Source organism: Neltuma alba, unplaced genomic scaffold (assembly GCF_004799145.2).
Source record: "Neltuma alba isolate B1F8T4 unplaced genomic scaffold, ASM479914v2 tig00011814_pilon, whole genome shotgun sequence".
Lineage (NCBI taxonomy): Eukaryota > Viridiplantae > Streptophyta > Magnoliopsida > Fabales > Fabaceae > Neltuma > Neltuma alba.
In genome coordinates, this window is record NW_021636429.1 from 126484 (window position 1) to 189402 (window position 62919).

At 35.2% G+C, this 62919-nt stretch overlaps 6 protein-coding genes across 6 annotated transcripts; 3 read left to right on the forward strand and 3 right to left on the reverse strand.

Annotated features, from left to right (window-relative positions):
* The first annotated feature begins 1541 nt into the window (after positions 1-1541).
* Positions 1542-4333, forward strand: LOC114718146 (cation/H(+) antiporter 15-like). Its single transcript, XM_028903407.1, has 3 exons — positions 1542-1772; positions 1855-2853; positions 3146-4333. The coding sequence occupies exons 1-3, from the start codon at positions 1542-1544 to the stop codon at positions 4331-4333; spliced, it is 2418 nt and encodes an 805-aa protein (XP_028759240.1).
* Positions 4334-10714: 6381 nt separating this feature from the next.
* Positions 10715-18485, forward strand: LOC114718140 (UDP-N-acetylglucosamine diphosphorylase 1-like). The gene is given in 16 exon segments (XM_028903400.1): positions 10715-10934; positions 11335-11389; positions 11496-11647; positions 13003-13042; positions 13902-13994; positions 14072-14158; positions 14161-14183; positions 14274-14348; positions 15365-15404; positions 15534-15616; positions 15726-15803; positions 16201-16344; positions 17095-17162; positions 17456-17570; positions 17659-17815; positions 18154-18485. Coding segments are annotated over 16 exon segments (1479 nt in total). The 5' UTR covers positions 10715-10763; the 3' UTR covers positions 18252-18485.
* A 972-nt stretch (positions 18486-19457) lies between these two features.
* Positions 19458-23681, reverse strand: LOC114718165 (eukaryotic initiation factor 4A-3). The gene is made up of 8 exons (XM_028903431.1): positions 23202-23681; positions 21730-21970; positions 21564-21644; positions 20765-20872; positions 20569-20688; positions 20260-20427; positions 20055-20141; positions 19458-19885 (listed from the first exon to the last, which is right to left on the reverse strand). The coding sequence occupies exons 1-8, from the start codon at positions 23510-23512 to the stop codon at positions 19772-19774; spliced, it is 1230 nt and encodes a 409-aa protein (XP_028759264.1). The 5' UTR covers positions 23513-23681; the 3' UTR covers positions 19458-19771.
* Positions 23682-28202: 4521 nt separating this feature from the next.
* On the forward strand, positions 28203-28863 carry LOC114718141 (uncharacterized). Its single transcript, XM_028903401.1, has one exon. It carries the CDS (start codon positions 28225-28227, stop codon positions 28627-28629), a length of 405 nt encoding a protein of 134 aa, XP_028759234.1. The 5' UTR covers positions 28203-28224; the 3' UTR covers positions 28630-28863.
* A 4245-nt stretch (positions 28864-33108) lies between these two features.
* LOC114718147 (protein CHROMATIN REMODELING 4) lies at positions 33109-50100 on the reverse strand. Its single transcript, XM_028903408.1, is given in 13 exon segments — positions 33109-35484; positions 35598-36231; positions 37152-37234; positions 38547-38661; positions 39393-39550; positions 40350-43087; positions 43186-43396; positions 43517-43624; positions 45692-45909; positions 45912-46461; positions 46572-46673; positions 47458-47681; positions 49534-50100. Coding segments are annotated over 12 exon segments (7239 nt in total). The 5' UTR covers positions 47665-47681; positions 49534-50100; the 3' UTR covers positions 33109-33369.
* Positions 50101-52153: 2053 nt separating this feature from the next.
* LOC114718149 (potassium transporter 10-like) lies at positions 52154-60330 on the reverse strand. Its single transcript, XM_028903411.1, has 8 exons — positions 60153-60330; positions 59364-59589; positions 58588-58833; positions 56685-56735; positions 56310-56570; positions 56004-56171; positions 55434-55688; positions 52154-53880 (listed from the first exon to the last, which is right to left on the reverse strand). The coding sequence occupies exons 1-8, from the start codon at positions 60273-60275 to the stop codon at positions 52838-52840; spliced, it is 2373 nt and encodes a 790-aa protein (XP_028759244.1). The 5' UTR covers positions 60276-60330; the 3' UTR covers positions 52154-52837.
* Positions 60331-62919: the final 2589 nt, after the last annotated feature.

Below are 62919 nucleotides of genomic sequence, written 5' to 3' on the forward strand. Positions count from 1 at the left end.
AATTTTTTTAAGTTTCTTAAACATTTTCTAATAAGAATCCCTTATTCAATAAAAGACAATTACGAACCAAAATCCTATAATAATTTTCTTTTTATAAAAGAAAAGTATATGCTTAATGTTCGTATTAATTAATTGGAGACATATATACAGCGTATGGCCCAAAAAAAAAAGGCGACATCATATAGAGCGACTTCTAAAAATCAAAAGCTTAGTTCTATATAAATGGCAAAAACTCAATTGCAAATTATATAAGAAATCTCATTTTCGAATGTTTATATTAGTTGGCTTTAATATCTAGAAGTTTAGATGAAAGCCAAGTGGAAGCTTAATTACTCCTCCGGTCCTAATTATAAGACCCAATTGACTTATTTGAGGAAATTAAGGAAGTAAGTTAAGTTGGTTATTTATAATAAATAAGTGTTGTCATTCCTAAAATATCCTTGCTAATTAAGTATATTGGCTAAAACTATCATTATTAGAAGGATTATCTTGGAAAAAAATGCATAAATATAAGAGATAAAATGGATTGGGTCTTATAATTAGGACCAAATAAAAAGTCAAATTGGGTTTTATAATAAGGACCGGAGGAGTATATTTGCAACTCAACTCATGATTCTTGCTAATTAAACTTTTGGCTTCTGCCGTGTTTTAAGCATAAGGTCCTTAATTGTTATTTATTGGATTGGAGATTATTAAATGTCATTATTTTTACTATTAAGGGCACTCATTTGTCATTTACCCTTATTATTAGGATGATGTGATGCACATGTATGTTCATCGTCATGCCTTGCCTACCCTAAAGTTGAAACAGTAGCTGTAACGAGGTGTTTGGCAAGCAATTATGAACTACTCCTCCGGTCCTTATTATAAGACCCAATTTGACTTTTTATTTGGTCCTAATTATAGGACCCAATCCATTTTGTCTCTTATATTTATGCATTTTTTTCCAAGATAATCCTTCTAATAATGATAGTTTTAGCCAATATACTTAATTAGCAAGAATATTTTAGGAATGACAACACTTATTTATTATAAATAACCAACTTAACTTACTTCCTTAATCTCTCCAAATAAGTCAATTAGGTCTTATAATTAAGACCGGAGGAGTACTATTTATCAATGATATAAATGAGTTTTTTTATTATAAAAATAGAAAAACTTTGTCCCCCCCCCCGGGGTATAATAATCATGGCAGGTAAGCCATATCTCCTTTTTGGAATCCAAGCTGTCTCCCTCGTCTTTGTTCGTCATTCCAACAAGGCACGAGCAAAGAAAACCCCAGCTCAAACCCTTCTTCAAGATGGTGATGAAGACCAGGATAATGACTAGGATGACAACCAAGAACTTAGTTATTTTATGACAAAAACCTTAAATTGCAGGTGGCAATGGCGACGGTAATTGCAACTGCATCGTGAGGAAATTATGATGAGTACGTAGAGAGGAGCGAGGTAAAATTGCAATGAGAAGCGCAATCTGAAGAACAAGTTCAAGGATTTTGAAGAAATATAATTTAATAAAGATCGATCAAGAAGAAGAAGAAGATGATGAACAGGACGAATGAAACAATCTCAGGAGAAAATGCGTCGGATGATGCAATAGTTTGCTATCTACCAGCAATGATCACAACATTTAGTGTTTGGAGAGGAGATAATCCTTTGAACTACACCCTCCCTCTTTTCGTCGTCCAATTAATTCTAGTTATTGCCGCCACTCGTCTCTTCGTCTTCCTCCTCAAACCTTTTCGCCAACCTCGTGTTGTTGCAGAAATCTTGGCATGGTTTCTGCATATTTATATTTCACAGTTCCTCTCAGCAGACACATGCAAATGATCTCTTCATGATTTTGAATCTGCAGGGTGGATTGCTACTAGGTCCCTCGTTTCTTGAACAAAATGAGACATTTGGAAAAGCGATATTCCCTCTAAGCAGTGTGTTGATAGTAGAAACAATGGCCAACGTAGGCTTAACTTATCTCCTTTTCTTAGTCGGCCTAGAGATGGACATTTCAGCCATAGAACGCACTGGAAAAAAGGCCTTATTTATTGCTATTTCTGGCATGGTCTTGCCCTTCATTGTTGGGGCGTGCTTCTTCTTCTTCCACAACCATAACCCAATTATGAACCATGGAACCAACATTCTCTTCCTTGGTGTTGCCCTCTCCGCCACCGCCTTCCCGGTGCTTGCCCTGATCCTCGCCGACTTTAAGCTTCTCAACACCGACCTAGGGCGGCTTGCCCAATCAACTGCCCTTATAAATGATGTTTGTGCCTGGATCCTCCTTGTTCTTGCCATTGCCCTCGCCGGATCCAACAAAGCTAGTAACCCATGGGCTTGCCTCTGGGTGATCCTCTCAAGCATGGCTTACGTTGTTATGTGTTTCTACGTTGTCAGACCAGCAATGTCATGGTTCTTAAGTGGAACCCTAGATGTAGAATCCTTCACTGACTCCCAGATATGTGTGATTGTGACTGGTGTTATGGTTTCAAGCTTCATCACAGATGCGATGGGGACACATGCCATTTTAGGAGCTTATCTCTATGGTTTAGCAATTCCAAGTGGAACTATCGGAGTTACAATTATAGAGAAGCTTGAGGACTTTGTGTCAGGCCTCCTTTTGCCTCTGTATTTCGCCATTAGTGGCCTTAAGACTAACATCACAGCAATCCATGGAATCACCAAATGGGCTGGTTGCTTACTGGTTATTCCTCTCGCTTGTGCCGGCAAAGTCTTGGGTACCGTCCTTGTTTCTCTCTTCTTCCACATTCCAGCTCGTGATGGTGTCATTCTTGGCCTTCTCATGAACACTAAAGGCGTCATCGAAATCACTGTGCTTAACATCGCAAAGGAGCTAAAGGTACATGCACAAACCTTAGACCTAGCTATTAGTTCCAACCATCTTAGGTTGTATCTGTAATATTCCTTCCAGTCCTAAATATAAGACTCTTTTTATAGTGTAATTTACACTACAAAAAGGGTTCTATATTTAGGACCAATATAAGACTCCTTTTATAGTGTAATTTACACTATAAATATAAGACTCCTTTTATAGTGTAATTTACATTACAAAAAGGGTCCTATATTTAGAACAAGAGGAGTATTTAATTATCTTAATCTTTGTTATCCGTCTGTGTGTTGTATATATGCAGGTGATGGGGGATGAATCATTTGCGATGGTGGTGATTGCTACTGTGGTGATGACAGGTCTTATTGCACCCTTTGTTACAGTAACTTATAAGCCGACAAGGAGGTTCATTCCTATCAAGAAGAGAACAATCCTGGGTTTAAGACATGACGCAGAACGAAAGTTCATGGTATGTGTTCACAATCCCAGAAATGTTCCGTCAATGCTCAACCTTCTTGAAGCTTCCCATCCCACCAAGAAATCTCCTCTCTCTATCCACGCCCTCCACCTCGTCGAACTCACCGGTCGGATCTCCGCCATGCTCGCTGTCTGGGCCACTAGTGAGTCCGGCCACCGCCACGTCGGCGTCAGTGGAACACCAGAGTCCGACCACATCGTCAATTCCTTTGAGAACTTTGAGGAAAATATCGACAACGTATCCATCAATTATTTGACAGCGGCGTCCCCATACTCCACAATGCATCAAGATATATGCAGTTTGGCAGAAGACAAAGGGGCTTGCGTCATCCTCATCCCTTTCCACAAACAACAAGCCGTAGATGGAGAAATGGAAGAGACCAACCCAGCCTTGAGAATGGTGAACCAGAAGCTTCTGGAACATTCTCCTTGCTCCATAGGAATCCTCGTCGACAGGGGCTTCAATTCTTCCTCCAGATTAAGCTCAAACCATTTAGCTTGCGCTTTTCTTCACGTCGCCGTCTTGTTCTTTGGGGGGCCACATGACAGAGAAGCCCTAGCTTACGCTCTGTGGATGTCAAAGCAGCCCGGGACTTTTCTCACGGTGACCCACTTCATCGCCGGCCCCGCCACCATCATAAAACCACCGTCCGACGATGAGGACGAGTTAAACATACACAGTGGGAAGGAGAAAGAGAAGAACGAAGAGTACATGAGTTATTTCAGAAAGAAAACCGGAAACATGGAATCAGTGGTTTATGTGGAGAAAGTTGTGAACAATGGAGAAGAGACAGTTTCAGCGTTAGGGGCGATGAAGAACGGGTTTAATCTGCTGATAGTGGGGAGAGATCAAGGGGTTTCTCCATTAACAGATGGGCTAATAGATTGGAGCGAGTATCCAGAGTTAGGCGCCATAGGAGACTTATTAGCTTCGTCTGATTTTGGAACAACGGCTTCAGTTTTGGTGATGCAGCAATACGTAATAGAAGAAGGCGAGAGTAATGCCAGTGATTAACGCCAGATTATGCAGAAACATTTTGGAAGACATACCATAATGAAAGAATAATAGCCTTTGATTATTACTAATTCAATTAATTAATGGTTCCTCGCCTCACTGTGTGCGTACATATAATGACCTTTTTCTCTCCCTCCTAGTAACTCTTGTTGCAAGTTAATCATGGGAAGGAATAGAGATATTAATTTTGAAACTTTTTCTTTCGAGATCATCAGAGATTAATTAAGTCAAACCAAAACATAGATAAAGAGAAGAGGATGTATATGTTACATAGAAAATTTTAATTTTGATATGTTAAAAATGTTGGAACTTTTCTCTTTTGAGATAATTATTTATTTTTAATTTTAGTCAAACAGAAAAATAGGTAAAGAAAATAAATGTTGTATATCAGATTTTGATTTGACCTTAATTATTTTCCATTAAAAATGTTGAAAGTCACAATTGATCCCTATGACGGAATTTTCTTCTATTTAAATTTTGTGAAAACTAATCATTTAAAAAATATTTCGAATTATATTTTTTTTAATTTTTCATGATCGTCTTTTTAAATTATGATATTGGACCTAGTAAGAGTTTATAATAATCCTAGTCCTAATCCTAATCCCTAAAAGAAAATTATTTCATAATTATTAAACTACATACAAGTTAGAGAAACTAATTTTTGAATAGTTAATTATTATTGTAAACTAGCAAGGTGAATTGGCAGTTTTGACCAATACATTAAAAAAAAAATTAAAACACACACTTTAAAGGCAATAAGTATATTACTTAAAGGCAGCAATATAAACTCAAAATATTTGTATTAAAAATATTTATATAAATATAATTGCTTCCAATCAAATCATGATATTGAATTTTTTATGTATTATTTATCATATAACAAAAAAATTATATAGAATTGACTTTTTTGGTTTAATTAGAAAAAGGTATATGGACTATATAGGAATAAAGAATAATAAATAGTTCATAAACTTCAATTCAGTATGTACAACTTAGTGTAGTTGGCAAATAAAAAAAACTTGTTGGAGTTTATTAAGTTGGTACTAAATTATAAAAATTAAGTTGTATTAAAGTCAAAAAATTATTAGGATTGAGTTGTTCTGAATTAAGAAATTATAAACCGAATTGCTTTTACACCTTAGTTGACCCCCACGTACGGCGGCATAGAATATGATTTTCAATCAATGAGAATAAATCAAGAAATTAATTACAGAAGGCGAGGCTTTTTTGTGGCGAAATGTTGAAAAATTATGCCGTCTTTGCAGTGCCTTTTTTTTCCCCCCTTTTTTTAAAATAGCTTCATGGGAAGTTCATTTCTGAGCCCAAAAAAATTGTATAGTTTGACTTTTCGATCCTCTATTGCCAAGTCCGTCAAAAAAAATACATCTACTTATATATAAATATATATACATATAAGTGTTTTAAGTAAAAATTTAATTTATTAGATATCTTTGGGCCATAATATTTATTGTATTAATTAAAACAACGTGATTTTAAGCAGGCCTACATGTGATAAGGCTAGTTAAGGAATCTCCCATTTACCCTCGAACCCAAGAAAAGAAATATAATACAGAGGTGTTTGAATAGAAACCAAATCATGATTTTATAAGTGATTTTATAATATACGATGTAAATATGTGAATGAATTTACCTCTATTTGCAGAAAATCTAAACACCCCTTATATAATTAGTATTTTGATTTTATACTAGTCAAAGATACTTACAGCCTAAAAAAAGAAAATGATACTCCTCTGATTTTAAATATAAGACCTTTATATACACTATATAAATGTCTTATATTTAACCGGAAGAGTATCATTTTCGAAGTTCAAGTTGAAAAATGTGTCATGATGACAGCCGATAATATTAGTCATTAGATAGACCTGATCTTTCATAAATCTGCTCCGACAAAGACAAACTAAAAATTCATGACCATCAACATAATCTTACATATAATAATAAAATTTAAAAAAAGTACAATACTTAAATTAATTTCCTTATACTCCCTCCAGTCCGCAATACAATTAATAACTGTTCGTGAGTTAAAAAAAAATAGTTAACTTATTAAATATGTTTCGAATTAAAATCTTTTTTCAACTTTATCCATATTAAATGAGGTTATGAAGAAAAGAGAAAAACATAAGGAATTATTCTTATAGTTCTAATTATTAGACACTTCCAACATATTTTATACATATCAAGAAAAATCTTTAAATGTATTGACTCTCTATTAAAATATAACAACTTTTCAGCGTTACCTCTATTTAATATACATTCATTTCAAAAAATAATTATTTACATTATAATAAATGAAAGAAAAAATAATACATGCATCCTAAAAATTTAATAAAGTGATTTATAAATAAGACCAAGAAAAATCTCCTCTCTCTATTTTATAAATAGGATCAAAGAAGTAAATCTAAGCATTAATTGCAATGACAAAATTAACAAATAAGTATTAATACTCTTAATTTATATTTTGGACCAAGCCATCTTTTAGAAGTGTTTTATATTGTGGACTGGAAGTATATATAATTTTAAGTTCTTTAACTACACATGGTCATGTCCATGTGCCCTATTTTTCAAATATTATTATTTGCTTATAAACCTACATTAAAAAATAGGCCAAGTATCCATATGTGTGACACATAATTGATATAAACAACTTCATCTACGTACTTTTCATTAAAAATTACACTATTAATAATTTGACTTAGTTTAGATTTTGTTTTTACATTTTCTTTAACATATGTTTCCAAAAATAAAATCATTCGCCAACTCGTAACAACCAAAAATAAAATAAAATAAAATATCGGGAGTACACTTTGTACCCAACAACAGGGCCATATGGGAGGCTGAAGTCTTTTCTTTCAATCATTATCCATAAAAATAAATCAAATATTTATTATTATTAAGTACAATATAATCAATGCATCCAAAAAGTTCTCCACCTAACAGTGAATTGAAAACAAAATCATATGACTTGAAATATTGGTTGCGACTTTCACGGTTCTAACCTCTTAACAGCTACCTCAATTATTAGCATCCCTTTGAGTCTCGAACTAATCAAATAGGATAGAATTATATGGTGAAACAATATTTAGGGAGTGTTCGGATAGAAACCAAATCATGATTTCAAAACTGTTTTTATGGTTTATGAAGTAAATATGTGGAGAAATTTGTCTCGTTTTACAGAAAAGTACTTCTCAGAAACACTTTTACAGGTTGCCAAACACCCTCTAATCTTTTTTCCTGAATGGTGAAATTATTTAATTTTGCTCAAATTAATAAGGTTAAATTAAAAAATATCAGTTAAGAATTTACTTCGCTTTTCTTGCTCGTTTACTTTTCTTCAATCCAAACATAAATTATTTTATCAGAGTATCGATGCCAATAATATTATTCAACATTTATAAAATTTATATAGAATTGCATTTTTTATTGAGTTATATGTAATGTAGCTTCTGTTATACTCCATGCAAATTTTTAATTCTTATTTCATTCCATCTCTTTCTATATGTTTGAATAATTTATATATGACAGCAAAACAATAAGTAAAATATTTCAAAAACTAATTAAATTGTTATAAATCCGTGTGAGTTTCACACACACACAAAGATATATAATTTTGAAATAATGAAATAATTTCAAAAATCATTTTTACCCCATCTAAATATATCCCTACTATTTATAACTAAAAAAAAAAGAATCAGTGTGTTTGACAATTTGAATTAAGCAAGAAGGAATATAACAGCTAGGCGTTAGCATGTAGTTTTCAAGAACAAATTGCAAAACAAGCAACTAAGATAACAGTCAATGTCTCAATGAAAGCTTTATCCTTCTTTTTTATTAGTAACCACGAAATGAATCTGTATATGGTGTATTACGTACAATATAACAATGCAAATAATAAAATTAAGTTTTATAGGTAATCATACTTTGGTAAATCGCTCCTTGAATTATATACAGCTGTTTAATTAACTGTAGATAATTCAATTAATTAGGCACATATGCTAGGTTTGACAAAACTGTGACATGATACACTAAATTGCGACCTCCTCATTTTGTTTGTATACGCACAAAATAAGAACAATTGAAGCGACAATAATCATTAGTTTTTTATACTCCTCCGGTTCTAAATATAAGACACATTTCATAGTATAAATTACATTACAAAATAGGTCTTATATTTAGGACCGGAAGAGTACATGTGTGTGTGCATATTATTGAATTTTGACTCTCAGGATGCAATTACTTAAATAGTGAAAGCAACAGCAATTAATAGTAAGAACAACATTATCCTGTTTTTTTTTTTTTTTTAATTGAAGGGTAACATTATGTGCTATTTGATATTGCATCCGGTTCATAATATAAGAAGTCTCCTGAAAGAAAACTCTGGTCCAAAATGTAAGAGATTTACAAGGTAAATCAAGGATAGTTTTTCGCTTTTATCTCTTGTTGTCATGAGAGGAAGGAGTTTTAAATTACTCCTCCGGTCCTTAATATAAGACTCATTTGACTAATTTGATTAGATTAAGGAAGTTAGGTAAATTAGTTAATTATAAGAAATGTGACATATTTTTCCTAAAACACTATGATTATCTTTCTTAATACATTTCTCCCTCTTCTACTTGATTATGGTTTAGGGAATATCTATAGGGGTAATTTAGAGAAAATTGATAAATATGAGAAATGGGTCTTATATTTAGGATCAAAACCTACTCAACAATTGGGTCATATATTAAGGACCGGAGGAGTATCATATTATTAAATAAGAGTAAAATAAATAATCTTTGAAAGAATCGTTGAAGGGCATATCTTTAACTTAATCCACAAGTGTTTCAACTTTTCAACATAATTTCAAATTTTAAATCTTTTTATTATGATTACACTTCAATCTTTTCGCCTCATTATTTGAGGCATAATTGTACGTAATACATGGTTTAATTAATATACTTGTCTGTGTGAGGGGGAGAGAGAGAGACCTAAGTGTGTGTGAGATAGTAGAGTTTAAAAAGAAAATAGTTAAAGTTAATTAAAAGTAATAAATATGTAAAAATTAATATTTTTAATATGTCCTTATTTAATAAGGGGACAAATAAGAAAGAGAAATTCTAGATGAAAAAAGATAAGAATGTGGCATGAGAAAAAAAAGAGAAGAGAAAATAAAAATTAATTAGGAAAAAAATTAATTAAAACACATTTAATATTCAAATATGACTAAATAAAATCTTATAAAAAAGAACCAGACAAAATAAAACAGTAGAGGGCATTGGATAGGTGCACAAGATCTGATGAAGCAGACAAAACAACCTGGAGGGGTCAAGACTTGTCCCAAACCGATTAAAAAATAATCATAGGTGTGGCGACAAACACATTATAACAGGCCTCATTGATTAATTGTCCCTTCCATATTTATCATCTGCCAAGGCCAATATAATGTTTATCCTACGTAATTTTTTTCCCAAAAAAAAAATAAAGAGCAGAATATGAAATTCATTAGAGAAACATTTATATATTTAATAGACTAGTTTGGAAACTTGAAAATACTTATCAAAGTCTAAAAAAAAAGAGTTAAAAATTTAAAATATATCCAGCATCCTGAAGTATTTTCTTAGGTGCATCCATCATCCTAAAGTATTTTCTGGTACATCCAGCACCCAGAAGTATTTTTTTAGGTGCGTCCAGCACCGTAAAATATTTTTTGGTGTATCCAACATTTCAAAGTATTTTTTTTCAAATGTGTCCAACACCAAAACTATTTTTTGAGGCATCCAGTGCCGAGGAAAAAAAAAAAACTTCAAGATGTTAGGCACCCCTAAAAAAATTTCGGGACGCTGAATACATCACAAAATACTTTAGGGTGTTAGATGCATATAAAAAAAATATTTTGAAGTGCTGGATGCATCTTAACGCAAAATATATATATTTAACTTATTGGAGCTTTCATATTTTTCTCCATTTTCCTTCTCTGTTTTTTTCCCGAAATATTTCCTCCTTTAAAAGATTTCTGCAACATAAGGACCGGAGGTAGTATGTAGCAAATTTGTTTTGCAATCATCATCTGAGATGTATAAGTAATTAATTTGTGATTCAACACTAATTACTCATTTTGCTTCTATATAATATAATGAAAATTGATTTTTAGAAATTTTAATTATCAGGATAGAATTCTTGTTTCTATTTTTGAAAGGTATGCCGTTAAGATTCCGCAGTTGCCTTTGGTGTTAAAAATTTGAAAGCCGACGACGCTACATCGTATTCCTGAATTTCAAGCAATGTATGAAGGTCATTTACGTCATTTCGCAATATGCCGGTGAGGTTGTTACTCTGATTTGATTCTTGTCCTCCTTCCCACTGTTCCTCTGTCTCTAAAACCAACAAACACGAAACACTTCACACGAAGCACTGAGAGAGAGAGACGGAGAGAATGAGAGAGCCTTCGTCGGTGGGATTGGATGGGAACGGCGTCGTATCTTCGCTGACGGCGCCACCACAGCATCTGCTTGAGAGGCTCAAGGATTATGGTCAGGAGGACGCTTTTGCCCTCTGGGACGAGCTTTCCCCTGGAGAACGTGACCTACTTGTTAAGGACATCGAAGTAAACTCCGCTCCCTCCCTATAATCTTTTCGATCTGCCATTTCAGTTCTTTCGTTCTTGTTCAGTCGGGAAGTTAGATTTCCGCTATTCGGAATTATATGTCCTGCTTTTTTGTCCAATAATTATTGGTGTTTTACTAAGTCAGCTTGTTTCGCGTTCGAATGGATGTCATTGATTGTGAATTCAGGGCATCGAATTTTAAGATTTACTGCTCAACTTTGTTGCCCATACTTCTGGGATTGGAATTTTAATTTGTACTATTGGATGTTGATTCCGGTTTTCAGATCAATTAGAAATTTCTTTAGTATCGAATTTTTTGTGATATGTTCGCAAAAACGAAAAAATTTGACTTTTGTTAATTTAACTTTGTTGTAATGTAATTGATGAGTTCAATTTGCAGAATGTAGATCTCCCGAGGATTGACCGGATTATCCGATGTTCACTTCGATCTCAAGGTGTATCCATATTTCTCGCCTCATAACCATATCCACTTACGCTGTGCATCCTTATTCTGAAAGGAAAACAGTTTTGACGGGCGTATTTTGTGTGAAATCACTCCAGGACTACCTGCAGCTGCCATTGAGCCGGTGCCAGAGAGTACCGTGTCGACGGTGGAGGAGCGAACCATAGAAGAAAGAGAGCGATGGTGGAAGATGGGTTTAAAGGCTATATCAGATGGGAAGTTAGCTGTATTGCTTTTATCGGGTGGCCAGGTACTACTGCGATTTATTACGATCGTCATTTTTTTTTCTTCCAAATGTTCTAACGCTAAAGAGATCCTTGATGTCTTTTGGCATCATCCTTCTTTTGATTCTTTCTTTCTTTGTTTTTTTTTTTTTTTTGGGGTGGGAGCAGAATGCTTTTGGGTTTAATCGAGTGCTCTGTTATCTTTGTCTATTTGTCTTCTACTTCTGTTGGTGCAATGAACTTCTCTGAAAGGGGCATTATAGACGATAATAATAATTCAGAGTGTGATTTCTCCCTTTTTTTTTTTTTTTTAACACTACCCGAAACATTATTTTGGTATGATGTTGCCTCTTTTTGGAAAATATCTCTACATTTGGGACAAATGTGCGGTGACGATGTTAGTCTCCCTGTTGATTGATGGTCTGTAAAGCCCAGCATCATTCACCTGAAAAATTGTGCTTGCTTAATTTAAAAGAAGATGCTTTTTCACTTTAATAAAAATTCTTTGCAGTATCGTAGTGTATAAATTATTCTAGAGGCGACGATGATTGATTTAACTTTTTGGTGTTCCCTTGTAATAACATGTGACTGATTTGTTTGTAGAAAAGTAGTGCCCTTAACTTGGTTTAGTGTAATCATGAAGCACAATAAAGTTGCTTTATGGGTTCCCTACTCTTTTCTTATCGGGTTTCACCAATTTAAAATAAAATCATCATTATTTAGTGGCGCTCTGGCCAAAAGAAGAAGCGGCTTTAGTAGCTATTTATGCGTGTGATAGTTAAATCGTACTAATAATTTCAGTTCTCTATTTTCTTTCTCAATTCCAGATTATTGAAAATTTTCTACCCCATTTTAATCAACATCCAATCATTACCGACCATCCTTTTAAGTTCCTTTTTTCATATTTATCATAGACATTGTTATTATACCGATGTCTTGATATTTGCTATGCATGTGAACTTTACTTTTTCTGTTTTTATAATTTGAAAACATTCTGTATATTAAATTTCTATTACCTCCAAGCTTTCAAGTTTTCTGGATTTTATTAATTTATTTTATTTTTATTTAATTACTAATTTATTTTTAAATATATAAATTCAGTACACACATAAGCTATAAGTAGATTATTTTCAACACACTCCCCCTTTTCACCTTAAGCTTCTAAGTCCCTATAACTCCTCTTTAGTCTTTATATTTAGTCAACCAAAATCACCTTTCTCATCATTTTAAACAAACTTACCCTTAAACTGGAGGCTCACCAAATGATAAGTTCTAATAAATTATAATGTTCGCTTTAAAAGCTGTTTTTATTTTAAATATTAAACTTCACCCAATTTACCTGTATGGCTGTCTCAAGGATGTCTTGAACCTGTAAATGCAGGGGACGCGCCTTGGAAGTTCAGATCCAAAAGGATGTTTCAGTGAGTCATCTCAATTCTTCTTTTATGGCAATTCTGTTGGACTGGAAATGTTATGAAACTCAGTCTGGTGTTAATTAGTTTACTCTTTCTTTTCAAACTTTTAATTGAATATGATAAAGCCTATCACTTCACATGTTATACATATTTGTCTTGAGGTTCTAATTGCAGTCCCTGGCAATAGATGAATTTATTCTCTACTCTTAATATTCTTTGCATATTCTTTTTAGTCATGATGATTTTAACATGAAATGGAAGGCTTGTCACTGATGCGCTGGACCTGTTATTTTATGGAGTAATCATTGTAATTGTGTAACCTCTCATAGATGCTTCTTTCAGAAAAATAAGCTTTTGGAAATATTTAAATTATTTTGGAAGATAACTGGAATACTTAGGGTATTTTTTATGAAAATGAAAATTTCTCACTGAAATTTAGTGATGAAACAAAACATTGAATTTCTAATATTTGAGGAGATCGAATCTCAAGTCCTTAAAGTAAATGAAAAGAAAGTTTGGATTCTTTTTATAACAGGGCTACGCCCAATACTAAAGAAAACTATATTCATTTAATAATGTATATAAGAAAAGGAATGCTGGTGAATGCGATGATAAATTACATTTTTCTTCTTTTCTACAAAAAATATGAATATTACTTCGATATCAAGCATGTAGACAAGTTTTCTGCTTAGCATACAGTTTGAAGTAACTGAAGCATAGTTTTCATTTTTGTGCAACGTTTATAGGTCTTCCTTTTAGCTATTTATTATCTGTGAGATGATGGTACTTTTGGTGCTTGGAAGTTCTCTGGGAATAAATCATTAAAATTTATTGGTTCTTTATGTGTTGTTAATTTTCTTTTTAGATATTGGACTTCCATCGGGAAAGTCACTTTTCCAACTGCAAGCAGAGCGAATTTTGTGTGTACAGAGACTGGCTGCGCAAGCTACAAATGAGAGTAGGTTTCATTTGTGTTGGTAAAGTTTATTCATACGCCATTGTATTTGTCATTCTTACCAATTTTGCATCGTGTAGGTTCTACTTCTTCAGTGCAAATACACTGGTACATCATGACTAGTCCATTCACTGATGATGCAACACGGAAATTCTTTGAAAGTCATAAATTTTTGGTCTTGACCCAGACCAAGTAAGAAGCCTCGAAACCTTTCCTTGTGCTATTACTACCTGTTTTTCAGTGGGCGAGGTTGCTTACTTTGGATTCACCTCTTTGATATAGGTTACCTTCTTCCAGCAAGGGACCATCCCTTGTGTTTCCAAGAGCGGTAGATTTATAATGGAAACTCCATACAGAGTATGGTCTCTTTCTTTTAATGAGTTTTCTCCTTACATGTGTTTTTACTTTCTTTTCTCTAATGTTTAAATTGGAAGCCATGAAAAAACTACAGGAGTGTGGGTTCAGAAAAATTTGAAAGATTGACCTTGCAATTTTTTATGTGTGATAATTCACATATGAAGTCATATTTTTTATCGGTGATGATTCACATATGTATTTCATTTTTTTTTTTTTGACATTTTAAATTCGAACAACAAATTTATTGATTTTTTAAAATTTCATTTTGATATACGTCCAAATGAGAGCTGTAGTATGTTTTTCTTCAGTCTGTTATTTTAGCTGACGCTTTGTGACCATTTTTTATGGGAGATTTTGTTAACTGGACCTCAGAGAGATTGAAGAGGCCTTTTGACCTTGTGGCTCTTCATTTACCATGTTTTTAATTTTTGTTGATATTTTGACTGTTCCTATGAGTTTCTTATCCTCTGTATCATTTTTGCTTATGATTTCTTTATTTTCTTCTTTCACTAAAAAGAAAAAGGTGTTCCTTGGCAAAGCTTATAATTTGTACTGGCTTGTATAATAGAGCAGGCTCTGAATGACACACTAAATAATACCAAGGCTGTATAGACAACTGATAACTGGAACTTTCATTTATACACCAATAGCTTGAAATAATTAGGATGTATGGAACTTGCATTTATACACCAATAGCTTGAAATAATTAGGATGTATGTCTGATCCATTAAAACTTGACATTTTGAGTTTGAACATCCGCATGCCAATATACTTAAAATCTTAAATATTAATTATAGAATGTTGAAAATATTCCTTGATTTTCTCTCCTTTTTAATTTTCCCCCTAGAACTGCAAATATATCTTCTACAATTAGCATTTAAGGATATAAATTGTACATTGTATGGGATTGTCGTACTTAAGTTGTCTCTTGTTGGTGTGTGACGCCGTATTGCCTTTCTTGGTTTGAAACTATTTTGTTATGCTGGTGGTTTAATATTTGAACTTTCTGAAGCCAGGTAGCTAAGGCTCCTGATGGGAATGGTGGAGTATATTCAGGTATTGTAGTTTATTAAAGCTTTTTATATATTCTTTGAATTTGAAATGTTAAAATTGAATGTACTTTTCTTATTTTTCACATATTGCATGAGTTTATTTATTAAAATGGGAAATTCTTTTCTTGTTCAGCTCTGAAATATTCGAGGTTATTGGAAGATATGGCCTCAAGAGGAATTAAGTATATTGATTGCTACGGAGTTGATAATGCGCTGGTGACGTCTCCTTATTTTCTGTTTTGAACTGGAATTAGTCACGTTACCTAGTCAGTTGTCATTCACTCCCTATTATTTGAAGACTTAATTGTTAGGACTTATGATTCAGGTCCGAGTTGCTGATCCAGCTTTCCTGGGTTACTTCATTGATAAAGGAGTAGCTGCTGCAGCCAAAGTTGTCCGCAAGGTAACTGACCAATCAGGTTTTCCTTACTAGTTACCCAGTCTTCTTTATCAAGTAATTTCTAAACTTAATTATCCAGTCATCTCTGTTGCTTTTAATCATCTTCCATCTACAAATGTATGAATTTGTGATGCCACAAAATCTTAAGGATTGGAAGAAATAAGGTGCTTATTTATACGTCCTCGCATAGAAAAACAGGAGGGCATGGATAATATCTAAAATACACGTCTATAAAAATCCTGTGTTTTTGTTTCTCTTTATACTTCTTAGACCAAATTATAGGATTTGCCTGTTGTGGAATTACGGGAGGCAGTGGTCTTCTTCTTAATAAATAATGTAGTTACTCTTGTGCTTCTTTTCTCAATGCTTACTATTTGTATCTCTGTTTCTCATATAACAGGCATATCCCCAAGAAAAGGTTGGTGTATTTGTACGTCGAGGGAAAGGTGGACCTCTTACTGTAGTTGAATACAGTGAGTTGGATCCATCTCTAGCTTCTGCGGTCAATCAAGAAACTGGCCGTCTTCGTTTTTGTTGGAGTAATGTGAGTCTTTTGCCGCTCTATTTTGTTTCATGGTCTTGAACCTTTTTTCGCAAACCTTGCTTTTTAAGGGCCTTTCCGCTTGCCATGGATGACTGGTTCTTAAAGTTTTGATTATGGTCTTTTAAAATGGAAGGATGGGGATTGAAGTTATCAATTAGATTAATGCTAATCCTCAGAGTTGGCTCCCTGCGCTTAATTTTGTGGGACTAATAATTTTTGACAGTGACGCTAAAATTATATATGGACCACAATTGGAAGGTTTTAATGTATTGATGACTGTGACTCGATAAATTTCTTGGGGTATACGGCACTTTTTTTTTCAGTAAGAATAGGGCAGATTTGTAATGTTTATTAATTTTCGTTGCGCCTTTTCTTCTGGTGCATTGAGTGCTTGATAGACCCAAGAAGAAAATGACCTGGTCTATTAGAGGAGTGAGGGAGGGTGTGCTGAGAAGAAATGGAGCTAGATTTAAACGAGGAAAGGGCTATAAAGGGCCAGGGGACATAAGACATAAAGCATGCAGAAGGGCAAAATAATACTGGTGAAGAAGTAAACTCACTCCTGTCCTAGTCTGTATGGGGGAGAGAATGCAGGGTGTGAGGCTTTTTATGGAGGGAAACTTGTGTTTAGAAACAGGCCCTTTTGTGTGCTTAAAGACTTTTGTACTTCTTTCTGAAAAATTGAATGTAATATTTGTTGGCTACTCTTTAAATTATCTTCGTGGTTCATCATCAACCTTGTAATTTCAGGTGTGCTTACACATGTTCACTCTGGATTTTCTGAACCAAGTCGCTAATGGCCTTGAGAAAGACAGCATGTAAGTATATTGCCTTCTCCCATAGGTTTATTTCCTCGTGACGCTCTAAATTTGTTATTCTTTAACGAAGTTCAATTTTAAAGAAGAAATTCATGGGTGTGAATGTAACTTTGCAATTTGCAAATAGAATATGAGAAACTGGAAAGTAGCAAGTCAATGCTGCCTGTCATACATAGTAACCCTCTCCGACACAAAACTGATTTTCATTGTTCTGCTCAATGCCAAACATGCACTTAGCCTATAACCTTCAGATGTTTTAACGGTATTGATCCACAAATGGATTTTATGTGCAGTTACCATCTTGCAGAGAAGAAAATCCCTTCCATACATGGATTTACAATGGGATTAAAACTGGAACAGTTCATATTTGATGCATTTCCATATGCTCCTACGACTGCACTTTATGAGGTATTTATAATTCTCTTAATTCTTACCAGAAATTGAGTGCCTGAGAGTAGTAGTACTATTGCTTATGGATATTGTGCATCCTGTACAGGTACTACGGGAAGAAGAATTTGCACCAGTGAAAAATGCAAATGGATCCAATTTTGACACTCCAGATAGTGCTAGACTTCTGGTTCTTAGACTCCATAGTCGTTGGGTGGTTGCTGCTGGTGGCTTCTTAACTCACTCGGTGCCGTTATATGCAACTGGTAAGTTTTGCCTCTTTTATGGAACCCTGAGGAAAGGCATAAAATCTTAGCCACTTTTAAGCTTTAATTTTGGTACTAGAAATGGAATCGCAAGATTTTATCCAATAAGCTGAAACAAGTCAAACAAAGATTAGACCTTTTGAAGATGAGGAAAAATTTTGGGAGGAATAAACAATGAAATGTGAAACCCAACATGGAGGAACAACAGAAACAGAAACATAATATAATCTTTAATGCAAAATTAACATCTTTTTTTTTTTTTTAAATTTTCCTTACCAAAGAAAAGATTATCTTATTCAACTTAGTCAGTGTGTAACGTAGTTGCCTCTCTTGTTCAGGTGTTGAAGTCTCGCCATTGTGTTCATATGCCGGAGAAAATCTAGAACCTATCTGTCGAGGAAGAACATTCCATGCGCCTTCTGAGATTACATTCTAGTTCTAGTCTGTGCTCCTAATTTTTGCGGCCTTCTTGTGAGCTTGTACCATGAGTTCTTTTTCTCGTACATATAACCAAACAAATTTGTGCATGCTAATTGTCATTCGCTTGTACAATTATCAATATATGTTTCTTCTCCAATCTGCTTGATTGGATAATGAATATATGGTTATGCCTCATGATTTTGGTCATATATTTGCGAGCAACTTTGACAATTTGATTCTTGGTTTGTTATACTGCTTCTCATCCTAAATATAGATTACAGTCAACTACTTCACTGGTATTTCAAAATGTTGGTCATTCCTTTCAGATTGCAATTATTTTTAGATCTGTCCCTAATCAAATGATTTATCTTTCAACATAAATCTCCATGTCTGCTTTTCTAAAATTGATAACTTATTCACGGCTGTCTTTATGAAATTAATTTTTTTTAATGGTTTAAAACTAAGTCTATCATATGTATATATAAAATTTTACAATTTGGTAAATCAAAAGGTCAGGGGTACAAGCCTCACCTTGACCTTGAAGGCATTTCACTTTCAATGGCTCTGATCACTTAACCACCGGGGACCTTGGTCGGGGATGAAATTTGCCCTTTTTTTGGTCTGTAAACTTACAGTCTTCTCAAATCCGTTTGAACTTCAAATTGCTTTCCATCTGGCAGGAGCATTAAGACTAAATCTCTTTCAAGAAATACACTTCTCAAGACAAGATTCGAACTTATGTCCTCCATCACCACTTACCATCTCAAGCTGCATTGGTTAACATGCAACGAATTTTTTTTTAACGACCTAAACACAAATTTATTGGGGATGAGTCCAGCGCACCAGAATCACTTGACAAAAGAACTCGCGTGCGACCATTTATTCAGCACTGACAGTTGCTATTGCGAGTTGCCATGCGACCCAGTAGCTACGGAGGATTAAAACTAGGCATAACATTATAACGCTACTACCTAATAATGCACAAGCATAACGATCGGGTTGTCACTTCATTCTTTGCTTCAAGGGGGCTCATATCTTAGCCTCTCTTTCCTTGTCACTCCCCCTGATTTTTCTAACTAAATCTTCAAATGTTGCCAAATTTTTCCCAGGCGATGAGATGATCGGAAAAGGCAGATAAATCTTTTTCCCTTGCAGATTTCAGATAACGTGTTCATGCAAATAAAGATTGAGACCCGTTCACCCCAAAAAAAAAAAAAAAGGATTCTAAGTGCGACTAGTGAAAATATGATTACCACCTGTCACGAAGCTTAAATTACATTCAATTGTCAAGGGCAACACAGCCAGAGAAAGCAACTTGTCCCATAATTTACACATCAATCTCAGCCAAATCAACAAGAACTGCCAGCACTCTGGTATATCCCATGTATAGCGGAAATAAACTCACCAAGCGGCAAGTTTGGAAGGACATAAACAAAAATAAATTCACCCAATTTAAGATGACCAGTTAAAACACTACTACCTAAGTAAGCCATGAACAATTCCACTTCACCCAGCACACCGCACACCAAAAGCACTTTATATGAGATCAGCAACATTCATTGGCATTTCATCAATCTGTGTACTGTAATATTGCTCAATATCTCTCAGGATCTTGATGTCATCACTCTTGACAAAGTTGATTGCAACACCCTACAAACAATGACATGGGCCAATTATAAGTGTGTGAGAGAGAGAGAGAATAGGAAGCAAGAAACTGGTAACACAGCAATGGGAAAGAACATCAAAACCCCAAAAAATGAAAGAAAGTTGAGCAGCTCAAAGCACTCAATAAAACTGCAATAGGCATTGAATCACGTACCTTGCGTCCAAAACGTCCAGATCGACCAATACGATGAATATAAAGCTCTCGATTATTCGGAAGGTCATAGTTTATAACTAGAGAAACCTGATAACAGAATATGTATATTTATTATTATTTCACCGAGTTCTAAAAGAATTGAAATCAGAAAACATCTTACAGGCTAACAAATGGAAACATAAATAAATAAGGTGTAAACACTCACCTGTTGCACATCAAGACCACGAGCCCAAACATCTGTGGTGATAAGTACACGAGTTGTACCAGCACGAAACTCTCCCATGATTGCATCTCTTTCTTTCTGAGGCATGTCCCCATGCATTGATGACACGGTGAAATTGTTGTTACGCATTTTCTCAGTCAACCAGTCAACCTATTCCCAAAGCAGGAGAACAGACAAAATATGATCAGAAGACTATTGAACAAATATTTAAAAGATAGTATCTGCAATCAACAATTCCCCAGAGTAGACTGAAGAAGGCTGTCCTATGAAGCATGGAGAGTTTCTGTTTACCTTCCGCTTGGTGTTACAAAAAATAACAGCCTGTGTAATGGTGAGGGTATCATAAAGATCACATAAAGTATCAAACTTCCAATCTTCCCTCTCAACAGCCACAAAAAATTGCTTGATGCCCTGTCATAAGGGAAAAATTGCATCAACATCCTGCAGGCTCTCAAAGGAACTAAGATGATGTTAAACTATGGCTTACCTCCAAAGTCAACTCATCACGTTTTACAAGGATCCTTACAGGATCTGTCATGAACTTATTTGTCATCTCCAGTATTTCATGAGGAAGGGTGGCAGAAATCAAGACAACCTACAGTAAGAGCATAATAATTCAGAGGCTGATATGCACCAAAACTCAGAATGGGGAAAGTCACTGAGCATACAATCGGGGAAAGTCACTAAGCATACAATCGCTAACACTCCATCTCCCACCAATTACCTGATTACAAAAACAATACACACATGCACTATTTATGTAACTAAATTCCCCAAAAGATGCATACAATTATCTACATAACATAACCAATAGACTATTCGATTAAAGTTCAAAGAACTCTATTATCAGGGTAAACTTTATATGCTTCACATAAAAATAGCTTAAGCAGTAAATTTTAAGGATTTGGGCTGAGCCAACCTTAGGACTTGCAATGATAACAAGAAATATATCCGTTCTACTTCTAGAATCAAGAGAGTAGAGACCAAAGTACATGTGTTTTAGTAACAGACACCCGCGCCAGGTATATAGTCTCAGTTGTCAAAAAGTGGTAAGATTTATGATACAATGCAACCCAACCCAAGTATATCTTGGAAACCTAGACACGCACTATATACATGATACTTCCTATTTTTAAAAGAAAAGGGGGGGGGGGGGACACTTAAAACTATGAGTTACTGAACATAAATAAGATATTTGAGATGGAAGAAATTTCAAAAGATTTTTAAGATAGAAGAGATTTCATTTCAAAAACATAAAGGCAGGAAAGACGGCAGAGAAAGAAAACCTGAAGTTCCGGAGGGAGATATCTATACACATCATAGATCTGATCCTTAAACCCTCTGCTCAACATTTCATCAGATTCATCCTGTCATGGAAATGATGTTAACCGTTGACAAGATAAAAAGGCCCAACAAAATGCAGTCGATGGTTGAAAGGCGCATTAAACTTACAAGGACCAACAATTTGATAGCTCTAGTTCGCAACGTTCTCCTTTTTATCATGTCACAAACTCGTCCAGGAGTTCCAGAAACGACATGAACCCCATACTCAAGCTTCCGTATGTCTTCTCCAACACTTTTACCTCCAATGCATGAATGAGCTTGTATATTTATGTAATCTCCAATAGCCAAGATAACCTTTTCAGTCTGGGAGGCCAATTCTCTTGTTGGTGACAAGATCAAGGTCTGGACTCTGTAACAAAATTATTAGGATGGAGATCATAAGATGATAATACATATTTAACAGAAGATGACAAACAAAGAATATAAATCAACTCTTCCATTAAGTTGGTTTTGCATTTCCTAAAAGAAAGCCAACATCAACTTCAATATTGTGAAGGAACATCATTTTTATCCCTTCAAATTGAGTAAAACAAGCTTATACCCACCCCGCTATAACAGATGGAAATACTCATGAGAAGTGCCATCCACGACCTACTGTTCAACACCTCCATTCACTCCAATCCTCTCAAATCATCTTGATTCACACATTCTCATGCACTAAACCAACGTGTGACATTCATATTTCTATTTTCTTTGCTAACAATGAAAATACTTTGATATGGCAAAGTTGCAACATACAGAGAGGTCTAGTACAAGTCTAGTTGAACAGAAGCAGGCCATGTTGTTCGTTCACAAGCAAACCTTTTGTAACTTATCATCAGCCTAGGGAAAGAAATTCTTGTAATTTCTGAACAAAAGTAATGATATATTTATTATGTTGCTCAACTTGATAGAGGAGTACATATGTTTCATTCTAGGGGCAAAAAGGATTGATGTTTGCTTGACCAGGCATACAGTTTTTCCAAGCAATTCTTGGTAAGGTTCTGAACCTATTCAGGAGCAAAAGTGAAGTTCAGAGCCGAGTTTTTATTTTAATCCTATTAATTTCCGTACCAAAAACTACGTTATAAACTCGATCTCATATTGCAGGTCTGTTCTTACATCTGAAATACTAGAGCCTAACATAGGAAGCTAGCCAAAGCACAATCAAATAGGATTTTCCCATTTACAACTGACAAAATGTACAAACAAACAAACTCTCCACCCCCCTTGGCCCGATTACATTGTGTCCAATATAAAGGGTTTCCCCTCAGCATAATTTTTTGCTTTCCTTATGTTCAGGCCATTCAATTCCAATACTCCTCATCGTCCACTCGAACGAAGCTAAACTCCGACAGGAACCCCAAGGACGCAATGGTCAATTTTCAAGAAGAATCAGATATTCCTCCAGCACACTAAAGCCAATGCCTCAAATTTCCAGTAAAGATAACGTTTACCCCAAGAAACATGGAAAAAAAATTCCAAAAAACTGGATTATTATTATTAACCAATCCCTAATTTTTGGCATGCAGAGGCATAAAAAGGAAAAGGAAAAGGAAATTCGAAATCTAAAAAAGTAAAGGCTTTCAAGAAGCACATACTCTCTCATAGAAGTATCGACGACTTGGCAAACGGTGAGGGCAATCATAGACGTCTTGCCAGTACCAGATTGGGCCTGAGCTATAACATCCCGTCCTTCAATAATAGGTCTGACGGCTCGCTGCTGGATTGCCGAGGGCTTCTCGAAGCCATAGGCATAGATGCCTCGGAGAAGATCCTCCTTGATACCCATGTTCTCGAAGCTCGAGATAGGCTCTACGCCTTCCGTCGTCTCGAACTCCAAATCCTCCTGCGGATTCGTGATCCGCCGCCGGTTAGCCGGCACCACCGACGCTGTAGCCGCAGCTGCCATGAGGGACCACGGGACAGAAAATGCTCCGGTTCTGTAAGAGAGAGGGGGGGCGCTCTGGATTGCTCAGTAGCTCGACCCTGGCAAATTAGAAGAGGAGAACGAGACGGCGATACCCTACCGACCTCTAGTTCGAACCCTCAAGGAGGAGAAAACTACACCCCGAGAGAGAAAACCAGATAAATGAAAAATAGGTAACTAAAAATAATAGCAGTAATAATGAGTAGATAAAGTGAGATATGGTATAGCTTATCCATGAAGGATTTTCCCTGACCGTCCTTTTTAATGAAAACGGGCCTAGGCCCAAAATCCTTGGGCCCATTATTCATAACATATCACCTAGCAACTACCCTCAAAGTTAAGCCCTACAGGCTACAGCTTTTGCATGTTGGACAACAGAAATCTGACCCAAACTGTTCATGTTCAGGCTAATAAATTGGAAAATGAGTTATATCAGTTTCAAATTCTCATTGGAAGTGATTTCACTATAAATGAGGTAAGCATGCAAAAAAAATTTTTGTAAAAATGCTTTTGGTGTTCTTCAAACATCTCTTAAGGGGGTGTTTAGGAAACTTAAAAAGTAAAAAATACTTTTTCGCAAAACGATGTAAATTTTTTCACATATTTATTCTGTATACTTTAAAAATATTTTTACAATAATGATTTAGTTTATATTCAATCACTCTCTAAATATGATTTGATGATATACAAGTTAGTTTACGTGAAAGTAGTTGTAAGTGCTTATAGGGTTTTTTAAATGCCCCCTCAATATCTTTGGCCAAAAAAAAATACCTCTTAATATTTAATAGTGTCTCACATAAAATTATTTTTAACAGAATGATATCTATACCTGTGAAAAAATGGATTATATTGTTTATAATATTTTGTATTAATTAAAAACATTTTTATCAATACTGATGAAGATTAGGTTTGTAAATAAAAAGATGAACTTTTAAAGGTCAAATATTATATATGGCATTAGATAAAAATAAAATAAAATCTTTGTCCATTGTATTGTCTTTGTACAGCCATTGTCTCAAAGCATGTTTCTTCCTGATGCCTTGCGATGCCCTTTTGAATTCACACATCACGTCCTATTGAGCTCATTTTTTATGGAGTCAAATCTAAGGAGAATCTTCACATAAATTTCCTTTTCTGACTTAAAGTTTTTCTGTTTTTCAGAAGCTCATAACTTTTTTTTTTTTTGGTTGAAGTTTTTCTTTGTTTATGTAATTATACTGACGTGCAGAGTACTTCCCCACTGACGCATACCATAATAACTTCACTGCTGTAAAAGAAATAGAAAGGAGTTTTTTTTTCCCCTAAAATAAAATGAGCGCGAATCATTGGATGGGATTTGAATAATATAATCTTTTGTTATTAAATCTAACCTCTGGTTAATTTGTTTTTGGACATTAAAAAATTAGGTTAATTTATGTCATTTATAATTATTACATGAAAATTAAACATATTAAAATATACTACACAAGCAGCACTTATTTGAGAGGAGGGAGTAAACAAGCGGGTAAAATCCGGGGGCAGAACATGATTGATCTGACAAAGCATGTGGTCAAAGCAAATGTTTATTATTATTATTATTATTATTATGAGAGGAAGAAGGAAGGAAAAATTGCAAATAAAGACTCTAAATATATAAAATTATGATTTGAGATTTAATTTGGAAAATAGCAAACGAGGACCTGGTCTCATTTGTACAAATATGAAATGTGGGTGAAATGTCTGAAATATCCTTAAGCCAAATTATAATTTGGTCTACTAAAGTTTTTATTCGCTAAAGTGAATTTGTCATTTCCCATAGTTAACTCGTCATTTGGCATACTCTCAGCCAAATAAATATTTGGTCTACTAAAATTGTTATTTGTTAAAGTGAACTTGTCATTTCTCATAGTTAACTTATCATTTGGCTGAGGAGTATTTTACACATTTCGCCCACATTTTATATTTGCAAAAGTGAGATCGGGTCTTATTTGTTATTTTCTAAATTTAAGGTATCAAATCATAATTTTATATATTTAGAGGTTTTTATTTGCAATTTTTCTTAAAAGAAAAAAAAAGGGATGGCAGTGTGACAGTAGTACTGAGGCGAATGATTTCTTTAAGAAAAGAGACGGATGGTGATAGTCGGAGTGGGACCCAGCAAGTTGCCTAAATCGAGGCGTTTTGAGTTTCAGTCAAATTGTTTGTCTGGACACTCAACACTGGCCACTGGGTGACGGCGACCTTGTCTTCCAACCAACTTTCCAATGCCATGCCAAATGAACTCCACTCCCAGTCTCTCCCTCACAGAGTCACACAGGGAGGGCCAATGTGGAGTGGTCCGTTTAATTCTCAAAATTTTCATTTAAAAGTGTGGTGCATTTGTCTTTAATATAAAATTTTATTTTATTTTTATTTTGATCCTAAATATAAAACTCTAATCCATTTTATCTCTCATATTTATATATTTTTTTCCAACATAGTCGTTCTAACAATGATAGTTCTAGCTAATACACTTGATTAGTGAGGATATTTTAGGAAAGAGACCACATATTTATTACAAATAACTAACTTAACTTATTTTCTTAATCTTCTTAAATTAGTCAACTCGTTCTTATAATTAAGACCGGAGATAGTATCATTAAAAAAAATAATGTTCATCGTTAAAAATAGTAACATTAACTATTAATATTACTAAGATTTTAAGCTTTCAAAGTAAACTTGCATCTGAAACAACTCTTGGATGTTAAGTGCTACTGAGCTGAAAATTTTCAGAACAAATTTACACATTGATCTTTACTTAACATAATCATTTATAAATATATAAATCGAAACAAAATTTTTCTTACGTATTTATTTCGTATTTGATAACTTACTATTTTAAAAAACTATTTTTAAAGTGCCCTGCCGCCTTTCTAAGTGAGTGCTGGCATTCTAACACCAGCTGAAAATTGGGGGCTTCATTTACATGTAGGGGATGAGCAAATATCAACACTAATACAGCAAAGTGTTATAGACTACAAGGTGTTTGTTATTTGAGAAAAATGTTTTTAAAAAACATTTATTTATAAATCGAGATAAATTTTTTTATATATTTATTTTGCATGCAGTAAAATTATTTTTAAAAACAATTTAAATTTTATTTAAGTATTTTTTAAGAAATGTAATTTTAAAGTGAGCTTGCAAAAGGAAAACACTTGAGGGCTAAACGTAGGGCCCTCCTCTCCCAGGAGGTCCAGATGATCATTTGCGAGATTTAATTGGGGTAAGTTTGGATGTGACCTTGAAAAGGGAGAACGGGTACAATGAAAAGAAGAGAGGGAGGCAGAGAGAATGAGACATGGAGGGAAGGGAGAGGCAGGGGTGAGATCAGGCCCCCCCATCATTGCCAACGTTATCATTACGAATTTCTCACATCTCACTCACGTGAATGATGCCATCCTACTCACCCCCTTATTACCTATTTACCCCTCCCACTCATTATTCTTTCATCTTCTCCACCTTCCTCCATTTATGCATATTTTACAACATCTCAACTTCACTCTCTCATCTTTATATATTCTACATGATTCCGAACCTCACCCTCGTTGAGGAGCGTTTGATTTAACTTATTATTTTGAGTGATTTTACATTGCGTAAAATAAATACTACCAGTCTTACATACAAGAATTAATTAAGGGATTAGATTTAGTCATAAATATATGACCGTAATTCATTTTGTCTTTTAAATTTATAATTTTTTTTTCAAAATAATCCTATTAATTATAAGATGTTTTTATCAAGCAAAAGTTCTAATCTATATAATTAAAGAGAATAATTTAGTTATTTAGCTATGATATCAAGAAGAACAGGCGGGATGGGATTAATTTTATCTCATGAAATATAAAATTAATGTTTTTGGAAGTGATCTAAAGATTCCAAATTTAACTTTATTCCTTGGTCTAGCTCCAAACAAGTCTTAAAAAAAAACTTAGTTTCTCGAACAAATGACTTATTTTTAGTGATTATACTATCTTCGATTTTTAATATAAAAGCTAATTTAATTTTTATTTTGATCTTAAATATAATACTCTAATATATTTTGTCTCTTGTATTTACCTTTTTTCTCAATGTAGTCCTTGTAATAATCGTAGCTATAACCAATACACTTGATTAACAAGGATATTTTAAGAAAAACAACACTTATTTATTATAAATAACTAACTTAACTAGTTTTCTTAATCTATCCAAATTAGTCAACTAACTCTTATACTAAGGATAAGAGGTAGTAAGACTTTATTTTAACCTCAAATGTAAGATTATTATGGAGACCAAATTTTGAGCAGAACCGAAAGGAATAACTTTTATCAAAATATTTTACGATATTAGATAAATTACAATTAGTTTAGGATGTCCGACTGAAAAAATAGTTTAGGAAGCTGCACAGGACTCAACTTGAATTTCTTTAAAACTCCAGAGTAGTTGGCAACTGATAAAATGACTATTTAAATTCTCTTCGTTGAGGCGAACTAATCATCATCATAGTACAAGAGAATCATAGTATTAATGGATCTTTAAAAACTATGACTTCACTATACGCTCCGCGTTGGCGCGTCAGAAAACACCTCATGGGTCTATAAATATAACAGTCAAGGAGAGAATGCATGTCTCAAGAATCTCCCAGTCCCTTTTTACGCTACAATCACACTCCCTCTGTGGCCCTCAACTCAAAACGCTCCATGACTCAGATGTGGCCTCTCTGGTGCCCTAGAACCACCTCCTCTTCCTCCGCCGCCGTCAAGGCGGAAGAGGAACCCGCCACCACTGCCGCCGCCGCCGCGATTTCCGCCGGTAGCAGCAGTTCGAGATGCAATTGCTGCTGTCTGGTGACGAAACTGATGAGAAAACTGAAGAGGCGCCGCCGTAGCAAACCTCTGCGATCTTCGAGCCGACGAGGTTCGTTCCAATGCCGATACGATCCGTTGAGCTATTCTTTGAACTTCGACGACGGAAGAAGTGGATGCGGAAGCTTGCTAGATGAAGATTACTATAAGTTCTATGCATTCTCCTCTAGGTTTGCGGCTAATCCACAGAGATCTTCTTCCTGTCCGATTATTCCTGTAGTTGCAGGAGGCTCTCACTAGTCGCAGAAATTATATCCTGGCGAGAAGCTAGAACGAATGTATAAAGGCCAAAAAAAAATAGAACGTGATATATCAATTCCAATTTCTGTTAGATCTTAAGTTTCTTCCTTCCTTTAATTTTCCCAGTTTTTACCATTTTGACTGGATTCATATCTACAACATGTGCCTTCATCAATGGTAAAGATGGGTTTATTATACTGTACTTTCAGATTTATTAGGTTTTCGTTTTCAAAAGTTAGTCCCTGTATAATTATTTTTGCTCATGAAAATCATTAATGAAGTTCTGAGTTTATTCCTTTTGCTGGGTCGTACAGCAGGGATGTTAACTGTTAAGAGGAATAATTCAATTAATTTATTTATTATTTCTAAAAATGATAATATAATATTTGGTGCTTTAAATTTATTTTTATTTTAGTTTTGGTCTTTTAAGTTTCAAAACATAAATTTTAATCTCCTAAAGAGTAAAACATCCAGATTTTTGTTAGATTATAAGGACTAATATTATTTAAAAAAAACCTAAGAAACCAAAATTTATGGTTTAAAATTGAGAAATTAAAATCAAAATAAAAATAAACTTAAAACGCTAAAAATTTTATTAATCCTTTCTAAAAATTAAAACATAGGTAATATCGACCATGACATGGTTTTCACAAGAGAAAACTAGATGACCCCTTGAAAGTTGAAACAAGGTAACGAAGTTGGATTTAAATTCTTGTCACGGAGAGATGACTGAAGTATCTTTACTATTTGAGATTTTTTTTTTTGGATTAAGCATGATTATCTTTTTATTAGAAGATAATCTCAGACACTAAATATGAATACCTTATTAATAAAGATTTGAATTTTGATTCACCGTGTTATAAAATACTCTTGTACTACACCCGTTCCCGTTAGTTTGGGATTCTAGACGTTACTCATATATGTTTTGATAGGAGACAAACAACCAAAGAGTCTTGGTTTTTCCTTTATATAGCAACTTCAGTTTTCACAATAGATTCATGATTTTGATGTTTAATTAAGGATTAATTGCACTAAAATACAGTTTAAGAAACTGGACTTTAGAAGGTCATTAATTATTTTATAATCTGAAATAACCTCACCACTCACCAGGCTGCTTCGGAGGTACTAACATTTTTTTATGCCATACTTTAAAAGTAATATTTAAAAATAAAATATAGAATTAGACCTTAAGTTGGCCTAAAAGAAAATACAATACAATAGACATAGGTAAAAGATACTCCTCCGGTCCTAAATATAAAACCTTTATACTAGTAGATTTAAGGGTCTTATATTTAGGACCAGTATAAAGGTCTTATATTTAGGACCAGTATAAAGGTCTTATATTTAGGACCAGAAAAGTACCTTATATAAAAGACCTCGGAGCTAAAAAAAGGGGCACAGTTTTAGAATTCTCGAAATGAATTATTATTAAATAAATAATTGTTCACTTTATTAATTAAATCTTATGCAGTATTTAAAATATAAATTTTGTGCAACTTCAAAATTTTTCCTGTGCAAAACATGCCTTGCAGAAATTAGTTGTCGATTCCATGGCAATAAGATTCTTATGATAATTTTATCTAGAAATACTGTCGATTTTCAATTTTAATTAAATGAAAAAAGTATAATAATATTCCAGGGTTGAAGAACAGTAATGCCCTCGTATCACGCAAAATTTCAGAAAATAAACTCACCTTTTCGCTGAACTATACAACTCACTACTGATTTTATAATGTGGGGGAAGTTTGGCAACCTTTCAAAATCACTTTTTAAAAAAATATTTTAACACAAATTAAAATAAAATCTCTCTCGTATACTTGCCTCAAAATCCTTAAAATCACTCTAAAAAAAATTAGCCCAAACACCCTCGTAATCAGATATATATCATATTAATTATTTATGTTGAAAGTGTTTTATAAATAAGATCAGGATTAAAGTAATGAGACGAGTGTTTTTTAAAATAAGAGGGAAAAGAAATGAATAGCTGTATTAACGTTAGAGGCATGTGAGTTTGTGTTGACCATTAATCACGCATTTTGGCCTGTAAGATTTGATTAAAATACGATTTGCTCGGACAATGTAGCTGACCTCCACATGCCCACTCCTTCCAAAGCCAAAACTATGTGCCCATCCAAATTTAGTATTCTTTCGCTACTTAATATAGGATATAATTGTTAAGTTAATTTTAATCATTAATATAAAATTTATTTTTCATATTTATCAATTTTTTTAAATTATTCATATTAATACTCCCTCAATTATAATCATGTAGGAAAGGGAGAAAGATATTAAAGAAAGATGATTATGATATTTTAGAGGGAAAAAAAGTCATATTTCTCATAATTAACTAACTTTATTTAACTTTCTTAACCTATTTAAATTAGTTAAATAAGTCTTATATTAAAAACAAGAAGAGTAATTTATTTAAAAAAATAATTAGTCACCTCTGCATATAAAGTAACCCAAATGAACAAAGTAGGTTTTTTATTACCAAAGTTTGAAAAATGAATGATAATATTTACTATTTAATAGAATTGTTATATTTCATATAAAAGTTAGATAATTAATTTTTGATATTACAAAAATTATTTTTAAAACTATTCTTTTTAATTATGTATATTAGAATAATCCTTGGCAAACATCGGATGCGGAGCTCGATATATACGCTACTGAAAACCGAACGTTTTAAAATGTAAGTCTAATTTGACCCGTTTCTCGATGAACAATGGCAGTCAAATTTCCTCGCCACATGATGAGTTCAAATGTCTTTCTTAGCTGTTGATTTATTATTATTATTTTTAATATAAAAATTAGTTTAACTTTTAATTTTTAAAACCTCAATCCACTTTATCTTTTATATATATATATTTAAAAATAGTCTGTGTAGCAGTTATACATGTTACAGATTCAGTTAAATGGTAGTTCTAACGAATACACATGGTTATTAAGAATATTTTAAGAAAGACAACACATTTATTGTAAATAACTAACTTAACAAAAAAAAGTATTTTAGGAAAGACAAAACATTTATTGCAAATAACTAACTTAACGAACTTTCTTAATTTACTCAAATTAGCTAACTAGCTCTTATATTAAGGATGAGAGGTAGTATATAATATGAAATATAGACTTCAGAACAAGGTTGTTCATATCCAGCAAGACTGATTTATCAGAAACAACCAAATCAAACCCAAAATAAATAATTAGATACAAGTGACAAAATGTAAGATTTAGTTAGATTTTTCACGTGTTAAAACCGCTTGGCAGTTGGCACAATATTTTTGGTTTATTTCAAATTAAATCAAAACATGTAGTATTATTCATCAATCATCACTAATGTAATTCACTCCAAACTTCTTAAAACACATTCGAGAATCTGTAGGCTTAGTGTTATACAATTTACTTTTTACATCAAGAAGAATCTATATGTAGTATTTTGAAAATCACGAAAAGTATAGATACTTTAAATATCTAATAAAAATTTCATAAAAGCTATATTATTCATGAGTTATAGAAGCATGACTTATATTTTTAGGCCAACGACTTATTTTATGGTTTAGTATTATTTGAAAACCGGGGAAACAATACCATTTGCATTCCTTACTTGATTCTACCACTAATATTACTTTGGAAAACTGTGTAATGGAGTGTTTGGATAAAAACCAAACTATAATTTTAAAAGTAATTTTAGGCTTATGAAGTAAGCAGACGAAAAAAAATTCTGTCTGTCTTAGGTAAGAACGTTTTTGAAAGGCACCTTTTTTGAATAACCAGACACTCCTTAAGTCTTAAATGCGGGATTTATTTACAAATAAGTGTACCAAATTTTATAAAAAAATTGCAACTAAGTCTTCCTGGACTGACTGTAATTTGAGCGAGGGTGAAAAAGCTTCATTACCCCAGCTTCAAAAGGGTTCAATTGACCAACGGGGGTTGGTCCGAGTGGTAAGCGGCTCGGTTCCGCTTAAGTGAGGTCTCGAGTTCGATTCCTCATGGATGCAGAAAACCTCCGCTGGGAGACTCACCCACCATACCCAGGTGCGCAACGCGGGTCGGATCTGGATGTAGTCAGAGCAAAGCTTTGGTGAACCGGGTGGGGAACCAAAAAAAAAAAAGGGTTCAATTGTAAATTTCAAAATTTTAGTTGTAAGCTTGTGAGAGCCATTTGTAAAACGAGTAGGCATTCAGTGGAATAATCAAATCACGTCAAAACTGATTAATTTTAATTAATGTTAATATAATAATTTTCTCTAGAAAAAACCAATTTATCCTCTAACCTCAGACCTCGACATTTTTCACAGATGGGATGAATATGCGTTGAAGCGATGGCCCAGTAGCATGAAGAAGCCTGAAATAAAGTCCAGCAATATGAATCTCATTCTCCTGAGGGCACACGAAACCTCATTTCACTTGCAAAAATTGCCATGCAAAAACATGGGACATCTACAAAAGCAAACGGCACCTCAAAATAGTTGAATGAGGAAAAGACATTTTTCTCATTAACTTGATTTCGATTTCTTTGAAAATCATACCCTACCGTAATACCAGAAACAAAAAAGGAAATACCAAACAGAACGCTATATTTCATTTTCCTTGACGAAAACTTTACACGTTTTCAACCACCCTGTAATTTCTAGTTCACTCATCGTCTTAATACCTACAAAAATTCTAGCGCAATGGTGAAGAGCTTTTAGAAGCGTGAACTTATATTTTGCTCAATTTCTATCTGAGACACTACATCTATGTTTCCTTATCTCTTAAACCGTGATCTGAGACCGTCCCCTCAGATGATACCTCCCCTTCATCAGGTTCAGGCCGTTCAGTCCTAGAGGGATCTGACTGAGTCTTGCTGGAATCTCCACTGTCAGGGTGCTCTACTTTATGCTGCTCCTCATGTGTACCCAAAATTTTTGGTGAAGTCTGCCTAGGCATCTTATTTCCAAAGGCACCTTCGGTGGTTTTGAATTTCGCCGGCTTAATAGGCCTAGGCAATGGAAGCTTGCCCTCAGGAAATCTTGAAGAGCCAGAAATGGATGAGACATGTGGACCTGGAGCAACAGAGGACGCCACCAGCTGAAGCACTTCAGCAGAAGGAGAAAGTCCTAAGCTACTTGTTCTTCTAAGTTGGTTTGTCGATGACTGCGACAGGTTTAATGAATTGAGGCCAGATTCAATCTGCTGAAGTCCTGTCTGCGGAAGGAGAGGTAGAGGTGGGACCAAAGGAGTTGAGCATGAAGCACCATTGTCATCCACGTGGAGGTCACTGAGGACGTCATTGCTGCTTCCAGCAACATCTGGAAGGCCCCTCTGGTGGAACCTAGATCTTCTAAATTTTCCATGCCTCTTCTTGTAGGACCTGAGGTCATTAATGTCCCCAGCAACTTCTGGCAGGACCTGACTGAACTTATGAGTTCTTTTAACTTTCCTTCTTCTCAGACTACCTCTGGGGTCATCTGGAAGGGAAGGAGGTGGACTAGGAATCACAAATGGAGGTATTGTGGGCTTATTTTCTCCATAAACCAAGCGAACTGATTGAGCAACTGCTGAAACCGTGGGTGGTAGTTCTGGATCAGAGCGTTTAGCAGGGGAGCTGACCGCTTCTCGTAACCAGTGGGGAAGCTTGTCTTTTGAAGTACTACATCCAACTCCTTCTTCACATTTTGAGGTCAACGGTTCAGCTCCTTTAACAGGGTTAGATGGAAACACAGAGCTAGTAGATTCACCATTTCCTGCATTGATTTGAGTATCAAGCATATCATTAAAAGACACATCAAGAAGTCCAGGTGATTTTTCAAGTTTACTGGTGCCATGTTGATCCTCATTTTGTTGCCTATTAAGGCTTCCTGAGCCATTTAAACCTAGAGAACCCAAGCAACTGGTTCCATAAGAATCTAGTAAAAATGGCCTCTCGGCAGGTACATAGGAAGAAGTCCCTGGTCTATCAGATGGCTCAGCAGAAGCATCTATGGGAAATTTTGCTCTGCTTATATCGTGATTAAAAGAAGGAAGAGGTGTGAAATGATCATTTTGAAAATGAGGTCGATCTGGCGGTCTAAAATGTGAGAAACTGGATGAAGGATCACCAACTCCTAGTTTCATGTCAGTCAAATGGTTTTGAAATTTTGGCGGCAAGATAAACCGGCTCCCATGCAAGGCCCTTTCCATCATTCCATCAGAGAGGGGAAAAAGGGCTGATTTAGTAGACTTTGACATCTTGGCCAGTTTTGGCACAGGAAAAGCTGGCCCCTGGAAGACCTTGAGTTGTTCCTCTTCCCACCTCATCGCCAAATCTTCAGATGTTTTATACTTTGAAAACTTCAACTTGGGATCTCTAAGCATAACATCCCAATTACCTCTTCCATGTCTACGAACACCAATCCAGAGGCAATCAAGTTCATCTTCAGACCACCCATCTGATTTTGACTTCTTTTTGTACATGCTACTTGAGGCAGACCCAGTTCTCAACATTATGTTTTCAAGCACCTTCCTATGGTTTTCTGGGAACGATGTGGATGTTGGGCCCTGGCCCAAACCCAAAGTGGGGGGCACATCCACATCTTGCTGATTAAATCTGAACAAGTCCTCTGGGGGAATTTTGAATTTAGGTAATAAGAGCATCGGTGGAAGGTCTTGTAATGGGCCACTCGAAGCGTCATTTCTGCTGCTGCTACCACCTAGAGACAGATTAGGTAAAAGGTCCAGATGCGAATTTGGCATGTTCTTAGTTGTGGGTGGCAATCTGGCTAGCAACGTTTCATCAAATGGAAGATTTGGCAGGGCCATCTTCTCCCGGAAAGCAGAGAATCTAGCCCCTTCAAGTGCATCAGATTCCTTTCCTTGCAAAGCTGGCTGAAACTGTACATATATATAAACAAAAAAGCGCATAATTTATATGGTAAGCAACGTGCATAAAGCTGCCTAAATAGAATTGATCTAAAATGAATACAAAGCATGCAAGGAGAACTTACAGGAACAAATGGTAGACTATGATCAGGGATTCTATTCCTGAAACTCTCCTGCAGAATATGCGCCAGCGAATCTGGTAATCTAGCATTTGCTGCTCCTTCTTGACTTCTGACCTCAGCCTCCATGGATGTTGTCCCAGAGGAAGGGGCAAGACTAAATGGAAACTCCTGTCTGGTCCCCCGTCTATTTTGTCTCCAATTTAACCTAGGAAGATTGCTTTCTGATGATTTCACCTGATTGGCATTAGGAGCACAAAGTCCTAGAACAGGTAACAAGTTGCTGGTTGCCATAGAGTTTGTGGTGTTAAGCCCCTTATACTGAGGTGGAGAATGGTCTGGATTATTGACAGAAGCATCAATGTGACTGCTCATGATGTGCTTTGATAGCCTGCCCATTCTTGACATGGAATCAGAGTAGCTCTTCGGAGCTTCTGAAAGCATATCAGATTTGTTCTCCTCTAAATTGACAGGGCCATCCCCAACTAGATTTGATGGTCCAGTTCCAAGATCAGCACTCTTTGCATTGGCAGAAGATTGAAGGAATGACTCAGTTCCAGGGAGTCCATCAACAGGATGAGATCCACCAACTGCATTCCTCCATGCAAGTCGTTCTTTCTGCCGAGCACGAAGCTTAGCACTGCTCAAAATTAACATCAATATCAAGTCTTTCAGAACTATTAAGGGCCCACATAATGACACAGCTAACTGCAATTGTATCTAACAGCACAAACCAGCAGAAAGATATTGGATTCTAAGTCCTTGTGAGAGAAAATTACAAAGGGAAAAGTTAGAGGGAGAATGTCATTTGGGTCCCTTGCAAGGAATTATTAATACTTTGGTCCCAACTTCCCAAAAATAGAAATACAGAAAGTTAATGTAGTATATCACAGTAGTCAATCTCAAAAGGGTCATATGTTCAAAGGGCCAAAGTGTCCATAATTCCTGTACAAGAGACCCAGACGCCATTCTCCCAAAAGTTAAAACGTGCAATGCAACAACATTCATGAGGGATACCAGTATACCCATCTATCGTTCAATTGATTAAGCAAGTGACACGGATTTTTAATCAGTCAGGATTGATTTGTCTATAACATTTGGGACTTGCTAAGGACGTAAAAGCTCTGTGAATCATTCACAGAATTTGTAGGATCAGGTGATTCGGGATATGGATCCCCTCAATTACCACTAAAATCAAATCTCACCATATATGCTTGTCTTAAAATTTCCAATGTGCCACATGGCACATAAATGATGATCAAGTTTCTTTGCCTTTTAATTATAGTCTGAGCCATATGGCCCCTTGATAATCGTAAGATAAACAAAAATGGCTGAATTTGATGCAATGGAAGGACAATCGAGAGAGTGGCAATTGAGGAGATCCGTGTCTGATGATTTATAGTGTTTTTTAAATCCCCTATAAACTGTCAAGAGAAATGCCCTGAAAGAAGCCATAACGAGGATCCAGTCTAATTGCAAGGACACAGCCACAAGCACGCCGTCTATATCCATGCTTAACCACAGCAAAGCAATTTTACTTGACAAAAGGCATAAACATACAATTTTGCTTTTAGGGCCCGTCCTGCTGGTGTATATTCACGCTCAGGCTCTGGTTCTGGCTCTCTTTCCTGCTCATCACCACTCTGCTTGAGGCAAAATATAAGAACAACAGCAAAACGAGGACATGATGAGAAATCCATACTAATATTGTATATTAATGCAATATATAAAGACAGAGTTCCAGAAATTTAAAACCCACCCTCCAAAAAAGAAAAAAAGGAAATCCCTAGCAAGACAGGTTTTGAGGCAGAACACTTCTAGACTAACATGCTAACATATGTAAATTACACCAGGATAACAAGGCACATAACAGTTAAAATTTCAGTAATTAATTGACATGGGAGGACATGCAACAAGTTTTGAAAGAGTTTCAGAACACTGAAACTAAAAGAGTTTGAGTGCTTTAAAAATTCATTGATATTGAGCAGCTAGTGGCTATTTTTCATCCAGAAATTTGAAGGCTCAGTCTTCAACCTTTTTTAACTTTTTGGTAATTCCAATCAGAAAATTGAAAATGATAAGAAAATTTTTCTTGTTCGCTTCTTTTTTACAGTTCCACATGGTTGCTTTTGAATATTATACAAGATCTATTCTTGAATGATGGAAACTGTACCTTGGACAAGAAAGAAATCTTAAAGATTGAAGATGCTAAAAGCACATCATTCCATCCGGGAGTTAACATAATCATAAATCTAGTTGAAATTATCTTGTGAAAGCTATCCTTGGATTTAGACAACCACGTAGATGATGCTCAATGTGAAGATAATGATTTTCTATATGTTATAGAGGCGCTGGCCACAGAATAAGAAGCCGCTCACTCCAGGCAGAGACCAGAATTCATGGAAAATAAATGAGCCGTGAGGTTAAATAAAATGCCAGCATAAGAAATAGTATTTTAATTAGGATCTGAATTTTATACTTTGAATGCGCTTTGTTTTATTTAAATTTTTTTTTTATTTTAATTATATGTGGGCTCCACATAAGTGTGTTGTAGGAATTTGAGATCAAAGCAAATAAGTAAATAATAAAGAAAAAGTTAGAAAATAAGAAAATACATAAAACTACAATATTTATAAAGCCTCCGATGGGAAACTTCTTCTAGGTGTAGGAAAATTTAACTAAGAAATTTGTAGTTTTAGTAATTTTCTTATTTTATGATTTTTCCTTTATTTTTTTGCTTTTATTTATTTACCTTCCAAATCACAAAGTTTCACAAAAGATCCATGGATAATTAAAATAAACATATGTCAAATAAAATACATCATAATATAAAATACCAAACTTAATTAAAATCTCATTTCCTATACATAAATATATATTAATTCATTTATAAATAACTAATAATATCCGTCTTAATCCATCACTTTGCTTACAAACAGAAAGAAAGCAAATCACCTCACTCAATGTTTCACTAGGGTTCGGAGCATATGCTTCCCTATAAGAAACAGCTTTTCTCTGCCGCTTTCCTCGACCAAGAGCTGCTTCCTCTTCATTCTGATACTTCTCCCACCTAGAAACCAAACAGATTCAGAAGTAATTTCAGGTAAGCAAGTTTATTCAGTCTACTTGATAACTAAACTATTCTAAAATGCAACATGAATTTCAAATTTTCTTGACCCGTCTATTTTAAAAAGTGGGTTTAGTGGGTAGTCATGTTAGAAAATGAGATGATCAGAGGCTCACAGTTAACCTAAGATGTTAAAATGTTGAAATGCGTCAACATGTGAATGAAAGGTAGAGAATTGAGAAAAGTGTCACTGAGATCACTAGCTTGCTTGTGATAAGAAGGGAGAATAAGCTAGCGACCATTTAGTAACATCCACGACAACCTTTCAGAGTTAGCCAGGCTCTATTGGCCCATCCGTCCTGACTCATGAATGGCAGTTATGATTGATGATTAAGGGAGTGTTTGGATAGAAACCAAACCATGGTTTCAGAAGTGCTTTTACGGATTACGAAGTAAATATGTGGAGGAGGTTACCTCGTTTTGCGGAAAAGTGCTTCTGAAACCACGGTTTTGGAGCATCCAAACAGGCCCTAAGTTTTTGTTCCTCTCATTTTCTCTATCTCCTTTCCTTCTTTTCCGTTTTCCCCTTCTAGTTCTCTTCATAGTTCTTAAACCCTCAAAAGGCATTACATTAATTCTAACCAAGCGTCTAATCTTGTGCTATACATACGCTAAGAGGTTGGACGTTGTAATATACAATAAAGAAAGGATGCAACCAGATAGAAGCTCATTACCTCACACGAAGTAGTCTGTCCCATTCATTTTCTTCAGTCCCATTCACCATATTATCCTCTTTCTTGTCAGAATTTTGTGTAGAGATATCATCAGTTCCACAAGGAGGTGATTCACCCAAACCTTGTTCTTCAGCCGGTTCATCATTCCATTCAAGGGACTGATTAAGAAAAAGCAAATTTCAATCAGAATAACTAGCGGTATCATCTTTATTCTCAGTATCTATTTAAATGCTTAGTCATGGAGATGCAATTTTTTAAACAGAAAATATTTTGTTGGGAGAAAAAGAAAAATATAAGTGAGGATAAGGCCATCCTACAAGGTAAACTAAAGAATGGAGGACAGGAAACCAAAAAAACCACAAAAAACATATATTCAACAGTCAGCCCAATCTCTTATATATGCAAGAGAGAAACGTTGTGTTACTAAGCCAGTGGCAGGGTTACAAAAAGAATCCATGAAAAGCATCCCATTCTCTGAACAAATGTCCAAGACAGAACTTAACGGGAAAAATTAAAACTTCACTAAACTAATCTAGCGGCTAATGAATCCCAATTTACAGTATAAGGAAACTTCTATTAAGTTCCAAAGAAACATTAATGAGAACAGGTCTTCAGAACATTCAGTGCAAGGGCAACTGAAACTGGAGCAGCAGAATCAATTTCCCTGTTTAATTTAGCTTGTGCACATACTAGTGATGGATGCAACTTCAAAAGAGTAGGAAAATATAAAACCAAGTTAATTGGTCTGAAACATACATTCTGAAACATAAATATATCATTGTATTAATGAGTAATAACCCCAGAAAAAGTCACCTAGGATGGGGGTTCGAAAGGTTCTAAAAATGAGTGGTCAGAAAAAAAAGAAGGTTCATGTCTTTCACAATGCCCCAAATGACCAAATTTAGCACAAACAATCAACTAATGAATCCAAGATTAGGTATTTAATAAACACTTCACCTTAACTGAACCCAGCAAATCATTCTCAGAATCTCCTTCAGCAACATCATTTGATCCATCCTGAAGGTTTGAACGATCAAGCAATTTTAAAACTGCACTTTCATCCCACACAAACTTGCTACTGCTATCTGTACATTTATCCTTATATACATCTCCCAGACCACCAGTCCTCCTCCGATGCTTGTGTTCAATATCTACAACTGTCTCTTCTTTGTTGCTATTATTATCATTTCCATTTGCCCCATTCTGACCAGGAGAGTCACTGAAGAGTTCTTCAGTACCCCATTTTAAAATATCCTCTACTTCCTTTTGAGATCCAGACTTATTTACAAAAAGCTGATCAAGCATCAGCTTCTTCTTAGCAAGTTGCAAGATGCGCTCTTCAACACTGGCACGAACAACAAGCCGATATACCAGAAGCCTATTTGATTGTCCAATCCTATGTGCACGATTCATTGCTTGGATATCAGCATGTGGATTGAAATCAGAATCATAGATAATGACAGTGTCAGCAGTTGCCAAATTTATCCCAAGACCACAGGATCGAGTGGATAACAAGAACACAAATCGACTTTTGTCTTGGTTAAAGCGTGCAATTGCTGCTTGACGATCAGCCACAGAAACAGAGCCATCCACTCTCTCATAAGTTTTAGGCCCATATTCAACACTTAAATAGTCCTCTAGGATGTCTAGTAGCTTGGTCATTTGTGAGAAAAGAAGGACTCTGTGCCCTTCTTTATGTAAAATCTTCAGCATAGAATGCAGAAGAGTCAATTTGGCCGAAGCCTTTATTCTCATTTCATGAAGAAACTCAGCTGATCCAGAATCAGGCTCAGTTCCTGGTATGAGATATGGATGATTGCAGACCTTTCTAAGTTGCATCACAATGTTAAGCATAGACTGCTGAGCAACCCCTTTCCCAATATTTCGCAATATCTGATAGTTCTTTGTCAGCATGGCACGATAATATTCAGCTTGGATAGATGACAACTCAACAGGAACCATCCTTTCTGTCTTGGGTGGAATATTTTGCATTGCATCCCTTTTTAGCCTACGAAGCATATGAGGTGCAACCAGTTTTTTCAATTCCTCAACTTTCTCAGCAGTTGTAAGATCATTGAATTTCTCCTCAAATGTAGAAAGAGAAGGAAATGACGCCGGTTGTAAGAAATTGAGTAAGTTGTACATCTCACCAATGTTGTTCTGGAGAGGGGTACCAGTCAACAGTACACGATGTTGAAAAGAGAATGTGTTGAGCAAGCTGAAAAGCTTACTTTCAGAATTTTTCAGTCGATGTCCCTCATCGACCACAAGAACTTCCCATGGAACTCCACGCAAATGAGAAGAGTCAGCCAGCACCATTTCATATGTAGTCAAAAGAACATTAAATTTATAGGCAGCAGTTCTTTTATTCAATCCACTGGGATCACTAGCATGCCATTCATACTGGCGAATTATGGCTCTTGCTTTTGCGCAGCCATGATATTCCACAACATTCAAGTCTGGAGCCCATAATGCAAATTCAGCAAGCCAATTAGGCATTGTGGAAAGTGGGACCAAGACCAAGCAAGGCAGTACAACTTTAAATTCAACATACAATGATGAAATGAAGGCACAAGCAGATACTGTTTTCCCAAGCCCCATTTCATCCGCAAGTATCACATTTTTGGATCTACACCAGCATTTTCGCAACCAGTTCAGAGCCTCAAGCTGATGGGGAAACAGAGAACCACCTTTTAGCTCATGAGGTTGTTCTGTAAGATTAACTACATCATTTTGATAGTCATTGTTTTTCCTAGTTGAATTATTCTTTGATGCATCCCTTTCCAAGGCAAGGGTTTCAAATTTGTTAAAAAGACCAAGTAGATGCGAAGAAGTCTGAAGAACAGGTTCATCTAAGCTTTCCCAAGTGCATTCATCATAAGGGAGTCGAGTCCATTTTACAAATGCTTCTGATGTTCCATTTTTTGATGTCCGGATGGCAAGCAGCCGTTGAGGCTGCTTCCAACATTCCTCACAGATATTTATTATCGCTGTCCCATACTTAGCCTTGTAATTTTCTAATTTTCTCTTTGCAAGAAGTTTCAACTGGGATTCAGAAATCCAACTATTATGAATATGTGATTTTCCTACCCACTTAACCAAAAATTCATAGAAGACTTTCTCCTGATTTAGACTGGAAGGTTCAGCCACATTAGCTTTCTGAACTTTAGTAGCAACAGTGCTACTCGTTCCCACATCTACATCCACCTCTCTCAGTTTGGTTTTGGGAGACACCTGTGCTTCACAATTAACCTCTTTCAGTTTGGTTCTGGGAGAGACCTGTGCTTCACAATTTTTCAGAAGCTCACTATTATCCTCACCTCTTGAAGTAGCGTTGACATCCTCCACAACCTCCATCTTGTCATTAGTTTTTGTTAAATACTCAGCACTAGCTGCAGAATCATCATGATTTTTACTATCTGTGGCACTGCAATCTAAATCACCTGGACTTTTACTCAATGAATTTATGGGATTGCCTTTTTTACTTTCTTTTGTCACTGATCTTCTGTACACATTAAGTCGTTCCCCTTTATTATTGTTTTTCAAGCTTTCTTTATCAGCAATCTTGACAACATTTTGACAATCATCTGGGATAGTTTCAGCAGTTTCAACATTCACAGCATTACCACAAGCAGAGCTATTCTCTTCTAGTCTGTTTTCATTTTCTGGGATTGGCGCATCCTGAGTGCCTCCACTTTCCGGGATTGGCAGATCCTGAGTGGCTCCACTTTCTGGGATTGGCAGATCCTGAGTGGCTCCACTTTCTGGGATTGGCAGATCCCGAGTGCTCCACTTTCTGGGATTGGCAGATCCTGAGTGCCTCCACTTTCTGGGATTGGCAGATCCCGAGTGTCTCCACTTTCTGGCATTGGCAGATCTTGAGTGCCTCCACTTTCTGGGATTGGCAGATCATGAGAATGTAGATCATCCATGACAGCCACAGATAAGCTCTGTGATGAATTTGTGTTCTTATCCTGAACTCGACACCCTAGAACTCGATCAACCTGTGACGCATACACAATAAAAACTACAAAATCAGTCATGATCATCACTGGCAAGAACCCAGGGAAAATACCATCTCCATCAAATTAATGCAAACTAAGTATTAACATAAGCTTCATTACCTGAAGAGATTCACCGACAGTATTGTCCTCATGTATTAGAGTTTCATCCACATGACTTACTGCCTTATCAAGCTCACATACTTTATTTTTCTTTGCCTGAGGAAACTTCTGCATCCACAGAGAAACAATTTGTATTTATAAACACAAATGTGTGACATTAATATCACAAAAGAGTAATTGACAGCAATAAAAACATCAGTAATCAGTAACTAAATTGACAAAGCCGAAAATGAGACATGGGAAAACTCAAAAAGTTGACATATCAAGGGTGAAAACACACTTGTATGCAGCAACAAAAGGATCCAAGAGTCCAAGTAGTTTTTCAAGTGTCATGTCATGTCTGACGCTAAGCTGAATGGGTACACGACTGCTTTTTTTAGGCGCTTTAGGCATGCAGTAGTAGTTATCAAGAATTAAAGCTACAAGCAAACAAATGTTTTTACAATCACAATGACATGCTTGGCATTTTTGTTTCAAAATCTTGAAAATTTGTTGCCCATTACTTCTGCAGGTTCGAGGAATAATTTTCAATATAGTTTTAGGGGAAAAAATGAGAAGAATTTTCTATTACTCTGTCTGGTATCCATTAGTGGTTTTGAAAGGGGGGAAGTGGAAGTGGAAGAGGAAGGGGAAATGGGGATGAAATATGTTTTGTATATTATGAGAGAAGAATCGTTATATAATTTTTATTAGAGATATATATTTATAATAGTAAAACCAAAATATCCCTTTTCAATAAAGGAAAAACAAAACAGCCATCAGCCCTCCAGCACCTCCACTGCCAGAAATGAGAACCACAGCCCATAAGTCTAACCAAGAAATCGATGCTTTATCAAACCAGAAAAAGATTGCAAGGCAGAAAAAGACATCGAACACAAAGTGGGCGAAAAAAGAACTGCTACTGAAATCAGACAACACTCCAGAAATCATGAAATTGAACAAATCAAGATCTGGACATATCAAAACCAATCCTAGTAGGTCTTTGAAACAAACGAGAAACTGCCTTGGGTTCAATGACAGAGGTTGTTGGTTCTTCAAACTTCATCCTCGCATCTTTGGTCAGCATCTTTATTGCAAGGTCTTCAACACAATGTCATCAGCAACATAGCAGTCCGTCACCACCTCATTCGAAGACTACATCAAATGTTGGTGGAAGGATCACATAAGGTGTCTCAGGACATCATTGTCATCTCCCAGGATCATTACTAACCGCTGTTGCTCTTGGCCATTGTCGTCATCATTGACCACTATGGTCAATGCAGGCTAAATCTGAGACAAAGTTGTGAGGGGAGAGATTGTCCAAAATATTGCTGGTTGAGCATAAAATTCTCTAAAAATGAGTTCCATGGAACTCTTCCTACTTTCACAGGGTTGAGCATGGAAGCCACTTCCACCGATTTTGGTGGAGGTGGAAAACAATTAGCTTCCATCTTACCAAACAAACAATTACAACAGTTCCATCTTTGGTTCCACTTCCATTGTCCCAATTCCAGTGAAACAATCAAGGCAAATATCTATTTTCCATATAATAAATATCTGATAGATAGAACGTAAGTTATTCTTTCGCATTGTACTCTTGTCCCACATGTAGCTGAGTGCATATAGGTGGCCCAGTTTCAACACCAATAGTCATCTGACAGTAAGGACAACTATATATTGTCTATGTTAGGTCCGACACATGAAAGGAAGACAGGTATAATACAAGGATAGGCACTTGAAACTAACAAGGATGTCTTGGGAAAAAAAAAAGGGAGGTCAACACGAAGACACAGCAGATGAATTCACATCTAAATAAAAAAATATAACAAGATGACGTTGATTTTGATAGTCTCTAGCAAAATAAATTATAGTGAAATGCATCATTGGCCTTTGTTTCTCCTAAATTTTGACACTCAGTCCCAAAGAGATCTCAAGATGTGAGAGATAGTAAGTAAAAGCCAGTCCAAATGTTCTTCCTATAGCATAAGCTTTTAAGATGTATAGGTCCTTGATAATTCTAATTAGGAATGACTGAGGCAAAGGGAACAACTCAAGAAGAATAGGGAGTCAAAATAGTATAACTGGATCAGGTAGCATTATTCATCCTATCACAAACAGTTCATCATTCACAGTTGGATGCCACGTGAAATAATTATGCACTTACTTAAACAGAAAAATCCGAAGTAAAATCAATACCTCATCTTTAAGCTCAGCATGAGAGTCCTTGTTTCCAACTTCCTCTTTTGATAAAGATGCAGAAACACTACTGTTTACAGACTTCTGCTTCTTGTGCACTTTATTTTTTCCGGATTTGCCCTTCATAGAAGACTTGCCAGTAGATTTACCCTTTTCAATCTTGAACTTCTTTTTACTGATGTTATTATTAGCCTCATGCTTCCTTTTTCTAACTTCCCTCCAGCAGCAGCAATTCCAAGAACAAGTTGTTTTCTTGGAGGCATGTCATCACAAGATAAATCAGGCTTCCCGCCCACCTGTTGATCATCTGCATCTAAATTAGTAATTTTAGGAGTTGACAAAACTTCGTCAGCAGTTGAGGTTGAATTCCTATCAACAGGAGAGACTGTTGGGGGAGTGTTAGGTTTCTTTTCTTCACCAGCATCTGCGCACGATGAAGTTCCCTCCATCGAAATCCCAAGAGATGGATCACTTGGCTTGTTAATACTAGTTACATCTACTGGAGAAGACAACAATTCCTTTCTTAAGAACTTGTCTCCCCCATTTGAAATAGATTTGCCTTTGCTGGAAGACCTTTTCCTTGATATTAGTGTGCTACCAAATATCTGGGATACTTTGCCTATATTAAGTGAACTAACTCCATCTTTTGCTTTTGCAGTGACAACTTTTGACCTGGCTCGTTTTGCAATTGAATCCAGGTGGTTTATGGGCTTCAGTCGATCATTTCCTTGAGAGCAGCTTGGACATTGCCACTTCCCCATAGGGATGCGCTTCAGAGGATAAATTACAAATTAGAAATGAAGTTTAGACTAAAAGTCGATTCTGAATATCACCACTTAATGATTGACAAACAACCTTATATTGGCTCCAATGAACATACCTTAAGAGGTGGAGAAAGACACTGCAAATGATATGTGCGAGGACAGCTATCACAGCACAATAAGTTTCCACCAAGATCACAAATCACACATTCAAAGAAATACTGGATCCAAAAATTTAAGACATCACAGTTAGTGCAGTCATAAGAATAAAAAATAAGATTACACACACACACACACTAAATTGATGCATTAAAATAACTATAACTCTATAGATTGTGCCCTCTTCAAAAGTTTGGTTTTCAACACTTTCTATTTCCAACTAGAGATGATTCTGGGTAGGTAACACAGTCCCTATGTCCAAAATAAAATTTAGCAAGCACGAAATTCCCCATCCTAATTAAACCATTAAATTCTTAGACCTGATCCCATTTACTTGGAAAATTTTCAAGATAAACATGCCTGTATGAAAATGAGACTCATTTAAATCAAATGAGTTCATATAAAATCACAAAAAAAGAATCATTTCAGGAACAACTGATAATTCAAAATCCATGTAATGCCGGTTGGGTGGTACCTTCCTATTTTAATTATAGATCATATAGACAAATAACCAAGAAAAAAAACGTCTGCATAAATATGGATAGATAAATAAACACACACATATTATGGTCTAAAAAGGGTGGGTATCATACTAGCCAGATCCAAACTCAGAAAATACCCAAAGAAAAAAATCCCCAGATCCAAGCCCAAGCAGAGAAATTTTATCTCCACCCAGAGCAGATGGATATTTTATCCATCCCTATTTCTAAATTTTAATTAAAATGGAAAAGAACATCATCCATCACACATTCCTTTCATTTCCTCCATTTTTAAAGTTGAATATTATCCTTAGGTTAAACCTCCACTTGTACATGTGATCAATTATTCAAAGGAAAGGTAACTCACCCCATCATTTCCTTTCTTCTTAGAGGAAGCTTGACCAGTAGCTACTTCAGTCTTTAGCGAACGTTTTGCTGAGGCGTTCCTAGAAGAATCAGGTGATATTGAATTGTCTACTTTACCATTGGATTGTTCAAATGAAAGTTTTCTCCGTTTGCGCTTTAAAACCCAGTTTCTGTTGATCATTTTACTTGATGATTTGTTCTCCCTCATTATTCATATAAAGGTCCTATATAAGAAATCAATCCTTTTAACTATCAGCATGCCACAGGACAACGAAAATTCAATACATAAGAGAATCTACAAATGATTAAGACAGGCCTTTTACTGGTACACTTTATACAAGTATTGACAGTTTCGCAGTGCAGAAACCAAAAAATTGAAACAGCATAATCACAATGCCTGGTTTAAATATTTAATTTATTCCATTTAGAGAAAGCTGTAAAATGTGAAATTAAATATTCATACATTTTATGTTGGGCCCAACTACGTCAAGAATCATAGGTATTTCAATTTATGTTTTCTCAACATCTGAGACATTCAGAAATCCTGGCCTGACTAAGTCCAGGAAGCATGTGCCAAGGTCTACAATTATCCTGCCTTTATGACTTAATAGTGTTTCTTAAGTTCAAAACACAAAATCTCATAATTCAACTGTCTTGACTCCTTCATTGCTCCTATCAATATTATGCTGCCATCAAAAGGGTTATTCTTAACACATATAACAGTGCTCTGTTAATATTTGGAGGCCTTCCATCTCAAATTTAATGTTCATAAATTGGTCTCAGTTTAAGAAGTAACATGATCCCCTAAAAATGTTATTGGTTTAAAAATAAGGGCAATACTAAGCTTCTTTGAACATCAGAAACAACAGAATCAAAGGTAAGAGAAAAAGCAACGGGTTAGTAAAGAAACAAAAGTTTTCACCAGAAATGCACAGGAGATATCAAAGAAAATATAATATTTTGCTTGATAATGAACAATTTCAGAAATTCCACAAAAGAAAGAAATAAAAAGTCAGAATTCTGTCATCTAAACTGGGTAATATTCGCGCCTGGTCAATTTAAAAGGTATATCTTTCAAAAGAGATTAAATATGCATTTCCTTAAATTATGCAAATAATAAATCAATGGCCTGCACCAATTTCCGCAGTTACACTAATAGTAAGCAGGAGAAATTTCCAAAAACATAATTGGCAGGTGCAAAGAGTTTAACTCAAAAATTAGTGAGTGAAGTTAGTCCTTGAAAACAGCAAAACTCTTTGCACATTACTCCTTGAAAACAACAAAACACTAATCCCCGCACTCACAATTTTTCATGCTAAATTTAAATAGGCCTGATAATACAGGAACAAAATTAGCACTTTGCTTCTTCCAAAATGCAGGCTTAAAAGCTATGGATTTCCAAGGGAAAAAAATGAATCTGTGTATCCTAAGACTGCAAATGCACAAGGGGAAATAACTAGAGATCTTATAGTATTAGCAATTATGCTTGTATCCATATATAATCCGTATTCAAAGCAGGATCAGATTATTTATTCTAGCATCAACTGACTACTGTGGTGCCCCTGTCATCCACCATCTATAAAATGTGCTGAATTCAGGACACGTCTACCTTCAACAACTAGTGAATGCATGCTCCAGCACACCACAAAAACAGAAAATATATAATTCAACAATTAACTCGCAATTAGTTGGGCATTATGCACACTGAACTCACACTAGATAGATAGAAACCCCATTTAAATTTAAGCAACTATTCAACTCAGGAACTACTACTCCGAAATCCAAGTGCCAAAGCTGCTCACTAAAAACAGCAACTTGGCAGCAAAGACTACAATTACAGGTGAAGTAGCTTTACCAATTAAGGAGACAGATAGATTCCGGGCAACAAATAACGATACCAAAAATTCAGCTAAAACCGATAGAGAAACAGCAAAGGAAACAAATTAAACAAGCAACAACTTGGCAGCAAAAACATGAAGTAAATAGCTTTACCAATTAAGGAAAGTAGACAGGGCATTCCGGGATAGATTAGCTAAACAGCGAAACGAGAAGACAGCAAAGAAACAAAAAAACATATAATCTTGCAGGTGGATCAAAAAGCATGAATCAAATAGATTGCATCAGATTGGGAAATGGAAAGTAGACAGTGGTTGGGAGATTAGGGCATAGAAGCGAGCGAGGAACGAAAGGAGGGGGGGCAGACAAATGAAAAATAGAGAGAAAGCGAGAGAGAGAGAGAAAATAAAAAGATAGTTGTTGGTGTTGTTGATGTTGTCTTTGTAGATAGAGAAAGAGTGTTTGTTTAGAGAGAGAAAGCATACTCCCAATACGGAATCGCCGGGGTCATAGTCCCCATGGGACGGGGTTACACTCTGACATGGCAGGAGAGAGAGAGAGAGAAGAGAGAGAAGGCGTGGTGTGTTGTTGTTGATGTTCTTGTTGAACCCTCCAAGGCGTTCGACCACTCCAGCCCCGCCACGTGGCGCGACGAGGAGAGTTTTGCTCCCTCTTCCTGCTCTCTCCTCTTCGAATTTGCTTCCCATTTTCGTTCTCTTTTCTTGTGTTGAGGTTTCATTCTCCCTTTCCTTTTCTGTGATTTGCTTTTTCCCTCTGTTTCTCTCTCTTCCTCCTTCCTTCTCAGATTGAGATGCCACCAGAGAGAGAGAGAGAGAAGCAAGTGCTCTTCCTTCTCAATTTCTCATCATCGCCGCCATCGATTGGTTTTTTTTCCCCCCCTTCTAGAGAGAGAATGTTTGTGTTCGCTCCAATTTTTTAATTTCACTTTTGATCTTTTTCACTGCCAGCTTTGAAAAACGTTTTCTTTTCCTTTTGTAGCCAAGTCATGGGTGACATTCCTTCTCAATTAAATAAATTTATTTGAACAGAATTATTCATATATTATTTTTTTTAAAAAAAGGCAAATTTGTCGAGTTGATCATTCAGATTTTCTCATTGAATGATATTTTTGTTAGATGTCATGATTATTTAATGCACATGCTAATTTGACTTGAATGAAATATTTATTTTGGACAATTAATGGAGCTTAATTTAGTTATTAATTAATTGTTAAGTAAGATTCATTCAAACGATACTTTTGAATGAATCAGTGTCATTCAAGTTTAAGGGGGGGAAAAAATAAACTGCACTCAATAATTAGGGTGCAGTTATTATATAAATTTTACTTTCATTTGTGTGTGTATATATTCCTGAATCTATTAATATTAACACAGATATTTCTCAAAGAATATTTTGAAGGTTAAAAAAAAAGGCTTATCTATTTTTTTTGAAACATAAAAATGCTACTCCCTCCCGTCATAAATATAAAAACTAGATAATTAATTTATGAATACTAAAATAATTAATTATTTAATTATTACTTCATTGCTGAACTCTGACCAATTATTGTCAATAGGCAGGAAAAAATATAACATGTCAACATTTTTCTTTTTGGAGCGTTGACTAAATAGCCAAGTTCTTAAGGGGGAAAAAATACCGGCATGGTAAAAAAAGTAATAATATTCTGACCAAATGAGAAACACATTAATATTCGTCTTATAAAAAAAAAAAGTAATTATTAACCATGGAAATTTATTGCCGCTATTAATATTACTACTAATATGATCCTTCAATAAATTATCGTTTGTAAATTTTCATGATTTTTAATTTGGTAAAATTGGATTTTGGGAATTTGATAGATTTTTCATTTAAAGAAAAAATATGAAAGTTGGGAATATATAAAGCCATGGTAGTGACTCCGAGAATAGCAACGGAGGGCCCAGCTGACAGAACCCAATGGATTCGACTGATGATCGTTGTCTCCACTTGACAGAATAAAGACGGATGCAGTGAATTAAGTATTGTGGCCAAGCACTAGAGTCGGGTCTAGTAAAAAAACTAGTCTCTCACAATACGATAAATCAAGATTTGAATTTCTATTGAGAGAGATACTCACATTTAATACCTGACAGTATCTCGGATAATAGGAAGATACCTATACTTTAGTAAAAAAATATTGTGACCAATCAGCTTCCCTAAAATGTGAATTAAAATTTGAATCATAATTTGAAAATGTAAATTATAAAAGAGACTTTTATTGCTTAATTATCATTTCTCCAGTTTGTGTGTGTTTAAAAATGTTCTTACAAAAATTATTTTCAATTAAGTGCGACGATACTTGAATCTTATTCAATCAGAGATGGATATAGAAATAAAAAAGAAGGTAGATTAACTTGCATGTTCATTAATAAAATGTCTGATCAAACAGACTTTCCATATTTTACCAAACCACATAAACTTACCATATTCTACAAATAAAAAAAACGCTCCACGTAGGAAAGGTAGGTCCATTTTCACCCTACCACACCTGATGTTAACTCTGTTTCTTACCTTGTTTCCTCTCTCATTTACTAATTACTGGTATCACCATCCCCTTTCTTGATCTCATGGGAAATGAACACGTAGCAGCTTGAGGTCCTTGATGTGGGACATGAAAGGACAAAGGTTCTTATGTGAAAATTACAAGAGCAACATTGTAGTGCAATTCTCTACAGAAATCAAGGGCTCTGATATATGTAAAAATGGCATAGAAAAGGAAAACAGAAAATGACATTAGGAATATCAAGAAAAAACTGCCTAGGGAGAAAGTGAAAACGAGCGATATTACCTCACAACAAAATATTTATTAGACTTTAACAGGATAATCTAATATATTTTCCATAACCACAAATCAATTGCATATAATACACTTCGAAAGAGATTGACAGTACAAAGATAATTAAAGTAAAGCAACTAAAAAAGAAAGACTATACACGATTGTACTTTCTAACCCCTCTCTTTGAAAGCACAACTCTGAAAAACAAAAAAAAATCCAGTTTGGTAACCATGCACTCATTTAGATATATTCCTTTTACCGCAAATAAATACAAGAGGTGTGGACAAAAATTTCCCACTCGGCATTGGGCAGTCATGAAAGAACCTGTATGCATGACTTTACGTCTTTACCACCAAAAAAAAAAAAAATTAAATCAATGCTTCAAAACAAAATAAGACACCAGAGATTATGGTCCATTACACTTGGTGCCACTCAATGATAATGGACTTGAAAGAAGAGCGATCTCTCTCACATCTGAAGGGCTCAAGCGACTCACCATGCATACAATGCTCAATATCCAAGGAATATTCAAGGGATCATTCTGGCCAGCCACTTGAGATTTAGGAGTTTCAACATGAAATTGCCCTAATCCATTCTTCTCTAGCCGTTTGCTTCCATTTGTAACACGATTGCCATATTCTACACTATGCTCAACTGTGCACAAAACGGCAGTTTCGAATGATACATCTTATTGATCATGGACCAAATAAAGAGACAGGGAGGGGGAAGGCTATACATAGAATATCTGACCAACATTTAGAAGACTCTCATGAGGGATATTGAAGATGACACTATGCTCCCTGCATATCTTCCTAAGGAATGCATATATATAATCAACAGCTATTTTCTTGTAGAACTTTGAATCCCTCCTAGCTCTCACAACTGTGTTCCCTAGTATGTGGACCACCCCAGCATCCATGCAGCTTTTCAAATATTCAAGTTCATCAACCTCAGTAGGGCCACTTGATTGACCAGAGGACCCTAGAGTATTATTTACATGGAATGGAGATCTAGCTGGCACTATGGAATCCACAGATGAAATGGTGAAGTCCACCAGAGATGAAACTGTGTTTCCGTTGTTATTTAGCATCAGGTCATCTCTTGACTGCTGCGTTTGTCTTCCAGGTAAACTGTAGTCTGAATCTGAACATCCTTCCATCATAGACTCAAGCCGGACAAAAATGAAAAGGTTATCAAAGAGTTTTCTCTCAAAATCCTCATCTCTCTTGTGCAGGTCTTTATAGCCATATCGTGCCACACATCGGAAAATGTGAAAATTCTTGGGTCCAATTCGCTTGACAAGGAATCGTTCATCATCAGGGACAGTATAGACAGGGAGGTATTTGACACATACAAAAACAACAACAGAATGGAGAGCTGGCAGGTTGGTGATGAAGTGGGAAAAGATGTGAGGTACTCCGCTTGCAAGCTCTGTGTAGACTAACCCAACCCCGGGGACACGGACAAGCCCTAAACTTGGACCAAGCCCAAGAAGCCATGCCATTGAGACCTTACTATGCATTTCAAACTCATAGCGCTTCACAGTGCCATAATGCCAAACATACATAATAAGAAGAAATGCTGCAGCAATTACTAGGGGAACCCACCCGCCCTGATCAACTTTGAAGAGAACAGCTGAGAAGTAAGTGCATTCCACGATCAGTGATAAGCCAGTGAAGATGAAGACAAGAATCCAGTGACAGCGCCATACTAATATCATGATTAGAATCATAAGCAATGTTGTTACCAGCATAACTATCACAACTGCAGTACCTGTCATGACAGTGATACAAATGAATTGATCGGATGCTTGAAAAAGGTATGAAATAAGTTACACGTGCAGCAGTAAAATAACAAGTCATTGAGCATCAAATAGTTCCCTAAAATGCAGGTTGTTTTGAAGGATTTCAGGAGTTTATTGATGCCTCCATATTCTTATTATTTTAAATATTCAAGCCATACATAAATTAATGGGTGGGATGCTAAAATATCAGCCTATCAAACTTTAAAAACTTTAAATGTAATATAAATCTAACAAGATGATGACTTTTAGCATGAATAAAAACTAATATTAAGAGAAATACTAAATAATAAAACTGCGAAGTTACATGTGCGCTAGGCATGAGTTCTTTTCACTCCGTCCTCCTACACTTTTCCTTCAAGTTGGGGAGTATGTTAATCGGCAGCTCCAACAAAGTCTACAGCATTGACAATTCACACCGAGCCTTATTTTGTCTTTTCATCAGAAGTCAATTACTTGCGAGCACCATGGGTGACAGGCCATCATAATAAATAACTGTGTTCAGCTGGATAAGCCAAATGGCTTCGCTAGTTAGCTCTGTCAAGCTTGTTGGGTTGTTAGTCTAGTCCCTTTCTGGAGTCTTTGTTTTCTTCAAGCCTAGCTTGTCTCGTTTTGTTTTTAAAAAAAAAAAGGATATTCTGTCTCCTTTCTTTATTTTATTTTCCATGGACCTCCCTTAAGTTATGTTAAAATTACTTAGATGTCTAATCTATTTTTAAAAAATACATTTTAGTATGATTTTATTCTGTTTACTAAAGCACCCTTCATCAACTTTAATAAGTAAATATGTGTTACATAAAAAAATTACCAAATAATTGTTTTCTCATGTATGCACAAAAAAAAAAAAAGGTTTTTCCATTAAACTTAACATTAAAAATATGCATTTAGGTTAGTGAAGGGAATTTTAGTAATTAAAAAAAAAAAAAAAAACAGAAGTATAACACAACTTATGGGTAGTCCTCTCCTAAACCTTCTTTTCTCAACTTATGGGCCTTCATGTTAGTGCATGAATAGACATAAAGATCCGCAGAACATAAATATATTTAGTTGGGATGGATAATAGAGTCAAAGATAGTGAAGTGAGGTCAAGGCTTATTGCTTATCAGCTAATGCAATCCCTGATAATAATATATTTTCTCACAAATTTAGGGAACAGCTAACTTACATAAGCATAGCTGGGATCTTTGGGTACTTTTGTCAAAATTTGCTGATAGAGGCAGCGGATACAACACCATGGACGTGAAATTGATCATCGCAAATTAGTTATGCATATTTCTTTTTTTTATTTTTGCCACCATCAATTATGCATATTTCATCAGAAAGAAAATCAATTTTGTTGTTGAATGGACAGTGAGTTATTAATGGTGCAGTACTTACTAATGCATAGACATCTTGTAATTTTTTGGCATCAAGATCATTTGAGTATCAGATTGTCTTGTCTTAAACCATAAGATTAAAATTCACATTCAACATTTAATCAATAGCAGAAAATATATGCCTCAGACAAGGGGAGGGAAAAATTTACCATATGCATTTCCAATCTGATTTTGATTTTTGAAGCCAGCAGTAACAGAGATGCAAAGAATCATGAGGATCCAATTAATATCTGGAATATATATCTGGCCAAGGAATTTCTTCGATGTGTGTACAACTTTCACTCTTGGAAAACAACCATGTGCTAGGGCTTGCTTGATAATTGAAAAGGTTGCAGTTATTGTGGCCTGGCTTGCAACTATAGCTGCCGCTGTTGCTACAACAAATACTGGCCAATATATTCTATCTGCAAAACTAGGGATAATCAACTTCAACATTTTACAAATGAACATTTACTGCATGAAGAATTAGAGCAGCATCATTCTAATTTAAAAAAAAAAAAAAATCTACTAATGGCTTCATCTCCATAAAACAGAAAACTAAGTAGGAATCCCGCAAACTGGATGCAATCACACAAGCAGTTTTGGCCAGGTGTTTTGATTCATTTATTTCTAGTTAAAATTGCTAATAACTAATTTGGAAGTTGTTGAAAAAATTCTAAATATGACAAGCTCATGTGGCCCACGAGCACAAATTCAAGAGACTGAAAAATATAATAAACCTGGAATAGAGCGATAAAAAGCATCTTGCGCATGACCCATATTATTCATTAGGTAAGCAGCTTGTCCGGAATAAGCTAAAAGAAGGCAGGGGAACACAAGTAGAGTAAATGCGATCTGTACAGCTGAAACAGGAAAATGAGCTAGATCGGCAAAAAGAGCCTCTGTCCCTGCAATAAATCATTGCAAGTTGTTTAAAACATAAAGTACCATTTACTTCCTTTATTAATGATTCTGAAAAAGAAGGAAATACATATATTAATGATTCTGGGAAAGAAGGAAATACATACAAATAACACTTAGTTTACCTGTTATGCTAAGCATGATACCTCCGAGGGAAGTCCAAGCATCTTTTCCTCCTCTTCTAAAATATCGATAGATATACACAGGTGAAAAGGCTTTTAGAACGGTCGTGCCATATTTCCAGACGTTGAATATACCTATACCCCCAATCAGAAGAAACCAGAGAAGGACAACCGGAGCAAAGAGCCAGCTAACTTTGTCTGTACCATAGTGTTGCATGCTGAATAAAGCAACTAATATTACCACAGCAACCAGCACAACTATATCTGCTCACCAGAAAGAGAGAAGATTTACACAACAAGGAAATTAAATTCGTTTGAAACCCACAAGGATTTAATTTCAAAATGAAGAAGTAGAAGAAAAATGGTATGAGATCATACTACTGCTCATTCCAGGCTGGTTCACTTTGATGCCACCAGCAGCTGATAAAACTACAACAGAAAAAACGTTTGTAGGTCAATTGGTACAACTGGAGACTTATTAAAGGTGATATTTAAGAAAAAAGAGAAAAGCTTACTAATCAAAGTCATTGCACCGAAATCTAATTTTCTGTGCCTTCTAGCAGCTAAACATATTTAATAAAAACATTGTAGAATGTTTGAAATCGGAAATACATATGTTCTCCGAACCCATGTTAATATTTTTCTCATATAAATTCCTCCATGAGGAATGACGTTTTAAGTAAGCACCATAAGGGCATAGCACGTGCATGCCCACCTTCTGGGAAACAGAAAAGCAATCTAGTTAAGCTTCAAAGTTTAACCCATCCAAGACTTCAAGGCAGTTGAAGATCTGGGACAAGTTAACGGCATCAGTTATAACAAACAATAGATAAAATTATCTCCGTGTCTACCATGGCTTTCTCTTCCTTATTAAAGTTATGGTAGGGGTATGGTAATCCTTCTCTTGGCAAAGGTATCAACATAATCAGAGACGGGATAGGTACTTAACCGCATGAATTATTCTAAGAAACCTTACAAAAAATTAGCAACCAGGCAATGAAAAGATTTTCTTCACTTGCACGAAAAAATTTTCTTAAAGAGTTTCAACCAAGCAAGAATGACTCTTTTATAGAACAGAACTTTCTGGTGAACAGTATATTTACAAAGTTGGTTGATAGAACATAATGACATCATGCAATCTATGGCTTTGTTTGGAATCACGATCAAAGTCACTTATACACATTTCATGTGAGCCGAAATAAAACTCTTTTCACATAGTTATCTCATATTTCGTAAATTATGATTGAAAAGCTACCTATAAACCATTCCAAAACAAGCCAATGTAATCAACCTTACCCAGTGAGATAAGACTTGTAGCTGTCATTGTTGTTGTTGCATGGAAAACTTATCAATAAGATGCAGTTTATTTTTCTTAAAATGTTCGTTTTTAAATCCTTCCTAATAAGGCTGCCAATACATAAGGATTAAGGAACACTTTAACAGAACCTTGGAGTTAGATATCAAGGTACTAGGATTCCAAGGCTCCAATTAACTTCATGCATCAAATTTCCCTTATATATACACACGTGCGCGCACACACTTAATTTCAGAACCAGATCACACATCTCATCACAATGAAAACAAGCTAATAAAATATAACAGCAAATCAAACAGAGACTTAAAATTCCGTAGTCACAAATTACTGCAGCATTACAGGTTTTGAGTGAAATATATATATTTGAGAGAGCAATTCTAAGTATTTTGATTAGATTCCAACAATACACAAGATGTTAACATCAGATGACATTTTTTTCCTCTATCATATAGTGGCCAATGGAATAGATTATTAAGAGCAAAGCACCAAATGTAGGGGAGAAATATAAGAGTATCTGTAATTTTATTTGGCAACCACAAGGGCAATGGTCATGGAAATAGGTGAGGCATCCAGAGAAAAGAAAAGAATGGTCTTTTGCATAATAAACAACCATATCCCCCCTCCAAAAAAAAACCAGGAATAAATACGCCAAAAAGGAAAAAAAATAATTTAAATAGGGATGTATTAAGACCATCTGTTTTTGGTCCCTTTCAAGCTCCAACACTGAATCAGTTTGCGTTACCATTTCAACTAGTTCCACATAATCTATAAAGTAATTCAACATCAGAATAATTTTAATTATAAGCCTGTGGCGTGCCACTTCTCTCTTTCCAAGATTTTATTTTATTTCAGTGTGGTGAAGCTGCACGTTCATTATATACAAAAACAAATCTAGCAAGTATGTTGACAGTTAAAGAAAAAAGGATAAATGGGAACAAGAAGATCAGAATAAGATGGAAAAGATACCTGATATAGCAGGGGTAAGTATACCATCTCCAATCACCATGCAGGTGCCAACAAGGACAAGAACAAGAATGACATTCTTCTTAAATGCATTTTCCTCTAACCATCTTTTAGTTTTTGCAGCAAATGACCTTTCATGGAAGGTAGAATGACTATATGTTGTTAGCTCCTCATCAGTACGATGCTGATTAGGAATTGTTTTTATTTTAGCATGCCGACAAAGCAAGGAATAAAGTGCAAAAGTACCACCTGCACCACAAGTGTATCAGTTTGGAAAAACTCAATTGCAGCACAGCAGCGCTGAACAGATAAATAAATCTAAAACACAATCACCTCAAGGTACTAGAGAGGGTTTAGAAACAATAATTGCTGGGATCCAGACTGGTCCTTTTGACAGAAGTAACTTTAAAGATCCTTAGGTATCCTTCCTTACTAAACTAAGCAAGAAGTACAAGTTTTAAAATTAAGATATCTATATATTTTAATAATTAAATCAGTCAAACATTATTATGAAAGATGAGATAGTTTACTTCTGCAGAACCTGGGCTGCAGAAGTCCTGATGGCATTGACTATGATTTGAACTAGACCTTATTGTTGCAGCAACTCTAAATGCAATACTAAACACGTCCTAATCCAGCTTAAATACCTTAAGACCAAATCAATAAAACTGTCCATATTTTCGCTACCATCATTTTGCTCTTAATCAATGAAAGATTATGTTCCAGAGTGAGAGAACATATAATCAATAAAAGAGCTTCAAAATTAAAAAACACTATACCTTGGCCATTGTCATTTGCTCTTAATACAACAAAAACATATTTGAGGAGTGGCACCAGAGTGAGAGAGTATATAATCAAAGAAAGAGCCCCAATAATGTCCTCTTGATCGTCAATTCCTTGAGGGAACGTATTGTAGAAAACATACAGAGGGGAAGTACCCAAATCTCCATAAACCACACCAAGACTCTGATACGCAAGCCGCAGAAGTAATAGTGCAGAAAATTTCTGAACAAATCAAAACATCAGCAAGGAATTATAACTCGTATGCCTGTAAATGACCAAATATTTTTCTTTTGGATCACTACAATTTAATTAGAAGATCTAAAATAAAATTTACTTTTCAATCACTCACTTGACTGCTCATGTAGCGTCCAAATTCACATCCATAAATCATATTTAACTTTGAAATTATTGACCACAGAACATATATATTGCTGCAGTGTATCTCTTGTAATAAACCTAGTTAATTTGAATAGCATACCAATGAATAACTAGGAGTTCAAGCCAAAATCCAACATCTAATTGAAGGAAAATTGATAACCAACCCGGAAAAAGATAGTAGGGAGAGCTACATTGATTACACTTGTATACATGTTACATTCCTTAAATATATTGTACTATTAATAAACGATTATTACCAGTTTACTACCATTTACTTGTGTGTTCTAGTAAGCAGCCCATTATTGAGTAACATTTGGCGGTTCCCTCCATTGGATATTTGAATTTTGTGCAAGTGGACGAGAGAAAGAGAGGGGGGGGGGGAATAGTTAAAGCGAGTTGCAACATACTTTTTCCCTGTACATATTTCTGAGCCTTCCTGCCTCTTCATCCATAGGCTGGTCAATCTTCTGATCCAAAACCCACATGCTACCTTTGTTATCACTGTCCCCATCGCTCTCTATGGAAGCCATTTAGATATTTCTTCGATTAGTTCAAAGTTCTAATCAGTAGAAGTTCCCCTGCCTCTTATCCGCTTTCCTCAGCTCGAGTATTAGCACGATAGTCTCATACTCTAGCCTCTCTTGGAAGACACAAGCTACTCGAACTACAGATCCAAACTCAGAATCTGGAAAGGTAGCCAAAACCGAATATCATCAAACTGAGTCATTCTATTTACAAAATTGTAACCATGCCATCTCTGAAATAAGCTTGAAGCTCTATTAAGCAAAGCAAGATAGGCAGAAGAGAACCTAATTCGAGCTGAAAAGGTTCAAACGTAAGAAAATTCAAATTTTGAAGAAAGAAATGCAATCGAAGCAGGAGAAGTCGATTTTGAACAAGGCTTCGCATGCCACACAACAGGAAACGACAAAGCATTCATCGTCTATAATACCTCTCAAAGAGAGAATACCAAAGTGGGGTCACTGAAGAAACGGTCCAGTCTGAGCCACAGGATCACGAAACCCAACTGAGTCTCACATCTCCAAGCACCAGCACTTTCGAGAGGAACACAAATTCAAGTCGGTTCTCGAGAAGGCGAAGACTGTAAAACACAATAGAGGTATTCGTACTCAGATTGTCAGCCAATTTTGGCTCTTGCTGTAATCCCTGCTTGACTTGAACACAGAGCTCTCTCCTGCAAGCTAACGGACAAAGTAGCTACTGCACCGCGAGGAAGAAAGAGAGGGACGAAACGGAAGGCCTCTCCGATACAGGGAGGGAATATAGGGTGGGAGCAGGGAGCGAAAAACGTGAATGGGGCCCACGTACTGTTCTTTGATAATAAAATTTTTGTGTAGATTGCTTTTAGGATTATAAAAATGAGTTTATATTATAGCATTTGTTTACTGCACACAGATACATATATATACATATATACACATATATATAATATATGGAGGTCACGGTCTTAAACACATTGTGGATGGATTATTTTATTCCAAGAATTTTGTGCAGTAACTTTTATTATTTTCAAAAAGAAAATTTTTAATGATGATTTTTTTATTTGCCATCAATTTTTACTGATGATTGTACAAGTTTAAAATGTCACTATCACATCAATATTTTCGGAATATACTACTTCCGATTCTTAATATAAGACCTTGTTTGACTTGTATTTTAATTCTAAATATAAGATCTCAATCTATTTTGTCTCTCATATTTATACTTTTTTTTTCTAAAGTAATCCTTCTAACAATAGTAGTTTTAGCCAATACACTTGATTAGCAAGAATATTTTAGAAAAGACAACACCTATTGATGACAAATAACCAATTCAACTTACTTTCTTAATCTCCTCAAATTAGTTAACTAACTCTTATAATTATGACCGGAGGTAGTAATATATTAACATCAATTAGCTGTATTCATAAAAGATTAATTTTTTTGGTTGGAAAAAAAGAGTAATTTTTTGACAAAATGTAATCATTGTTATCGACAATGCCTTTTTTGTCAATTTATTACTATTACTATTACTATTCAATCTAAACATAGTAATTAACAAATTGAGCAATTATATGTAATTATTACCGTCAGGTACTTGCATATGGTGTCTTTAACTTTAAATTGTTCCCTGAGGCCCTTTTCACACCCTTTCATATGAAAATAAATAATTAATTGTTAAGGATTAAAAAATATAGCTTTGAATTAAGAAATATGTTAAAAATACATTACTTTTCGGAAAATCCTTTTCTAGTATGATTGGTTGGTGACTTTCGATAAGTGACCCCATTAATAAATACTCCTTTTCAACCCAGAGTAGTATAAAAAGAAAATTTTAATAACTTGTATCGTATGACAAAGTTTTTATTGATTACGTGCATAATAAAAAATTTGCATAAAAAATTATTTTTGTTTTTAAAGAGTTGAAGGTAAAAACGACGTGGCTTAATAGGAAATGTGAATCACAAGCATTCATGTCATCGTCAAAGCATTTCAGAAGGCTTCTTTATGATGCATTCTTAAAGTGGCTTAGCATTTTTTAATGAATTAACCATTATAGTGCACGTTTTGGCAGGCTATACGATGTCTTCATTGATTTATTGGAATGACTATTTTAAATTTTATAAAACAAAACAAAAAAACAATTGTAATATATCCAATTTTAGAGGTCAAGCAACCTGATTCACTTTTCCCAAAAAAAAAATTTATTTGACAAAATTAGTGATCGCTATTAAATAATCACTTTGTGAAACTCTTTTACCATATATTTGGTATTTAAAAAAAAATGAGAGGGGAAACAAGAAGGTGTTTGGTTTTTTAAAGAAGTATTTTTAAAAAATATTTTTATGCAAATCGAGACAAAATTTTTCTTACATACTTATTTCGTATATTCAAAATCATGTATAAAACCGTGATTTGGTTTTCACTTAAATACTCACTTCTCATTTAAAATCTTGTATGAGTTAGAAATTTGACTCCCTCTTCATAAAATTCTAACCTCCTGTGCTTGTGGAGGATCTTATTTTGATAATAAATTATAGTTCTCCCATGAAGTTGCTAAGAGATATGGTAAAATTTATATATTTGAAAAAAATGTCCACATCACAGTCAAGTTGAAGTCTCTTATTGATTCAGTCATTCTAATTACCATTCCAGAAGATCTTGTGGCATTGAA

Bases quoted from the DNA above. Each gene is read 5' to 3' on its own strand.
- LOC114718165 (XM_028903431.1), bottom strand. From the start codon at position 23,512: ATGGCAGCTGCGGCTACAGCGTCGGTGGTGCCGGCTAACCGGCGGCGG. The intron at 20,689-20,764 runs GTAAGCCATAGT...CCCTTATGACAG, and splicing joins GTGATGAGTTGACTTTGGAG to GGCATCAAGCAATTTTTTGT. The intron at 20,428-20,568 runs GTAAACAGAAAC...CTTTGGGAATAG, and splicing joins TTTGTAACACCAAGCGGAAG to GTTGACTGGTTGACTGAGAA.
- LOC114718141 (XM_028903401.1), top strand. From the start codon at position 28,225: ATGACTCAGATGTGGCCTCTCTGGTGCCCTAGAACCACCTCCTCTTCC.
- LOC114718149 (XM_028903411.1), bottom strand. From the start codon at position 60,275: ATGGCTTCCATAGAGAGCGATGGGGACAGTGATAACAAAGGTAGCATG. The intron at 56,736-58,587 runs GTATCTTTTCCA...TTTCTGTTGTAG, and splicing joins ACTTACCCCTGCTATATCAG to TTTTATCAGCTGCTGGTGGC. The intron at 53,881-55,433 runs GTAAATTTTTCC...CTGTCATGACAG, and splicing joins TCAGATTGGAAATGCATATG to GTACTGCAGTTGTGATAGTT.
- LOC114718146 (XM_028903407.1), top strand. From the start codon at position 1,542: ATGATGAACAGGACGAATGAAACAATCTCAGGAGAAAATGCGTCGGAT. The intron at 1,773-1,854 runs GCATGGTTTCTG...TTGAATCTGCAG, and splicing joins GTGTTGTTGCAGAAATCTTG to GGTGGATTGCTACTAGGTCC. The intron at 2,854-3,145 runs GTACATGCACAA...GTATATATGCAG, and splicing joins ACATCGCAAAGGAGCTAAAG to GTGATGGGGGATGAATCATT.